Source organism: Sorex fumeus, unplaced genomic scaffold, assembly GCF_029834395.1.
Source record: "Sorex fumeus unplaced genomic scaffold, SorFum_2.1 ptg000002l, whole genome shotgun sequence".
Taxonomy (NCBI): domain Eukaryota; kingdom Metazoa; phylum Chordata; class Mammalia; order Eulipotyphla; family Soricidae; genus Sorex; species Sorex fumeus.
The window spans coordinates 2,921,334-2,991,900 of record NW_026606059.1 but is presented as its reverse complement, the minus strand read 5'-3'; the positions used below and the strand labels follow the sequence as shown (position 1 = coordinate 2,991,900).

Genomic DNA, 70,567 nt, shown 5'->3' with positions numbered 1-70,567 from the left:
TTTCCCCAAACTCGGGGGAGGACCCTTGGTCACTCCCTGCAGAGCAAGTGGGCTTCATGCGCTGGACAGCTGCCTCCTGGGCTGGCCGGTGCTCTGAGCAGCATCTCCCTGAGGGTCTCGGGGCTTGGAGCACTTCACTGGGACCTTGCACCCTACTTTACCCAAGTCACCTGCAACAACCTCTATTTGTTTTGGGGTGGGGGGCACGGCTGACAGTGCTCTGAGTTTACTCCTGGCTCCACACTCAGGGGTCCCGAAGCCATACCAGGGATGGATCTTGGTGGAGCTGTGGGCCAGGCAGGTGCCTGCTATAGTATATTGCTCCGGCCCTGAACCGTAAGCGTGTTTGTTGAGTTGTGTAAGTGACGGTCTTCCTGTCAATCAAGTTGACTTTCGAGTGGCTTGAATATCTTGCTATGACTCCCTTTCCCTAGGCTGGGTTCTAGGGAGTCCAAGAGAACCCAAGGCAAGTTTGGGTGGAGGACAGTGCAGAGAGGGAAGTTTGGGGTGAGACTCTAAAGCCTGTGACACAGCCTGGGGAAACTGAGGGCAGGTTGTATGTAGCCCAGAGCAGCAGCGTGGGGCCTCCTGAGGGCAGTGTGGGTGGGACAGGAAGGAGGGCGGGCAGCGGGATCAGGGGTCTGTCCCCACAGAAGCATTACAAGGCACGGAAGTTCACACGGGAGGCTGGGGTGGTGCCTGATAGCCCGATGACCTGGGCAGGTACCCCGGGTCCCAACTCCAGAAGACAATCGGGTTAGTACCCTTACCCCCAACCTTCCTGGCCCACATTCTTGGGACACGATAAAGAAACGCTAGCCCACCCACCTATGCTGAACAGGGATAAAGGGGGAAGGCTCCGGCCTTTCCTTGCAACCTTGCTCTAGAGACCCCTCTCATGCTTCCCTGCCTCACTTCCTCTCTTTGGCCTTTCCATTTCGACCACCCAAGAACAAAATCCAGAGCATCCGAGCCTGCTGCAACAGTTAGACACGTCGGATTGTCCTACTGTGTGTGTGTCCGTCCAGAATAACCGTCACTCCACATCACTCAATAAACCCTTTTCCGGCAGGTTTGGGGTGGATCAGACTCTAAATAACTTCTGGAAAGGACACGGATTTAAATCACACTCTGATTTAGCCAGCGTTTTTCAATAGAATATTGTGGTCTTGTCCAGTGATTTTAGTTTTAGAACTTTCCGTTGAAAACACGTCTCGGGTGCTTGCCTCGCACGTGGTTGACATGAGTTCGATTCCTGGCACCCCATCTGGTTCCCCAGAGCCCGCCAGGAGTGATCCCTGAGCGCAGAGCCAGGAGTAAGCCCTGAGTAAGCTGTGGCTCCCCAAATAAAATAAAGTCTACATCACATTCTGCTTTATATCTTCAGAAGCTGTCACTGTAATCCAGGAAATGTTCACTGAATTTTCAATAGATTCTTAAAAAGAAGATTAAAATTTCACTGTGCAACGGGCCAGAATGATAGTACGGCAGATAAGGTGCTTCCCTTGCACAAGGTCAATCTGGGTTCAATCCCTGGCACCAAATATGGTTCCCAGAGCCTGCCAGGAGTGATTCCTGAGCACAGAGTCAGGAGTAAGCCCTGAGGACAGACACCAAGTGTGACCCAAATCCTTCTTTTTTTTTTTTTTTTTTTTTTTTTTGCTTTTTTTGGGTCACACCTGGCGGTGCACAGGGGTTACTCCTGGCTCTGCACTCAGGAGTTACTCCTGGCGGTGCTCAGGGGACCATATGGGATGCTGGGAATCAAACCCGGGTCGGCCACGTGCAAGGCAAACGCCCTACCCGCTGTGCTATCTCTCCAGCCCCTCAAATCCTTCTTATAAAAAAAAAATTCTGGTTGTATATAGAAGTATTTTAATCTGTTGTTCTAACAATGCAGTTTAAAGACAGATTTTATATACGTATGCGGCACCCGGGGGGTGGGGGGTGAGAGACCTCCCCGCCCCAAGGGACCCAGCCTTGGCAGCCAATCTCCACTACCCAACCGCTGCCACAGTCCAGGCCACTTTCCGAACACATCATAAGATATTTCCTCCCCATTTTCCATAGTTACCACACCATATTTGATGGGGTTCAGACAGTAGGCAACAAATCATAGACAGATATATATATATATATATACTCGCAAGCTACCGAGAGTATCCCGCCCACACAGGCAGAACCTGGCAAGCTCCCCGTGGCACACCTCCTGGTGTATTTGATATGCCAAAAACAGTAATGACAACAGGTCTCATTCCCCTGACCCTGAAAGAGCTTCCAATTGTTGGGAAAAGAAAAGTAGGAAGAGGCTGCTAAAATCTCAGGGCCATCAAAAGGAGAGAGAGAACAGAGGGGAATGCCCTGCCACAGAGGCAGGGTGGGGCAGGGGTGGGGATGGGGGCGAGGGATGCTGGGATCCGTGGTGGTGGGAGAGGGGCGCTGGTGGAGGGATGGATACTCGATCATTGTGTAACCGAAACGCAAGCACAAAAATGTGTAAGTCTGCAACTGTACCTCATGGTGTCTCACTAATAAAAATTAAAAAACAAAACAAAACTCAGGGCTGGGAGGAACAGAGATGTTACTGGCGCCCGCTCAAGTAAACTGACGAGCAAAGGGATGACAGTGATACAATGATACAGATATATATGCATATATATGTATATGTGTGTACTTACACATCATATACATATATGTGTGATGTGGTTACGATTGTGTTAACTTTCATGATTTTTTTGTGTTTTTTTTGTTTTTTTTTAATGTGGTTTTGATGAGCAGTTACTGTGCCTTTGCCACCAAGACTCCCACACCGTCGTATGTCACCATTAGTGTAGCCCTTGCTTTATCCACCCCCTCCACGCACTGCACACACTGTCACTGTCACTGTCACTGTCCTCCCATTGTTCATCGATTTGCTCGAGCAGGCCCAGTAACGTCTCCATTGGAGACTTTGTTGTTACTGTGTTTGGCATATCGAATACGTCACGGGTAGCTAGAATTTTTAATGCAGGAAAAGAATATATGGAAATCTATATGACGGCAGTTTCAGTCTCTCCAAACAATCACTGAAAAACGTTTATTTTGCCGTCCACTGCACAGTAATCTGGCTTTAACATCATCAGGGGAGCGTCTGCTGCAGGAACAAGCAGGGCCCAACCCAAGGGTACGCTCCTAAGGTGTGTGCCTCCATGCACAACAAATGGGGAATTCTTTTCTACTTATTTTTGCGGTGCCAGGGATGAAACTGAAAGCCCCGTCCTTGAACGAAGCCACATTCCCTGGCAGAAATGGGGAATTTTTAAAGGAACAAACAGGGAAGTGGTCGGAGCTCGGATCACTTGTTTTGAAATGTTTTGATTGGTCCTTATAAGCCCCTTTTGGTTTTTCATGATTGGCTGACCAAGGCTATTCAGACAGAAGGCTGAGGTTTTGGGGTGTGTGTGTGTGTGTGTGTGTGTGTGTGTGTGTGTGTGTGTGTGTTGTGTGTGTGTGTGTGTGTGTGTTTTAAAAGATAATCAGCAGGTGGTCCCATGTCTTTCATAGCTGCCAAGAGGAGACGATAAGAAATTGCTGAGTCAGGCAGCACTTGGCGCTCATTTTATTTATTTTTTTAATTTTTTTTTAAAGTTTTTATTAGTGAAACACCATGAGGTACAGTTGTAGACCTACAAACTTTTATGCTTGGGTTTCAGTTATACAGTGATCGAGTACCCAACCCATCCTTCACCAGTGCCCATTCTCCACTACCAATGATCCCAGTATCCCTCCCATCCCCCCCAACCCCCCATCCCACCCTGCCTCTGTGGCAGGGCAATCCCCCTTGTTCTCTCTCTCTTCTTTTGGGTACTGTGTTTTGCAAGAGAGGCTTTGAGTGGCAATCATGTTCGGTCTATAGCCTACTTTCAGCATGCTTCTCTCATCCTGGGAGGATCCTCCCAACACCCTTTATTTGGTGCTCCCTTCTCTATCTGAGCTTTGGCGCTCATTTTAAACGCTCAGAGTTGTCATTAGAAATAAGATGGATTGAAGGGAGGCAGCAGGGGGATGCAGGCACTCACCTGTGTGAGGCTGACTTGGCCCTCCCCTCTGCCCCCCACCCCTCCCCCCGTATCACATACGGGCCCCCAACGTCACTGCCTGAGCACAGAGCCAAGAACAAGACCTGAGATGTGGATGCTGGATGTGGCCCCCATCAGAAAAGCAAATAAATTCAGACAGACTCTCTTTCTAATGGGTAACACGTTCTTCGGTCTCTTGTTGTTCATGTTTTACTGCGAGCCAGAGTCAGGAATAACCCCTGGACGTCGCCAGGTGTGGCCCCAACAACAAGAAGCATTTCTAGTGACCTAATGTTAGGAGATACGTGAGAGTTTTCAAGCTCGAGTCGGCATTCAATCATCTGTTAAAAATGAACTGACCAAAGAGTCAATTTTCAGTCCTGAAAGTTTTCCCATTTGTCTTATATAACTACACAGCATTTTGCAGAGACCTAATTAAAGTAGCGTCTCCTCCATACATGCGCAAGGCCCCTAGTTGGATTCCCAGCACCTGTGAACCAACCGATGTAGCCCTAGTGGTCGCTACGGCTCTGGCCAATGGGCATGTCACTGAGGTGGGCAGTGCTTGTCAGATGGAGCAGACGAGTCACGTGTTTCTGGGTGTGGTCCCCAGCACCGCTTGGGAGCCCCCCATGAAACACCGGGGCTCTAAAAGGTCACGTATTTCTGCCATACTGCCAGCTCTATGCTCCACACCCAACCTCTCCCGTTTCTTGGTGTACGGTTGCTGAGTGAGTGGGTGAAGAGCAACAGTTCAACTACAGTGTTTGGTTTCCCTCCCCCAGGGACATCCTGGGAAGCGTCTACTCAACCCTCTCTTGCGTGTGGCACACCACGGCTGGGCCATTCTTTGGCCCTGCGGTCCTAATCAGCTTCTCCCAGTTTGAAGAGGCCTGTCAATGACACAAACTAAACGGGAATGTGGGTGTAAGAAAAGTTCACAGTCAGACATAAGAAAGGTACTATAAAAGGATAGCACTGTCGTAGCACTGTTGTCTTGTTGTTCACTGTTTTACTCAAGTGGGCCCAGTAACGTCTCCGGTTCCAGCCACAGCCATGCTTAAGGCCACTCTCCACACGTTTGGATGAGCTTCACGCATGAAGGAACCGGTAGAGGAACCCAGGTGTGTGGGACCCGGGCCGTAGATCTCCAAGCCTGCTCAGATTGGGACTGGGCCTCCTCCACCGAGATGCCCCATCTTCCAGTATGTAGGCCTTACACCCACCAACTGCTTCCGGCACAGTGTAATCCCATCAACGGCCAAGATCCAGAGACTATAAAACCCTGCTCTGGACATCTTATTATCTAGTTCTTACTCTGGAGAACCTGGCAGGCTACCAAGAGCTTCCTGTCCACAGGGCAGAGTCTGGCAAACTCCCCGTGGCGTATTCAATATGCCAAAAACCAGTAACAATGATGGGTCTCATTCTCCTGACCTTGAAAGAGCCTCGAATGTGGCACTTTCGAAAATCTCAGGGCTAGGACGAAGGAGACGTTACTGGTGCCTGCTGGAGGAAATCGATGAATAACAGGATGACAGTGATACAGTGGTACAGTGATTTACTTCTCTGAAGAGACACCCCAATCTCAAAATTTCATGTTCTTGGGGCTTGGGATCTTGATCAAAGTGGTGGAGCTCATAACTGGATTTGATTCCAATTAAAAAAGACAATTGTTCCAGGGGCCAGAGTGATAGTACAGCAGGCAGGGTGATTGCCTTGTAAATGGCTGACTGGGATTTAATACCTAGTACCCCTATGGTCCCCCGAGCACCGCCAGAAGTAATTCCTGAGTGCAGAGCCAGGAGTAGCCCCTGAGCACTGCCGGGTGTGGCCCAAAAACCAAAAGAAAATGATGATTCCAGGCTAAGATTATTACTGTAACTTTACAAACATTTTGTTTTGGTATTTTCCTTTAGCACAAGGAAGTTCCAGAAAGTACAGGTTCTCTTGGAAAGGGTCACTGTCACTGTCCTCCCGTTGCTCATCGATTTGCTCGAGCGGGCGCAGTAACGTCTCCATTGGAGACTTTGTTGTTACTGTGTCTGGCATATCGAATACGTCACGGGGAGCTTGCCAGGCTCTGCCGTGCGGGCGAGATACTCTCGGTAGTTTGCCGGGCTCTCGGAGAGGGGCGGAGGAATCGAACTCAGCTCAGCCATGTTGGCTGCATGCAAGGCAAACGCCCCACCACTGTGCTATCGTTCCAGCCCCTTGGAAAGGGTGGAATCTGCTAATGGTGTTCGGGCTGGATGGATTCAGAGAGCAAGAATAAAGATGGGCCAGGAAGATTAAGGCTGCCTGAAGTCACAGAGGGGCAGGGCTCTGGGCATCCTGCCCGCTCCAGGCTGCAACTGCAAACAGCGTCTCTGCATGGAGTGAGGACAGCAGTGAAACATCCTGGCTCGAAGAATTCAGATCATTTGTTTTTGTTTGTTTGGGGGCACACCCAGCTGTGCTCTGGGCTTACCTGACTCCGTTGGATCACTCCAGCAGTGCTCAGGGGACCATGTGGGTTCTGGAACCTGAGCCTGTGCTGGCCCTAAGGCGAGCGCCATGCTGTACTATTGCTTCGACCCGGGTTCAGTAAATTTTATAAAGGATTAAATATTAGGGTAGGTCCGTGAATTATGCGTACAATTTTCTTAGGAGAGATGGTAGGTACTGTTAATACCAGGAAAAGAGTATTTTCATCAAAGAAATCCTAGTTTGTTTCCACACGATTTTATGTACTTTATGTATTCTAGGGGACAAGATAAGCCCCAAAAAGTGCATATCGGGTTTTGAACTGACGGTTTTCAAGGTTTTACTTCAGTAGAGTTTCCAGGACAAATTAATATATTCGAATAGGGCTAAAATTCTGTACTTTTCGTAAGTTCCCCTGTATTTGATATCGTCCAAGACCACATGTTAAGACCCACTCAGAATATGTTTTCTCTAGAAGACAGCTATTTTGACTGTCATAGGGTCCTTCATCCTTAATTTTAACAACAAGATTCTTTTCAGGACTTTTTTTTTTTTTGGTGGGGAGAGATGCTTTTGGAGGGACATAGCAAGAGATGAGGGGGGAAGGAGTAATCCCACTGATGCTGAGGAGTTACAGGGGACCAAGCAGTCCTGGGTAATGGGACCCAGGCCTCTGGCATGCAAAGTAAGCACTGCAACCCACAAGCTCTCTCTAGAGCCCTCAAGGAGAGACTCATTTATCCGAGAGAAGCTCTAACCATTGTAGACAAAACTTGTCAGTTAGTTAGACAAGCGGTTTCAAATGTTGGTTCAGTGGAGTAAAAAGACTGAAAAATATCCCTAGTCCCATTCATCTACTCAACATGAGGGCAGCTTTACGATTTCTCAGGTGCTTGTCTTGGCATGGCCAACCTAGGTTTAATTGTTGGAATCCTCTGCGGTCCCCAGACACTCCCTGGAGTGATTCCTGCGTGCAGAGCCAGGAGTAAGGAGTAATCCCTGAGCATAGTCGGGTGTTGCCCAAACTCTTCCTGCCCATAAGGACCTTCTATTTTCCCAATTTCTAAGTTATATAGATACCACTTCTCTAGAATTCAGGAACCTTTTTTTTTTTGACTTTATTTTCAAATCCCAGTCCTCTGCTCCAAAACATTAACATCTTTGCACATCAATGCTTTATAAATCAGTAAAGACATGCCGAGGCCCAGGAGGTAGAGCTGCAAGGAAGGTAACTTGCCTCTTAGGAGGCCAGTTGGGTTTGTTTCCCGACACCCCCCATGCATAGCCCCCCGAACTACCCAGGGGTGACCCCTGAGAGCACAGCCAGGAGTAAGCTCTGGGCACACCACCGTGGTGGCCCAGTGTCAACTATCACCTCAAGCTTGTGTTGTTTCTGCTTTCAGAGAGAAATCGTCACAGTAAACCGAGCTCTCCCTTAAAGAGGAAGTGCTTGTTTTTACTATTTGTGTGTGTGGCGGAGGGGGAGGCGAGGGACTTGTTACTGGACTGAAAATAGCACAAGGAAATAAAATTGCAGAAGGCACCAATCAGACACTCGGGAGAGCTGCATCCTGGGTTTCTCCCCTGCCTCGGGGTCAAGGGAGAGGGGCAGGCAACGAGGCCTGGAGGCCACTTGGCACAAGAAGCCACAGCCAAGCCTCTTAGGAAACAAAGGACCAGGGGAGGTGTTTGCTAGGGAAGTGGACGCCGTCGACCTTGCTTGGAAACAGCGGGAGGGCTGCCACTCGGAGACCCAAGCAAACGCATACCGATGGCAAACACACACACACACACACACACACACACACACACACACACACCTGTGGCAACTCCTAGGCTCGTGGGTGCATTTGATTTCCTTTCCTAAACATTTGTTCACAGTTAGTTATTTAGAGAACCTTTTCCAGCCGGCAAGGGTCCTGCCCCTGCAGGGGACTGATCCCATCGAAGCTGTGTGTGTGTGTGTGTGTGTGTGTGTGTGAGTGCATGTGTATGTGTGTGTGCACGTGTATGCATGTATGTATATGTGTGCGTGTGTGTATGTTTGTGCATGTGTATGTGCTTGTGTGTATATGTGTGTTTGTGCATGTGAGTGTGTGTCTGTGCGTGTATAGATGTGTATATGTGTGCATGTGTCCGTGTGTTTACACGTGCATGTGCGTGCGTGTGTATATGTGTTGTGTGCATGTGCGCGCCTGGATGTGTGTGGGTGTGTATATGTGTGTGCATGTGCATATGTGCGTATTTGTGTGTGCGTGTGTGTGTGTGCGTGTGTGTGAGCAGCGCCTTCCCCGCCGCTCTCTCCGGCTCCGTGCCAGACGCAGTCCCCGGGTCCGACTCCCGAGGACCCCCCCCCCCCCCCCGCCTCCCGCTCGGCCCCTCCAGCCCCGCCTCCCGCTCGGCCCCGCCCCCGGCGGCTGGCCCCGCCCCGCGCTCCGCAGCGGCGGGGGCGGCCGCGGCGTCCTCTCGCGGGAAGTCACCCAGGCGGCGGCGGCGGCGGCGGCGCAGCCCGCAGGCTCCGCTCCAGAACCCGCGTGGTCTGGCCCCGGGGGCGGGGCTGCGGCGCCGGGGGCGGGGCGTCGGGCTGCCCGGGGGCGGGGCGTCGGGGCGGGTGGCGGCGGAGGGGCGGGGCTGCGGCGCCGGGGGCGGGGCGTCAGGCTGCCCGGGGGCGGGGCGTCGGGGCGGGCGGCGGCGGAGGGGCAGGGCTGCGGCGCCGGGGGCGGGGCGTCGGGCCGCCCGGGGGCGGGGCGTCGCGGCGGGGCGGGGCGGCGGCCGTGTTGACGCGGCGGCGTCGCGCGTGCGCAGCGGGGCCCGCCGTGTTGTTGTGGCGGGCGCGGGCAGGCCGGGCGCGTGCCGCAGCGCCGAGCAGGTAGGGCCGCGGGGCGGGGGGGCGCGGGCCGGGGGCGCGGGGCGGGGCGCGGGCGGGGGGAGGGCCCGGGCGCGGGGCCGGCCGCGGCGTTGCAGCGCGCCCGCCCGGGCTGCACCTGGACCGGGGTTTCCCCCCCCCCCCCGCACGCCCGCCCGGGACTGGACCCGGCCCCGCACCCCGGAGTGGACCCCGGCCCCGCGCGTGGCCCCCGCTCGGGGTCAGCGGCCCGCCGTGGCCTGACCCGCGGTCCCCCAGGGCTGGGGGGGGACGCTGCCGTCCTGGTCACTCGGTTGGGTCCCCCCGGGGCCGGGCTGCAGGTCAGCATCGCTCCCGACGGGCCCGAGGCTGCAACCCCCCTCCCCCAAGGTGGACCCCGCACCGGGTCAGCCCCCAGCCCAGCCCCAGGGGAGGCGGAGGCCAGCCGGCAGGGTCCCAGCAGGGTCCCAGCAAGGTCCCAGCAGGGTCCCGGGGCCAGCTGCTGCCTGGACAGTTTGCTCGCGCCCAGCTGGCTCCAGGGGGCCGGAGACTTCCCCCCCTCCCCCCTTGGGATGGAATCTCCCCCAGCTGACAGTCACCACCAAGTCCTCCTCCAGGACCGAGCTCCAGGCCTGCGGTGCAGCCTGTCCCCTGCCCAGTGTCCACTGCCCGGCCAGCCCCGGGGCCTTCTCCGGAATTCGGTCACCGGGTGGTTTGGGCTCTGGTTCCCAGCCAGTTTCTCGCTCAGTGGGCAGTTCTGGGGCGGTTCGGAGACTTGCAGTTCCTGAGACAGCTACAGGTAGGAGGGCTGTGACCCTGGCCTTGGGGACTTGCAGTTCCTCTGACCCTACCTTGTAGACTTGCAGTTCCTGTGACCCTGCCTGGGAGACGTGCAGTTCCTGTGACCCTACCTGGTAGACTTGCAGTTCCTTTGACCCTGCCTGGGAGACTTGCAGTTCCTTTTGACCCCCCCCCATCTGGGAGACTTGCAGTTCCTTTGACCCTGCCTGGGAGACTTGCAGTTCCTGTGACAGCTACAGGTAGGAGGGCTGCAACCCTGGCCTTTGTGTTTTGGAAGTTTCCGGGCAGGAAAAAAAAAAACCCAAACAAACAGCCAGGAGCTGTTACACCCTCCCCGAGTGAACCACAGGCGGGGAAAGCCCAGCTGGAAGCACCCTCACCCTCTGCGTATGGTTAGAACCAGAGTAAGCCGCAAGCCTAGAAAACACAGAACCCGGTGAGATAAGCACCGAAACAGCCTGCTTCTCAGCGTAGTCTGCAGTCTCGGAGCAATTGTGCACACCGCGTTTTATTGGGGCTTGTGTCTAGAACGAGCCAGCTCCCCTGGCGTTGAGCTCCCATTGCGGTAAGAATATGCCCTTCCTTACGCGTTCTCTCACTCCTCAGCACCGTGGGGCTCGCCCTGGCCCGGAGCTGGGAAACACGAGCCCTGGGCGGCCCTTGCTCAGGCCGTGGGCTCAGGGGCCTGCCTTGTCTGCGGCTGTCCGCCTTGCTGGAGTGATGACATGGCCTTCACCTCACCGGGAACTGTGTCGCCCCTTTTCTTAACTTGGGGATGTTTCCTTTTAAGAAATAGAAATGTGAATAGGGTCAGAGACATCAAGGAAGAGTCTGAAGACTTCATGCTGGGAAGGGAAGTAGTGTGACCTTATGGATGAAGTTTCTGGTGGCATATTTATTTCCTTTTAAATTTTACTTTTTTAAAAAAGAAACACCGTGATTTGCAAAGTTGTTCATTGTGAGTTGTTTCAGGCATTTAGTGTGCCAGCAGTGAACCAGTTTCCTAGTTTCCCTCCCATCCCAACCTGCTCCCTTAGGCACAGGGCAAATCCACTGTATTTTACTTGTTCCAACAAAACTTAAAGAAACAGCAAATAGGATGATGAGAAAATAAATCAACAAGAGCCCATTTATGATTACTGTATGATTTATGTAAAATGAAACCCATTATTTATTTATTTATTTATTTTTGCTTTTTGGGTCACACCCGGCAATGCACAGGGGTTACTCCTGGCTCTGCACTCAGTAATTACCCCTGGCGGTGCTCAGGGGACCATATGGGATGCTAGGAATCGAACCCGGGTTGGCCACGTGCAAGGTAGATGCCCTACCCGCTGTGCTATTGCTCCAGCCCCCAAAATAAAACCCTTTAATACAATATAATAAAATGCTTATTCCCATTTATATAATAAATATGTAAATCTGTGGAATCTCTGTTGCATTAAGTTTTATTTTTTATTTGGATCCCCTTATGGTCATAATAATAATAATAATACCTTCCCTGTCATTAATGAAGCTTCTAAAGAGAAATTCTGTGCTCGTATGTTTTGGAGTTTATATAAAATAGGTTAAGGCCTCCTTCGGTAAATTCTTCCCCCCCACACTTCGTACAAACACTGGTTTGCAAACTTGTTTATGATGATTTTCCATAGGCATTCAGGATTCCAGCAACTGGTGGCATATTTAAATTCCTTGAGGTCCCGTCAGAAAGATCGGGGATTACTCTTTCTCGAACCCTTGGTCAATTCGACGATCGTGGTTTATTGTGGCTCTTGTGTTAGGCCTTGCAACTTGGGTAGAAAAATCTCATTTCACTTTCTCATCCACCGGCCGTAATCTCTGTAAACTCAAGCGATTGCAAGAATACAGTTAAGCACCGAGAAGAGATAAAAACTTGCTTTCGGACAGTTTTTAGGGTTGCTGTTTCGCAGTCATAAAAATACTTTATGACAAATGGAATGTCATAATATTATGGTATATTGAAACTGTTGGAGTTTTCCAGCAGATGTGACAACTTGCAGTTTAAAGAAACAGCCAATACCGAACTTAAAAAGTACCATTCCTCCTGATAAGTATTTGAGGGAAAAACCCACAGACGAGAAAATATCTGAGCTTTTCTTGGCCATGGTTGAAGGATGCTCGTTGGATCCACATCTCGGTGGCACCTTTGCTGTCAGTTGTCTCAGACGATTTACGGTCGATGTGAGTGGGTTTTCGAGTCGTGGGACACCGTCTTGTTGCTGAGATCTGGCGGTGGTGTTGGAGTTGGAGGATGGGACTGCAGTGCTGGAAGGGGGTGGAATGATCTCAAGTCTTACTGCTGGTGGGGGAGGAAACCAGTATTTTCCGATTTTAGACCAAAGGTCCATGGGGGGAGGGGCGGGCATACATTTATAAGTAACAAAGGTGACAGTGCTATTTGGTCCCTTGAAAATGAAAGAGGCTTTGGCGCAGTGAAAAACCTAAATCCAGGGGCCGGAGCGATAGCACAGCAGGTAGGGCGTTTGCTTTGCACGCGGCTGACCCGGGTTCGATTCCCAGCATCCCATATGGTTCCCCGAGCCGCCAGAAGTGATTCCTGAATGCATGAACCAGGAGTAACCCCTGTGCATCACTGGGTGTGACCTGAAAAAGAAAAAAAAAAAGAAAACAAACAAAAAAACCCCCCTAAATCCATCCCACTGTTGTAACCAGGTTACCTGAACTAAGATACAAATGCAATGTGGTGGTGGTGGGAGTCAGTCACACCTGGTGGTCCTTAGGACTCCTCAGGTGGTGGCCACCTGGCTCCGCTGTTCGGCTCTTAAACTTAGAAGTGGAAACATTTAATAAAGCGTCGTATTTTTAGTTATAGTTTAAAAATCTGTCTGTAGAAAGCAGTGATGAATTTGCTGAAAGGATCTGTTACTCGATCTGTTCTGGTGCTCTGGAGAGACCAGTGAGGATGACAGGAGACCCCAGTGCCCAGGCGGGGAGGTGGGGGACCTGCCTGGCCGGCGGCTGGCCTGAAAGTCCCCTCGGGCACCACCGGGAGTAACCCTGGACCATCACTGGGTGTGACCCAGAAAGAAAAGAATAAGTTGGAAAAGGAAGAAAGAACAAAAAAGGCAGAGTAGGGGCTGGAGCAATAGCACAGCAGGTAGGGCATTTGCCTTGCACGCAGCCGGCCCGGGTTCGATTCCCAGAATCCCATGTGGTCCCCTGAGCACCGCCAGGGATAATTCTTGAGTGCAGAGCCAGGAGTAACCCCTGTGCGTTGTCAGGTGTGACCCAAAAAGCAAAAAAAAAAAAAAAAACAAAAGAAAGAAAAAGGCAGAGTAGCTTGCAGGGGCGCTTGGGAGAGGGTGACCCTCTGGGGGAGCTTAAGGGTCCCTGAGAAAGTTACGCTTCTTCTCAGAGCCTTGAAATCCTGAAAACGGTCTAATTCCGGTTCCCCTGCTAGCTCGGTCCTGCTCGGGGTGAGTTAGGGTTCTTAACGCTTTTCAGTCACTTGCAGCCTCTTAGAAGCCTATAAATAGTTTCTAATCTGGAGTTCCCGTGAGCTCCTGGCGCTCGGTGGAATGTGGAATACTCAGAAACCCGTGTCCCGGGGACTCGACTCAGAGCCCGATCGTCGTCAGATCAGGGTCTGGCCCTCGCTTGGGGTGACAGCCGCCTTCTCCCTCTGCTCCACGCAGGCCTCAGGCCTCACTCTGCCGGGGGATGAAAAATCACCTCATTTTTTTTTTCTCACCGATGCCTCAAAGCCGGATTTTGGTGGTTCTTCTTAAACTCATTTTGTGCATGTGAATCACTAGGCTGGGGATTCCCGTGTTTACTTTGCAAATTTCATTCTTTCACTTTCTTGTTGCTAGGAATGGCTTTTAGCGACTTCCCAGCCGTCAGGCCAAAAAATCCGGCCCTCACTCTCCCTGTTTCATCTTATTGCGTCATCTCCTGCGTGTCCTGCCTCCTTGCTGCCGTTCCCCGCCGCCTGGTACTCTTTGCCTCGGCCGCAGACACCCGGGCGCTCCGGGGTGCAGCCCTCACCCTGCGCTGTGGGGCTCCAACCAGCCTTCCTAGGTGTGGCCCCTCCCGCGGTCTCCGCACCCCGTGACCCAAAAGCATGCAAAACCAAACTCAGAATGCCAGCACACACGTCCTGAGCGTTTCTTTGTTTTTGCGGGCCGTTTCCGGTGGGGTTTGGCGCTCAGGACTCACGCTGCCAGTGCTCGGGGTGAGATGCCGAGGCCAGGGCGTGTGAGTCTGTCACCGACCGTGTGCAGTGCTGGCGCAGGGCAGACCCCCTCCCTGCCCCGGGCCCCACACCAGAGTTTCTTCTAGTAGCCATTGAGCCGAGCCCTGTTTTCCTTTTCCTTCTGGTCCCGGCGATCTGGGTGTGTGTGTGTTGGTCAGTATTGCTGGCCCTGGCTAAGATGGAGAATTGAGGCGTCCCCACCCCCACGGAGTTGCTCACGGAAGCCCCGGGGTTTGAACCCCTGCCTGCCCTCCCGCGTTCGTGTTCCTGGCCCCTCGGCCTTTTGCCGCGTGAGGCATCAAGTCTTGGCTCCTCGAGTTGCCTTTCAGGACTGTCATCTTGGCCCCCTGTGTGAGTTTTCAGATTATTCCCCTTTTATTATTCACCTGTTAATCGTCGATTGCCTCGAGCAGGCCCCAGTAACGTCTCTTTCATCCTAGCCCTGAGATTATATTCACGGCTCTTTAGGAGAATGAGACCCATCATTGTTACTGGTATTTGGCATATTTGGTGCGCCACGGGGAGTTTGCCAGGCTCTGCCCTGTGGGCAGGCTATATTCGATAGCCTGCAAGCTGTATTCGATAGCCTGCATCACACTTAAGTGATATTCACACTTAAGTTTGACCCTTTAAGTTTCTCATGCGTTTCTGCATGTTGGAATTTTCTTCCTTTCCTGTTTCTGCCTTTTTTCTTTTTCTTTTTTAAGGCCGCCACATAAAAGACAGATTATTGCCCCAGAACCGACTTTTGCGTGTTCTTTGGGGGAGAAGGTCTTGGTAGTTTAGTGGTTCATCGCTTGAAGGCGCTTTCTACCAGGAATTTATTTCGAAGTGCCCTGACAGTCGTAATGAAGTGAAATACTTGAAAACAGAGTCAAGAGAGATGGTGCTGTAGGCCCGCGTTTGCCTCGAGTGGGACTGGCCCAGGGTTGAGCCCTGGCACCCCAGGTGGTCCCCCGAGCTCCACCAGGAGTGAGTGCTCCCACGAGCACTGCTGGCTGCGGCCCAGAAAGCAGCAAAACCCTTGAGAACAGAAACCACCTGTCAGTGGTTTATTGAATCTCACATTTTACTACTTATTTTTTATTGCTGGATGACACACACGGTCATTTATTGGTACCTTTAATTGGGTGTAAATGTCAAAAACCAGATATTCTTGTAGGCAGTCGGAAAGGGTTTGTTTTCAGATTAATAGGGAATCATGACGCGTCATTTTATTTTCGGTTTACGGGTCACACCCTGCAATGCTTAAGGGGTTACTCCTGGTTCTGCACTCAGGGGTCACTCCAGGTGGGGCACGGGACCATAGGGGATGCCGGGGCTCGAACCCAGGTCAGTGGGGCACGTGGTAAGGCACCCTACCCACCATGGAAGGTCATTTTAAAAATTAGCTCTTTTCTGTATGGGTGCCTGGTTATTTTGCTCTGTATAAAGGTTCTGAATGCTAGTAGTTTAACCTTGGAGTTCTCTTCTGTGCTGTTGAGTGGGACAGGCTTTCAGGGAACTTGTGTCCCTCTGTCCGTAGGGGAGACTAATCTGTGCCTGTCTGCCGCCTCACTCCTCACGGTCCCCAGAAGCTCTGACCCTGCGCTTATCTGAAGTGCCTTGCACGGAGGATCCAGAATCATTTGTCTTCTCTAAGAATTGGGGGGTGGGGGGTGGTGGTTGGGGGGGGGGGTGTCAGGAAATAGTACTACAGGTAAGGCCCTGGCCTTGCTCCTGGCTGACCTATCTGAAATGTCGTCTTTTTTTTCCTTTTTGCGTCACAGCTGGAGATGCTCAGGGGTTCCTCCTGGCTCTGCACTCAGAAATTACTCCCGGCGGTGCTCGGGGGACCGTACGGGATGCTGGGAATCGGACCTGGGTCAGCCGCGTGCAAGGCAAACGCCCTCCCCGCTGTGCTGTCACTCCAGCCCCAGTGTAGTAAAGTTTTGCTATAAGGATTGAGATTGTAGGATAGCTTGGTCATGGTATGGGGAGGTGAAGAATTTACTTGTTTCTTGGGGAGTGCTAAGGGTATGATCATATAGGACTGAGGCTGATTTTCTCGTTTGCCAGTCTGCCTGCTTGCATCTTTATGAGCTATTAAATCATAAATCCTGCAGGTAGCGCGCGCGCGCGCACACACACACACACACACACTTGATTTGTTTGGGAACCACACACCCGGTGGTGATAAAGCCCTCACCTAGCTCTGTACTAGGGACAGTTTGGGCCCCCCCCCCCCCCCCCCCCCCCCCCCCCCCCCCCCGGGGATCGAACCTAAGTTAGGGACTAATCCAGCAAGTGCCTAACCCATCACACGCCCTCTCTGGCCCCAGAGATTAAAAATTTAAAGCATGCTTAAAATTCATTAATCTTAATAGCAGTTACGGAACGTATATTTTAGGTGACAGAAAGGTTTTTTTAGAAACAGAAACTGCCGATGTCTCAGCTTCCTGTTTCTCCTCTGTGCGGAGACTTTCAATGCAGCGTGCAAGTCAGTACGCAAGGTATTTTTATTAGGCCTGTTTACATTGCGAGTAGACAGTGTAAATAGACCATGATGTGAAGTGCAATCTATAAGTAAATACACACCCATACTTCCTTTATGCTTCTGTAAATATGAGGGACGCCGCAGATAGGTTTTCTCTTGCCTTTTCTCTCAGTGTAACTTTAACACGAGCTCTGTATTAGCAAAGAATCTAGTTCTCTAAAAAGTATTTTGCAGCTTCTAAATGTGTACTGTCCGTGGGGCTGGAGAGAGAGCACAGGCGGGGAGGGCGTTTGCCTTGCACGCGGCCGACCCGGGTTCGATCCCCAGCATCCCGTAGGGTCCCTTGGGCACTGCCAGGAGTAACTCCTGAGTGCAGAGCCAGGAGGGACCCCTGAGTATTGCCGGATGTGACCCAAAAAGCGAAAACAAACAAAACAAAACCAACAAAAAAAAAAAATACACTATCCGTAAATAATGTCTGCATCTAACCTACTGAGTAACTGCTGGTGGTGCCCCCCCGCCCCCCCCTTTTTTTAATTCCATCACTCTGAGCTACACAGTCGCAAAGCTCTTGATGATCGGGTGTGGGTCATACCGTGTTCCATACCCGTCCCTTAGCCGGTGTACAGCAAAGAGAGAGAAATAGCCAGTCAGTGTTTCCTGGAGAGGAGGTCAGTCCAGAGCCGAGATGGGGGTCTCGCTGGGTCTGAAGGCCCGTCTGCTCCCTGGTGCCTGGGGGCCGAGTGGGTGCAGGGAGGATGCCCAGAGGCCTGACCTGACCGCACGGGGTGGCCGCTGGCTGCTGGCTCCGCGCTGACCGCTGGCCCGGTGCCCACTGCAGGCCCCTCCCCGGGGCACCTGGCCGCCTGCTCCCCCGGGCCTCGGGCCTCTCCAGGGTCCCCTGCTGGCCCTGGGGCCCGGCTGGGTCCCAGCCTCTCAGCTGTGCTCACTCTCAGGCTGCGGGCAGGTGCACTCTGGACACGGCCCCAGGGGGACGCCCCACCTGGGCTTTGTCCCACAGGCCACCCGCAGGTGCCGGACCGGGATGCCTCCCTGTCACTTCATCTGAAGGGCACGGCTCGTATTGTGCGGCAAATCTCTCTGGATGCTCCGCGGTACCTTCAGGCCAGAGTTGTCATGCTGTGTGGATTGTGACGGCGACTCTCTGTCTCTGTCTGTCCCCTGGGACCCAGACACATCGTGGGTTTTCCTGGCTGGGGCCTGGCGCTGTAGCAGCAGCATCAGAGTCACTCAGGGATGATCGTTTCCTTGGCATCTTCCGGTGGGTCTGAACGTGCAGACCCACCTCTCGGGGGTGTCTTTGGTGTGGGCCTGTGTGGTTTGTTGACCTGCGGTCTCTGTTCCCTAAACAGCCGCCCCCGTGTGCTGTCTGCACGCCCACAGCTCCTCCGTCACTCACCCACGCGTCAGGAGTCATCGTAGAAGCGACTCAAGGACAGTGGCCTCTGCTTTCGGTTTGTCCCCACCCCGAATGTAGTAATGTCAGAATTCGTTCTAGAAAGACTCGAAAGTATGGACAGAGAGAAAGGAGGGTCAGGAGTGCTGATACCCAGTGGTGCAGTATTCGCTTGTTGTTTAATCTATTTATTCATTCATTTATTTATTTATTATTGACTCACTGTGAGGTAGTTACAAAGCTTTCATGTTTGAGTTTCAGTCATACAGGGATCGAACACCCATCCCTCCTCCAGTGCACATTTCCCACCACCAAGGTACCCACTATACCCTCCCTATCCCACCCCTCCCCCTGCCTCTATGGCAGACAGTTTTCCCCGCACTCACTCTCTGGGCTGGAGCGATAGCCCAGCAGGTAGGGTGTTTGCCTTGCACTCGGCCGACCCAGCCGACCCGGGTTCGATTCTTCCGCCCCCCCTTGGAGAGCCTGGCAAGCTACCGAGAGTATCTCACCCGCACGGCAAAGCCTGGCAAACTCCCTGTGGCTTATTCCATATGCCAGACGCAGTAACAACAAGCCTCACAATGGAGCTGTTACTGGGCCCGCTCAAATCGATGAACAACGGGAGGACAGTGAGAGTGGCTCTCTCTCTCCTTTGGGGCATTATGGTTTGCAGCACAGACACCGAGAGCCGTCACGTTTGGTCCTTTACCTGCTTCCAGCGCACGTCTCTCTAGTTATTTCTGTGCGATTCCTGCCTATGGGCAGCTCAGTGAGAAGAGCCCGCGTGGCGCTAGGGCTGCCGCTGTCCAGGTACTGAGCTTAGTGCGGGCAGCTGGACAGTGTGAGTACTGGGGACGCTTGGCCCAGTGCCTGGGCTGCTGCTTGGGTGACCCACGCGGGGCACGGGGACACTGGCACCCGGACACCCGGACTCTGTGGGCTCTTGGCCACGCCCAGCGATGCTCAGGGCTGACTCCCAGCTCTGCACTCAGGAATCACTCCTGGCGGTGCTCGGGGGACCCTGTAGGATGCTGGGGATCGAACCCGGGTCAGCCGCGTGCCAGGCCAACGCCCTCCCCGCGGTGCTATCGCTCCAGCCCCTCTGTGTCACTTTATGACTGAGCTGCGGGGCTGTGCGGGGCCTTGGGTCCCTGTCACACACCTCTCAGGGAAGAGTCCCAAGTGCTGAACGGTCGCATGGGCTCCCAGAACATTTCAGTGGGCCGCCTTGGCTTCTGTGTGAGGCGGTTTGAGTTTGATGCTTGTCTCCAGGGCGGGAACCTGGGTGCCCAGGGGTCCTCCTGGTGACTCTCGGCTGGCCCTGCCCCGACTGTCCCCGCCGTGCTTGTCCTACTCCAGGCCTGCGGCTGAGTGGGCAGGGGCCGAGCGGGCAGGGGTCCCCGTGGGCTGGCCTCATGCAGGGCTGTGCCTGACCCCTGTCCTCTCTAGCCCCTGGCTTACAGACCTGGGGCAGCTGAAATCCTGCCATTATCAATACTCGAAACCACAGTGCCTAGATTACAAACCACCGTACCTAAAATTAAAAACAAAAGCAAAAGTAGCCAAGTTTCCTCCTGGGGTTTGGCAAAATCACGCACTTTTTCTTTTTGTTGTGAATATCTTGTTCTGCCATCACGAATTTGATAACCATCAGTTAGAACCGCACAAAAGGAATTCAGTCAACCCGAAGTCTGACCTCTGTGTGTGTGTGTGTGTGTGTGTGTGTGTGTGTGTGTGTGTGGGCACAGGTCTGTGTACGCATCATGTATGAGTATTTGCAGTGAGTGGCTCACGCAGCAGGCTGTGTCACTGGCCTTGCCTTGATCCTGCAGGGAAATCCTCGGTCCTGTGTGACAGGTGCTTCTGGGATTGTATCGTACCCGACGCCGGTGCCGTGATACTTTACTATTCTTACCTGACTTCAGGGCTTTGGGACTCTCTGTTAGCTGTCACGCCTGTGGACTGTTGGCTGGTTCGCACCCTGGGTCTGGGCAGTGAGTGGGCGGTTTGAAGGTCTGTGGGGTGTGGGGTTGGTGGTGTTTCCTGGGGCGCAGGGCTGGGGGCTGCTTTTCTTCTCCCACTCCTGTGGGCCCACCCCAGACAGCTGGTTTCTTCCTGTGACCTCAGGCCTTTGCCAGAAGGGAGACAGAACTAGACCCTGGGCCCAAAGGGTTTCAGTTTTTGCTGTGGAAATGTTTAAAACTCTGCAAATACAAATCCCGACACGTTCATCAAGAGTTTGTTCATACAGTGATTTTGCTTTTTTTTTTTTTCCCCCAAGTATAGAAACTAGAGCATAGCTCTTAAGGATAATTTGGTCTTAAGAATTTCTTTTAAAGACTGATGATTGGGAATGACACAATTTAAGATGGAAGCCCTTTCACTCCACTTTTTAAAGTCACACTCCATCAACAGGACTTGGGGTTTCCCAGTTCTCAGTTGTCCAAGAAACTTCCTGAAGCGTTAAGAAAAATAGAAATATAATGTTTCTCACCCAGGGCTACTCAGTGTTTGTTCCTTGTTTAAGTACTCCACACTCAGCAGCCCTGTTTAACCCTGTTCAAACCAGAGAGGCATTTTGTTCCAGGAAACGTGTCACATTTTAAGCATTCATGGTGCCCTGGAAGGAAAGAAGTCAAGATGTTGGAGCTTTAAATTCTGTCAGTATTCCCTTTGATAAATCTTTTTGACCTAATGTACACAAGGTGAGCTAGGCCATTTTTTTCCATTATGAGTATGTTGTTTGTTTGTTTTCGCTTTTTCTGTCACACCTGGCGATGCACAGGGGTTCCTCCTGTCTCTGCACTCAGGAGTTACTCCTGGCGGTGCTCAGGGGACCCTATGGGATGCTGGGAATCGAACCCGGGTCAGCCGCGTGCAAGGCAAACACCCTACCCGCTGTGCTATCACTCAGGCCCGGTGTGTTGTTTTTCTTAACTTGTTATTTGTGTGTGTGTGTGTGTGTGTGTGTGTGTGTGTGTTTTGGATCACACCAGCAATGCACAGGGGTTTCTCTTGGCTCTGCACTCAGGCACTACTCCTGGCGGTGCTCAGGGGACCATATGGGATGCTGGAAATTGAACCCGGGTCGGCCGCGTGCAAGGCAAACACACCCTTCCTGCTGTGCTATCGCTCCAGCCCCTTGACTTGTTTTTTTATGTATATCATATTCCTGTATTTTATTTGGGTTTATATTATTAAGAAAATAGTATGGAGTATTCCTTTGCTATGACTACAAACTTTTCAATTGTTTAGGTTTTGGGGTGTGCCCAGCGATGCTCAGGGCTTACTCCGGGCTCTGCACTCGGGAATTACTCGTGGCAGTGCTCAGGGAAGCACGTTGGCCGTCAAGGGAGTAAACCTAGGTTGGCCGCGTGCAAGGCAGTTGCCCTACCCACTGCACTATCGTGCGTGCCTTGAGGACAGACTTTTACGTAGAAAGTTCTAGAACGCAACTTCAGACACAGGTTTCTCACCTAACTTTGTGCGGCTGCCCTTCAAGCAAGAGCCGAGTTGGCGGAAGCTTGTCCCTGCCCTGCGGGGCCGCAGCCGGAGGTGAGGTGAGTGGCGAGCCGTGGGGCACACGCCTGCTTGCACAAGACGTCTCTCTGGGAACGCGTTCTCCAAAGCTCCGGGCCAGTTTCCCAAGTGTCCCCTTTGTGTGCCTCTAGATTGCGTTTGCGGAACATTTCGGGATTTCGTGTGTGAAATTGACTAGGTCTCAGAGTTTCACTAATGAGTTGGAAGAAAATCCTTGGCTCCTAAGCTCCCCCCAGCCTGCTCCTGTGTGTGTGTGTGTGTGTGTGTGTGTGTGTCTAGCTCCGAGGGGCCTTGTCCCCTCGTTACTGCTTCCCTGCTCACTCAGACCTTTGAGACTTGGCCAGTCAAGACTTGTCTGGTCAAGAACTTCTGAAGTTCTCTGCCCCACCTTTCAATTATATATATATAGCACCAGTTAAATTAGAAGCTTTTAACAAAACTTCACCCCTCGTCTAATGAGATAAGGCTTCAAGGCAGGCCAGTGGAGTATGCCAACTTGTTCATGAGTTTCGTGTCTGGTATTCTTCCTGTATCTTAAACTGAGAATTAAGCTAAATGATTCATTACCAGAGCTCTTGAATTACACCTTTTTTTCCTTCTTTTTTCTTTTTTTCTTTTCTTTCCTACTAGAAGCTCCTTCCGCTGAGGCAAAACTCTGAGGTTATAAAAGTTTGAGTCTGTTTAACCCAAGTACTGATCTCGTCTTTTATTTTCATCACGTCAGAGGTATTTTGTTCACTGCTTTTTATTACTTATTAATTATCATTTACGTGCTGGAATAGCATGCGGAACCTTCTCCTAGGGAGGTCACCCAGAGAGGGGGAGAGGAGATTGAGAAAGGCTCTTGCAGAGAGGTGAGATTGAGTAACAATCTCGCTGAGAGGCGACAGAAATAGAGCCCGAGGTATTTTGAGAACAAGGTGAAGCAGACTCAATGGGAGCGCTTCAGGGTCCAGCCAGTGAGGTCTGGCTGAGCGTGGACGCGGCCTCTGGGGTTCCCGTTTGGTGGGGTCCCCGTGTGAGGGACCGAAGAAGGAAACAGCCTGGGACAGGGCGAGACCAGACACCCTCAGCAGACACTGGGTTTTGGGTTTCTGGCCTTGAACTGGGAGAAAATTCATTTCTATGGTTTAAGCCTCTCCAGGATTTTGTTTTGCTCCAGGCGGTCTCCGAAGTGTTCTGGGGATGGTGTGTGTGTGTGTGTGTGGGGGGGGGGGGTACTTAAAGACCCCTGGGAGGGGACAGTTCCTTCTGGAGTCCTTCAGAGATGTCTGGAGCCCTTGGTGGGTTACTGGTCATCTGATAATTACTGAGTAAGACCCTTAGGACCCCCAGAGTGATGTGGGCCACATGAAGTTTGTTGAATTCCAGGACAGAGCCGGACTGGTAGTGCTCTTGTCAGACGGGGTGAGTCAGGGGACAGTTCAGGAAGTTAAGGCTTTTTTAAACATTTAATTTCATTGTTACTGTATCACTCTGAGCTACAGTTGCAGAGCTGTTCACTGTATCACTGTGAGCTACAGTTACAGAGCTGTTCATGCATTTCCCACCACCAGTGACCCCAGTATCCCTCCCGCCACCCTCCGCTGAAGTTAAGGCTTTTCTCTCAACTTTTTCCCCTGTGGAAGATGAAGTGTGGTGTTTGTTGAGCGCGAGTGGCCCTTCTCATCGAGAGCATTCATTTGATTGGTCATCGGTTCGCTGTGTGCAGTGGAAGCCGGAGTATGGAAAGAGAGAGAGATATCGCGGCGTTCTATTGAAAATGCAGTTAATGAACAACCTTCACACTCTCCCCTATGGATACCTTTTTGTAGCATTTTCAGCGGTTTTTCATAGCAAGCAATACAAAATACATTGTTTGGGTTCTGCTTTGGGACAGGGATTGGGGTTTGGGATGGAAGCATCCAAAATACGGTGGTGGGAAGGTGTAATGGTGTTGGAATATTAAATGTAATCGAATCCTGTGAGCTACCTTATAAAATAAAAAAAATTAAAAAAAAAAGAAAATTCAGTTAAGGTTGAGGAACACTAAGTTTATGGGGTGTCAGTGCAAGCATGGATTTTTTTTCCCCCCGCAGTAACACTACATAGGCTAAAAGTATCCGCCCGGGAAGTGAGATTATTGCTTGGCCCAAGGTTAAGAGGCGTGATGTGAACGGAGGACGGGTTGACTCGAGTGGAGAAGCGACACTCGTCTCTCTCAGCAAATTAGGGGCCCCGGGCGAGCCTGGCCCACTGCCTGATTTCGTATTGCCTCCAGGGTGAGGATCGTTAACATACTCTTAAATGGTCAGGGCGTGCAGAAGGAGTGACATTTTATGATGTGAAGGCGAATGAGACCTGCTTGAGAGATTGACTGTCTAGCAAGACAGCATTGTGAGCGCGCGGTCACACGCTTTCATTCACGTGCCCAGCTGCTCCGGGCCAGAGCCTGGTGACCTTGGCTGGAAGTGTGACCTCTGGCCTCTCACGGGCCGTGTCTGCTGGCTGGGTAGTGACGGCTTGTGAAGGGTAGGGGGAGAAGGGCGGGGATTGTCGAGGAAACAAGGGCCGGAGGACAACCTGCCAGGGCTTTGGGCGTTTCTGCGGGCCCGACGGATTTGAAGATGCTCAGGAGGAAGAAGAGGTGAGCACTGAGGACTGTGGTGGTCCTCAGGTCCCCCTGAAGATGGGACAGCCTCAGGAGCGGGGGAGGGGGGATGGCTATTAATAAGGAGTGAAAAAGCAACCTGTGGTCTGTCTCCTCTTCCAACGAGTCAGTTAAAAACCATTTTAGGCCTTCATAAGCAAAAGTCTACGTGTCTCATGGTTTTGGGTTGCAAGTGTGCGAGTGTGTGCTTGCACACACACACACACACACACACACAGACATGTCTTTGTTGGTATTTTAATCCACATCATCATTGAACACGGATTCCTTCAGTGTTATCCAGCATCACAAGATATTATGTGTGTGTGTGTGTGTGTGTGTGTGTGTGTGTGTATCCTCCTGGTTTACGCCAGTCTTTTCCTACTTTGGTTTCCCCACAGAAGTAGAGAGCTTTTAAGATCTCGTTGGAAACTGACACTTAGAATAACTTTATATGTTTTATGTACTACTGTTAGAGATGATGATATTTTTACAACGTTGTAATGTTTCTTGAAGTGGGAGGGAGCAAGGTTTTCTTACTTATTGTGAGAAGATCAGGTACATCTGTATTCATTAAATACGGATGTAAGAGACTGTGGTTTTGTTCGTTTCCTGATGCTAATGACGCCCAGTGGTCTTCCCTGGCTCTGTGCTCAGGAGTTACTTGGTGGTGCTCAGAGGACACACGGGGTGTCTGGGGTCACACCTGGCTCGGCCGTGTGCAAGGCAGGTGCCCTCCCCTCCGTTCTCTCTCCGGCCCCAAGTTGGCCCTTACTAATACTGCTCCTGCCATGTGGCTAGACCTCAGACCTACAAAGATGAATCATGTTTTCTGAGCTCACGTGGCCAGAAAATGTGACGTCAGAGTTCCGACTTGAGGACCACCCTGTCCCGCCTTCACCTACGGGCGCTCTGTATTTGTGTCGACGGGAAGGAACTCTGAATTTCTACCCTGATGTGAGGTTATTTTTGTCATACGCCATTTGTGTATTGGAGAATATCTCTCTACAAATCTTTCCGTGGGATAGGAAATGGGTCAAGTAAAATAAAGTTGTATTCTTGATACACATCACCTTGAGTTCTTTCAGTTTTTTTGGAATAGGGCATGCCTGGCAGTGCTCGGTGCTTACTCCGGGCTCTGTGCTCAGGGATCCCTCCTGGGCAGACCTGGGGACAGACCTGGGTGCCAGGGATCAAACCCAGGTCAGCCAGGCGCAGGGCGAGGGCCCTGCCTGCCATCCTATCACGTGCGCCCCCCATTGTTGAATTCCGACCACAACTATGCATGGCTTAATGCTATGACAAAGCAGCATAACATGTGTCTAGTTGGTCTAGATAAACCCGCTTGTAATTATTTTGCTTGAGGTTGGTCATTCTGAACTGACTGCAGTAGCTTAACAGGAACTTAAAAAGTAGGGGGGAAAAATAATCTAGCTGTCTTTTATTGGGATTTCTGTGCCAGTTCAACTTTGAATATGTTTTTCTCTATAATTTCTGGTAAGTCCTCATAAACTAGTTTTCAGGAATATTATTAACAAAAGTACTGAAATTGCAGGCAAGAAAATTACTTTTATTACTTTTAAGAGGAGCTCGTGTCGTTGGAAAAACTTTCAAGAAGCAGGTTGGGTCCCTTTCCGTATCCCTGTGTCCTAAGGTTTGGGTAGATCTTCTCCTGTCTGCGTTTACTGTATAATGACCTGCCAAACCTGGGTTTCTTTTTAACTTGGGTGGCTTTGGACGAGGCAGGCACTCACTGACTTCCCGCTGCAACGGAGGGGGTGGGAGGGAGGCTTCTGTTGCCTGTGCAGAGACGCTTGAGACGGTCCGGCTGGCTTTGGGCCTGGGAGAGGACCCGCTGTTTTCTCCGTGAGTCGAGTCAGCAGACAAAGCCTGTGCGAGGCACAGATCAGAACCCCCAAATATAAGCCACGGTCACTTTAACCGTTGGGAGGATATTTAGTATTTTTAAGTTGTGCACTCATTTTGAACTTGGTTTTTTGGCATGAAGAACCAAAAGGAAATGATTTCTGTTAAAGAACTTGAGTTCTGTAAACTCGTTTTTATCAACACTGAAAATACACCACTTTGGCCCCCGGTTCTGTTTGGCGAGTTCTGTTCCTGGGAAAATCCCCCAAGCGCTCATTTCCGTGAAAGGACTGACACCCTTCTCGGTCTCGTGTGCTGTGGCCATGGGGAGCCGGTGGGGACGCCCAGAGCTGCAGCTCCCTTGTTTATAAATTTGGGGGCCCCTTCAGCCCCCCCAGGCTCCCTCTCCGCTGCCCAGGACGCCCTCCTGGCTGGCTGTGAAGTAAGGGATGGAGCGTTTTTCCTGCTGAGCTCTTACTCAGAGCGCTGCCACAAGCCTTTTAGCCAGTCAGTTGTTTTTTTTTCCCCCTTTTTGGGCCACACCCAGCGATGCTCTGGGGTTCCTCCTGGCTTTTCACTCAGGAATCACTCCTGGCAGTGCCCAGGGGACCCTACGGGATGCCGGGAATCTGTCGCTCCAGCCCCTAGCCGTTCAGTTTTGACAGTTTTCTGTAACCGGTTTATTTTATTCACTCAAAGTGCCATTTAAAATTATCCATTTAATCTCAAGGTTGACCTTATGAGGACTTTAGACCTTATATGTAACATTACGATTTTTTTCCTTTTTATTTATTTATTTAATTTTTATTTATTTATTTTGAATACCCATCCCTCCACCAGTGACCATTTCCCACCACCACGGATCCTAGTATCCCTCCCCCCCGTCCCACCCTTCCTCTGTGGCAGGGCATTCCCTTTTGTTCTCTCTCTCCTTTTGGGTGCTGTAGTTTGCAAAAGAGTTAGCCTGATTTTCAGGGAGAAACGTTGGATGATTTACTTTCCATTGATCACTTGGTATATAAGTATGTAAGGAGATGTCTTGGAGTAAAAGTCCTGGTTCCCACATGCCCGAGCTATGCTTGTAGAGGCTCATGGTCACCGGGGTTCCATCTGGAGGAGGCGGGTTGTGGCACATACCCCATCTGGGACTTCCCGGTGATCTCGGCTCTGTTTGGGACCTGGTTGGTGCATTCTCCGGGAGCTGTGGAGCCACCCAGCGGCCTTTCTTCTCTGTTGCTGTGTGCTGTCACATTATGATTTTCTTAAGGTGAGAATTGATTGGGGGTGGTGGGGTCTTCCTCCTGGCTCTGCCCTTAGGAATTACTCCTGGCAGTGCTTGGGGGACCCTATGGGATGCCGGGGATCCAACCCGGATTGGCTGTGTGCAAGGCAAACGCCCTCCACGCTGGATGGACTATTACCACTTTGGCCCCAGAAATGATTTTTAAAAGAAGTTCTCAAACTTTGTCTGGGTCATGCGTTAAGAATAAGGATGGATTCATACAAATGAATGAAACACAGCCACTGTGTTGGGTGCCTTTGTGTTATGTGTGTGTGTTTCTTAAGGGTCTCTCTCTCTCTCTCTCTCTCTCTCTCTCTCTCTCTCTCTCTCACTCTCTCTCTCACTCTCTCTCTCACTCACACATACACATATGTTCCTGGTTTGTGTGCGTTCATTTCTGGTGTTATTGCCATTGGTTGTGTATTTCCAAAGATCTTGGAACAAGACCAGTATCTGCAGTACAATCTAGGACAAACAATTCACTCTTTTTAAGTGTTTCCTCCTTCTGGCTGGTGCAGGTCCTACCTCCTGGGCTGTAAATCGGCTTCACAGGTCGGGCTGAGGAGAGCTTGATCCTCTGAGCGGATGCTTCGCTGCTGGCAGTCCGGGGTCTGTCCCCAGCACCACACTGTCCTGCAACATTGCCAGGACCAGCTCCCAGCCCCCTCGTGTCCCCCCCCCCCCGCCCCGCCCTTGCCAAAACCCAGAGCAAAGAAAATGAACCTAAAGCTCGTTAGGAAATTTTTTTTTTGAGTTGGTATTGAGGCATTTTTTTTACATTCAAAATGATGCATATAGAACTTTTCAGTGTGACTTTTACTATTTGTAGATGAAATCATTGTCTTGGGTTTCAGAAAATCGCCTTTTTTAAGGCCAACAATTTTTTTTAAGCTAGTCTAGTTCTTTATCTCTTTTTAGGTGGGGGGATACCTGTCCGTGCTCAGGGCTCACTCCTTGCTCTGCGGCCAGGGGTTCAGTCGTGGTGGTGCTCAGGGGTCCATCCCGGGGGGTGGGCCCTGTTGGCAGCAAACCAACCAACTCCTCCCCCAATGCGTTTTCTTTGTAGTAAGTGGCTTAGAGTATTTGTGTTTCGTTATTTGGGGGCGGGGTTGGAGGACCACCTGTTGATGCTCGGGGGTGACCCCTGGCTCAGGAATTAATCCTTTGGCCGTAGCCATCCGGGATGCCAGGGCTCCAACTAGGCTTGGCCACGTCCAGGGCAGACTCCCTACCCCCTGCCCTGTCGCTCCGGCCCCAGTCGCTGGCGTCTTTTAAAAGGAGCCACCAAAATGGGCACTGGTGGAGGGATGGGTATTTGATCATTGTATAATTGAAACCCAAGCACAAAAAATTGTAAGTCTACAACTGTACCTCATGGGGTTTCACTAAAAAAAAAATAAATAAATAAGGAGCCACCAAGGTCATTTGATTTAGTCAGCCTCCAGGTGGGGGTGAAAATAAAGATGACCTGACCAAAATGATAACATGGCATTCCTTGGTATGAAAATAATCCGGAAATGGCATCTTTGGTGTGAGTTGGTGTCCTGTCCCGTTGCGGGCTAGTAGAAGGGGAGTAGGGACCATCTGCTCAGACCCGGAGCTTCAGACTGTAGGTGATTGCTCTGGGGCGGTTTATTTTTCACACATGACTAGTATTCTGTGTGAGTTTGGTGTTTCAAATAAAATAAATCCCACTTTGAGAGCCTCTCTCTCTCGGTCACTTCCTCGCTGGGTCCCCCATCCCCTACCTTCGCTGTCCCACTGGCCGCAGGCTCCGGGCACCCCACTCACATGATTTCCACATGTGGCCCCTTGGGGGGTAACGGGGGGAATCTGTTGATAACTGCTGACTTGATGGACCGGGAGAGAAAGAGCCAACTACCTCTTCAGTGTTGTGGTTCGGAATCTTCTGCTTGGGCTTTCAGCGGTGGTGCTCGGGGCTTGCTCCAGGGACTGTGCTCAGGGATCACTCGTGACCTAGGATAGGTTTCCAGCTCTTACATTTTCAGGGTCTTCCTAGGGTCCCACTTTAGTTTTCCTGTTGTGGGGTTGAGTTTGGCCCGTCCACCCTGTGTGCATGCCTTGAGGAATGGAGGGAGGATATGCATTAACCCTCTCCAGGAGGCGGCTACTTTCTCCCCAGGATCGGTTTTGTTGGCGCCTCGCTGACCGAAGGGACTTTGCGTGCTTGGGAGTGTTTGTAGGATGTTGTTTGGGATTGCGTTTGGGAATCCACACACGTCACGCAGCAGTATCGCTCTGGAGAGACTAGATTTTCAGATCCCAAGAGGAGATACATGCAAGCTGGCGAAGGTGTATGAAAAGGTGTAACTTTCAGAATAAAAATATTTTCGATTGATTGGCTTCGATGGATTGGCTTTGAAAAGAAACCGGCATTCCTCTTCACCTCATGTTCCGTATCTTAAACTGTGTCTATCAAACAGCTGCCGCTCTGAGTTCACACAGCTTTTTATTGCCCCAGTAAGAAAATACAGAGAACGAGAGGAAGGCAGAAGGGAGAAGGAGTGACGGGAGGAACGCTGGCATAGTGGAACTGAGGTGTGAAGAGAAGCGGCCCAGAACTTGCCCGGTCGCTGGTGAGTCGGCTTCCATCTGAGCTTTTTCTGATTTCTTTTTCCGCTTTGAACTGTTTGTGGTAGTGAATTGAAGGGGTGAGACGGGGAGGCAGTTATGCATTACTTCGAGGCGATTTATCGTCTGATCATTTGAAAACTCCAGGGTTTAAGGTACTTGGTTCATCGGAGAAGACATCTACCTGCCCGTCCATCCATCCACCTTCACTTTGCAGTGGCCCTTGGGTTTGTCTGAGTTTGAAGCGACTCCCAAGTAGAAACTCGACCTCCCGGTGTTTCACGTTAATGTGTAACTTCCCAGCCCTGAGTCACAGTCTTGAGTATCTTAAATCCGAGACCCTTTTGGGCGCTGTGGTCATGACACGGTGGGCAGGGCATTTGCGTGTAGCACCCAGACACCCCCAGGATGCTTCCTGGGTACCCCTGGGTATGGCCCAACACCCACCTCCCTCCACCCCAAACAAACCAACCCCAGAGCAGCACGTTGGCTGTAACGTGAGTTTGTAGTCTGGCCAAGCAGGCCCTAGAACTCGGTTAATTTTTTGCTGACTTGCGTAACCTGCCCGGAGGAAGGAGAAAGAGCAAGGGTGGGGGGTGGCCGCCCCGTGGCCAGTGGGCCCTGCCTGCGGTCTCTGCTCCCTGGTGACCGTAGCCTGCTGTGTGCTCCGGACGCCCCAAACCTTGCGCGTGGACGTGTCCGTCCCCCTTTGGTTCCCGGACGGTGTTGTGTTCCTCCCGGCACCTGGAGGTGGGCTTGCACGCTCTGCGTCTGGGGGTCCGTCTGAGCCTCCCGGAGGAAGATCACAGGGTCAGTGGCGTCAGACTGAGTGCAGGAGCCGGGGAGCGTGAGCGCGGGGGTCAGCGGGTCAGTTCCGAGTGGCCCTTCAGCCGCAGGAGGGGAGAGGCCATGCGGGGCCAGGAGCCCTGGTCGCTGTGTTCCCTCGTGCGCTTGGTGTCCCACAGGGAACTTCGGCTTCCGGTGCTGAACTTGTCACTCTCCCGGGCAGGGTGGGGAGTGCTTCCCGCTTCCACACAGGTTCTGTCCCACCGTTTCCTCTCAGGAGGGAAGGGGAAGGGGTGGCTGAGCTCCACCTGAACTGATGGAAGGAAGGAAGGAAGGAAGGAAGGAAGGAAGGAAGGAGGGAGGGAGGGAGGGAGGGAGGAAGGAAGGAAGGAAGGAAGGAAGGAAAGAAGGAAGGAAGGAAGGAAGGAAGGAAGGAAGGAAGGAAGGAGAGATGCCGAAGAAAAGGGAGTCAAGGACAGGGCACGTGTCGGAACCAGGGCCCAAAGAGCAAAGGCGCCTACCGGCTCATGAGGAGAAGCGCGTCCTTGCAGTTCCCGAGGTGCTTGGGAGCAGTGACCAGTCCCGGCTTTCCGTCATTCTCTGTTGACCTTGGCCATGTCCCGCCTGCCCACGGGAAAGGGGTTCCTGCTGTGCAGCTGGGTCCCGGGGCTGGCGCAGGGTGTCCGAGCACCTCGGAAGGAGCCCTGCCTGCCTCCAGCCTTACCTTGGAGGGAAGGTGCCCGAGCTCTGCCCGTCCCTGCCCGCCCGTTGCCAGGAGGGACGCGGAGTGAGTCAGCGTTCCTGCTCCCGCCCACCCTGACATCTGCCTGCCGTCTGTTGCCTTCCTGCCTCCTTGGCTTGTCTCTTGCCTCCCTCACGGTATCCCTGAGCTGCCTTGGAAAGACACCCTGAGGCTGCGGCGTCTGCGGTGGTCATAAGTCCCCTCGGGCCACACATGGTGGGGGGGGGGGGGGGTTGACTTTTTAATTGAATCGCTGTGAGATGGACCATCACAAAGCTGTCCACGATTGGGTTTCCGTCACACAGTGTCCCAGCACCCACCCCTCCACCAGTGTCAGTTCCCACCACCAGGGTCCCTCCCATCACCCCCCACCCCACACTCCCCGCCTACCTCTAGGGCAGACGCTTTTCTTCTTTCTGTCTCTCTGTCTCTGTCTCTGTCTGTCTCTATCTCTGTCTCTTTCTCTCTCTCTCCCTCTCTCTATCCCCCTCCCCCCCTTTTGGGCATTGTGATTTGCAATATTGGTACTGAAAGGTTCTCAAGAATATCCCTTGGGGCAGGAGTGATAGATAGCACAGCGGGTAGGGCATTTACCTTGCACACAGCCAACCTGGGTTCGATTCCCAGCATCCCATAGGGTCCCCTGAGCACCGCCAGGGGTGATTCCTGAGTGCAGAGCCAGGAGTGACCCAAAAAAGCAAAAAAAAAAAAAAAAAAAGGATATCCCTTACTTTTATCCCTCCGCTCTAGTCCAGTGTGGTCATTCCCAGATGTTATCATCACACTGGTCTCTTCTCTGTCTCATCTACCCTCAGCCCCACACACACCTGTGGTTAGATCCAGCCATTGACCAGTCCTACCCCGTTTCCCCTGGCTGTAGATATTAGTCTAATACCCTTTTTTTTTTATATACATATATGTATAAAAGACTTGGGTGCGTGTTTTCCGATGCCGCCCCGTGCTCCATGCGAAGGAACTGTCAAGGGTGCTGCTGTGCTCGGAGCCCGTTGCTGGCCCGTCACGAGCCCGTAGGCGCCTTCGCTCTTGGGGCCTTGGTTCTGAAACCTGCTCGGTCCTTAGCCTCCCTTCTCTGCATCTCCGTTCCTTCCCTTCTTTGCTTTTATTGTCCCCTGTAGAACTCGGCCACTCCCCGCGCCCCCTTCCCTCCTGAGTGGAAATGGTAGGAGAGGACCTCGTGATCTTCATCGTCTCAGAAACGGGGCGGTGAGGATGGTTTTTCCGCAGGGTTCAGGGTGGCTGCGTCCACACGCAGGTGTGGCTCGTCCCGCGTTGGCGTCTTGTCTCGGGACTCCGCAGGTGACGCGGCGATGTGCGGGAACCCACCTGGAGCGAGACGGCAGCTGAGGTGCTTTAAAAGCAGTGCTTCTGGAAAAAATAACATGGGGCCATTTAACTGAGAGTATGTTCGATGCTGTGACGATCGCAAGGGAAAATAGCAGATCCCGGATAGTGCCCCGCACTGCTCAGGCTGCTGTGGTTGGCACTTGGCGGTGCATCTTCCACTGGGCTCATCGTCTGCTTTTGAGGTTTCATCGTTCGAATTTTATTCTGGGCGCTTGTGGGCCACTCCCAGTGGTGCTTGGGGATCGCTGGAGGGTCTCTTCTGGGCATCGCTGCTGGCAGGGCCTGGGGGAGCTTCGGCCGTGCAGGGGACCCTGGGCCCCCGGACTGCCCGCGCAGAGCCCTCAGACTCACTCTGGGGTGTCCGGCTTTGCTTGACGGCCGTCCTTGCCGTTGTCGCGATGGCTGTCGGCTGACGCTGCTGTATAGAGATGTCCCGCCTGGTTGGTGTGATTCTGGGGAAGGCACCGTGTGCGGGTCGGTTGCCTCAGGAAGGCACTGCAGCTCTTCAGCTTTTCCCTTACAGTCTGCGCAAGGGGAAGTGTCTGAATCCGAGGAAGGTTCTGGAAACCGCAGTGTCCTGTGAAGCGTCACAGCCCTATGTCGCCGCCTCTGCTCCACACAGACGGCGTTGGCTCTGGCCATGGGCCAAAGTCCCAGCAGACCGTCATCTCCTGTCCCAGGGCCCCTCCACCGAGCCTGCCTTCCTGGGCGCCCCCGTCCTCTCTGCACACCTGCCTGTTCTTGCCAGACCAGACAGGGTCAGGGGGGTCTGCCTCAGGGTCACGGTGAGCGCCCTCTTGCTGCAGGAGGAAGGGGGTTGTTCCTGTGAGCACCTGCCCTTTGAGCACCTGTAAAAAACTACGCACGCGGAAGGTTGTGTGTTCGCGGGCTCTCTGGATGGCTCCGTCTCGCCACCCGCGTTCGGTGCCCTAGAGCCGCTGTGTGTGGCCTGCATCAGGACGGCTGTTGGCCAAGGGCAGATGAAGGAAGAGACGAGGGCCAGGCCGGTTGATCTTAGTAGCAGTGTATTACCAGGAAGTTTATCCCATAGAAGAAACGTATGTTATGGAGGGCCCAGGTTCTCTCAAGCACGTGTTCCCCTTGCTCGTCTCTCCGTGGTCCATCTTGCAGCTCTGCTGTCTCTCTCTCTCTCTCTCTCTCTCTCTCTCTCTCTCTCTCTCTCTCTCTCTCTTCTCTCTCTCTCTCTCTTTCTCTCTCTCTAGCTCCCTTGCCTCTCCAACTCCCTTGCAGTCTGGGCTGACACTCCACACAGTCAGGAAGCCAGATCAACATCAGAAAGCCCTTCCTGAGGTCCCCAGGGCAAAATACCTCCTTCAGGTGTTTTTCTCTTTTCCTCAGTCCAGTAAGCTATCAATAAACTATCAGTTATCAGCTATTCCCGAGGCTATGCAGGAAGGACCGAACAGTGTTATCCTACAAGTCCCCACCTGTGTCAGTAGGAAGGGGACGGTTCCTTCTGAGTACCTTCCCTGGAGTACCCGCCTGTTGCAGCCAACAGGTAATTGTTCTCTGGGTACCTCCCCTTTGAGTGCGCACCTGTTGCAGGAGAAAGGGGATTGTCCTCACTTGTTCAGACTTGCCTCTCCTTTTCTGTTGCCCTTGGATGTTCTTGGGGTCCAGTGGGCTATGGCTGCTTCTCTGGGAACGGAGGCCCTTTCTGAAAGTGATTTGTTGGGGGGAGGCCCGGCCCCCAAGTCTGAGTGTGCCCTTGGTGTGGGAGACCCCCTTCCTGCCTCGCGGCCCTGCGTGCCCCTGTGGGGTGGAGGTGGGTGGGCTGCTACTCAAAGAGTAGCAGTTCCCTTCAGAGAAACTTAGTTTGATCTGTTAAAAAGTTTGCTCTGTATGTGTGTGTGTGTGTGTGTGTGCGTAAGTGTGCTATATGTTCTCATGTTTAGACCATCAAAGTTGTCAATAAAAGTTGTTGCCTTGTTAGTCATTGAAGCGATCTTAGTGAGGTCAGTTGAAAGAATCTTAATCCACACTGGAAACACGTAAACGATGTGGGTCTGAATTAAAAAAGAAAACTGCATTTGAGGACTTGTGTTGACACTTCGAATTTACGGGGGGTGCGTTTTTGGAATTGTCACGTTAGCTTTCAAGTTGAGGAATTTTAAACTCATCCGTGGGTGCCGGTAAAGCTGCCCTTGACCGTTCTCCAGAGACCAGATCTTCACGTCAAGAACATGACTTTTCTTTCTTCCGTTTTTGGGGGTTTTGTTTGATGGTCTTGGGGGAATCACACCTCGAAGGGCTCAGGGTTTTCCTGGCTTTGTGCTCGGGATACCAGTTCGGGTGCGGCTTGGGGCCCGTATGGGACACGGGGTACCCCCCGGCCGGCCGTGATGGGCTGGTGCCTCCCGCGGGCTGTGCTGTCGCTCTGGCCCGGAGAGCCTGGTCTGGCCAGGCTCGAGTTGGAATTAGCTTAGGTGCTGGCATGTGACCGTCTGGCCTCATGGCTCCAGGGGCCTTGGCGTGTCCTGGCCCAGTGGCTCTCGGAGAGGAGGGACACGAAGGAGCTGTCCCCTCCCTGCAGCCAGGTGTTGGCAGCGGGTCGCTGCAGGAACGTTTCCAGAACGGAATCGGCTTCCCTCTCGGGCAGGAGTTGAAATCTGTTTCCTCTCATTCCCCCCAGGATCGATTCGGTTCTGGAAGTCGAGCGCCCGTTCGGAGGCAGACGGACCACACCCCGCGCTGCCTGCCAGACGGACGCCGCCTCCTCCGCGCCTCCTGCCTCCTCGTTCCCTTTGCAGTTGATGGTGTGACCGAGGCCACCATGGGCGGGGCGGTGAGCGCCGGGGAGGACAACGACGACCTGATCGACAACCTGAAGGAGGCTCAGTACATCCGCAGCGAGCGCGTGGAGCAGGCCTTCCGCGCCATCGACCGCGGCGACTACTACCTGGAGGGCTTCCGTGACAACGCCTACAAGGACCTGGCCTGGAAGCACGGCAACATCCACCTGTCGGCGCCCTGCATCTACTCGGAGGTGATGGAGGCCCTGAAGCTGCAGCCGGGTCTCTCCTTCCTCAACCTGGGCAGTGGCACCGGGTACCTCAGCACAATGGTGGGCTTAATTTTAGGTAATTCGTTTTCGGAAAATTCTTTTATTTTTTTTTTCAAAGAAAAAAGAAAATAAGCTGTTTGTATTAATGTCGGCCTCTTCCAGGCTTTGAGACCGTGTACGGTGTGCGTTTGAATGTCCGTGTCCCAGGTAGTTTTCTTGCTTAAGTATGGAAACACAAAGGAGTAATCATCTTTTTTTTGTTGTTGTTGTTCTTTTTGGGTTGGGCAGGAGCAATAGCACAGCGGTAGGGTGTTTGCCTTGTGCGCAGTCGGCCCGGCCGAGTCAGGTTCGATTCCTCCGCCCCTCTTGGAGAGCCCGGCAAGCTACCGAGAGTATTCGATATGCCAAACACAGTAACAACAAGTCTCAAAAAATGGAGATGTTACTGGGCCCGCTCGAGCAAATCGATGAACAACGGGAGGACAGTGATACAGTGCTTTTTGGGTCACACCTGGTGATGCTCAGGGGTTCCTCCTGGCTCTGCACTCAGGAATCACTCCTGGTGGTGCTCGGGGGACCATATGGGATGCTGGGAATCGAACCCGGGTCGGCCGTGAACAAGGTGAACGCCCTCCCCGCTGTGCTATCGCTCCAGCCCCAATCTTCTTTTCTTACTCCCAGCCCTGGCCCTGATACTGGATATCTGCGTTTAACCCTAGACGTTGGGAGCCCTAGGGACTCTTGTCCCAGTGCCATGTCATCCTTGGCCCCGCAAGCCCAACAGCTGGTAGACGGCAGCTCACCGTGTCACGCGACCCTCTCCAGGTGGAGAATCCTCCCCGCCGGCCTAGGGAGTGGCAGTTACTGTGTCTGTAGAAAAGGCAGCCCGCAGGGTTTCCTCAGGAAGACAACCTCCTTGTGGATGCGGGAACGCGCTCTGCCAGGTGTCTGTGTGGCCTTCTCGTGACTAGAGCGTGCCCGCTTCCTTGGGGGGTGGCATGAAAGTGCTCCGGGAACGCTGTTTAATCTCAGGTTCCGTGTGACCCCCGGGTCTGGGTCACGGAAGAAGATGCAGCCTGGATCTGTGGGATTCCTGTCACGTGGAGGTAAGTAAACTGAGGCACGGGCAGGTTGCAGTTGTCTGAGGTCGCAGCAGCCATGGCTGGGGCACAGGGAGTGTGGATGTGTGAGCTCCGGGGAGGCCGAGTGCTCGGGACCCGCAGGGGACACTCGGGCCTTAGCCCTGGGCCTGGAGAGGTGGCGGAACAGGGAGACCGGGCGTGGCATGGGCCGTGCTGTGCTTTGGCCTGCCCAGGTGATGGGGACGGCGTTGTTGGAACACAGTCCTGGGGGTGGGAACCGTCCAAGGATTTTATTTTTAAGGTTTATTTTGTGCCCCCCCCTGGCAGTGCTCAGGGCCTGACTGTGACTCTGTGCCTGGTGTCACTCCACGTGCAGGTCCCTGGCTTGCTGGGCCCCAGCCCCTCGCAGGACGGCCCCAGAGAGCTGTGACGCCGCATCCGGGTGCCTCTCCTGGTGTGACGGACGGTGCCGTCCTGGCATCGGTCTTGGCTGGCCTCCCCCCTGCCCCGTTGCCGATGAGTAACTGGGTCAGACTCCGGCCCCAGGACCACCCCTTCGCCTCCTCCCCTGCTTGGCCCTGCCACCTGCGACTCATTCCCGGGGGGGGGGGGGGGGACCGAGTCTGTGTCTGACGCGTCTGGGCTCACCGTCTGGCAGCCTCCACTGGCGTCCCCTGTACCCCCACGCCCAGGCGGGAGTGACAGCGGGCGGGACCCCTGCGCCTCTCACTGCTGTCACCGATGCGCCTGCCTGGGGCCCCGGGTGACCCCCGGCTGTCGTGACCTGACGGGCCCAGGTGTGTGCTGAGGATTGGGCCGCGTTTGCTGTTGTGCAAGGCCAGCGCCGTGACCTCCGCGCCGTCTGTGTCTGTGCAGAGCAGAGGAATCTCTCTGCGAGGGGTCTCAGAGTCCGATCGATCCCGGCTCCAAATCAGAGAAACCTGGTGGGGCGGGCAGCGGGGGGGTGGGGTTCAGAGTGAGCCTCGGTGTCTTGAGCCAGCCGCCCCCTGCAGCCCCAACCTCCAGGGCAGCTTGGGCACTTTCCCCGCCACCCGCCAGCGAGCCTGTGGGCAGCTCAGTGTCGCCGGGCAGGGGGGAGGCCGGGCAGGGGGGAGGCAAGGAACTGGCTGCTGGGAGCCTCCTCGGACAGACGCCCTCTGTACTTCCACTTCCCAAGACAGCTCCTCCTCCGTTCCCTCCCTCCCTCCTTTCTTCCCTTCCTTTTCTCCTTCCTTCCTTCCTTCCTTCCTTCCTTCCTTCCTTCCTTCCTCCCTCCCTCCCTCCCTCCCTCCCTCCCTCCCTCCCCCCTCCTTTCTTTCCTTCCTTTTCTCCCTCCCTCCTTCCCTCCCTCCCTGCCCCCTCCTTCCCAGTTGCAGGGCCAGTAGCTGGTGGTGCTGTGCTAATCGGGGCAGGGGTCCGCTGTGCCTGGGTTTCAGTCCCAGCGTCTGGGACGTGCTGCAGAACCTCACCACTTGACTCGCATCCCTGACCTCGTCAGTACCTTTCAAGTGGCAGCGAGGGGCGGCGTGGGGGGAACGTCTTTCTGTGAATCATCTGCAGCGCAGTGAGCGCTTCCCTGCCCTGGGTGCTCAGTCATCACGCGCATGCGGCAGCGGAGAACTGGCCCGGCTGTGACCTTGGGCTGCCAGGACCGAGATGCAGTGTCTTTGCTTCGGTGGGAAATCTCGTCTCCTGAGAAAGGGAGTGTCACAGGGGAGGAGTGACCAAATGCGGCGTCTCGGGGCAGAGAGATGGGGCAGCCGGTCGGGTGCTTGCTCGTGGCGGCTAGCCGGGGTGTGTCACTGGGTCCCCGAGCCCAGCCACAGTGACCCCTAGGCACGGGGCGGGATGAGCCCCAGGACTGCCTGTGTGGCCCCCAGTGCCCCTCCCCTGAGCCCCCCAAACCGATGGAGCGAACTGAGGCGTGTTTAGCCCCAGATGAAGCACAGTCTCCTCCTCTTCCTCTGCGTTTCACGGGCGTCTCGTGAGGGAAAGGATGGCGCAGCCTGAAGGGGCTCGGTCTGGAGTGGGAGGGGGGGCGGCCCTGGGCTCCCGCAGCCTGGGCCTGAGAGGCAGAGGGGCCCTGCTGCGACCGTCTCCGGGGGAGCATGCGCCCTCACTCGGCTGCGCTCCCTGTCGCAGTGCTCAACGCACGGTGCCTCTGTGGACGCGCGCCCAGCCCTGGAGTCTCGGGGACCCTGGGTCAGCGGGGCGGGCGGGGGGCGACGGAGACGTCCCAGACACACCCAGGGCCGGGCGGGGGGCTGCTCTCGCTGGGGCCGTTTGGGGATTGAGAAGATCCTCATGGGCCACTCGGGGCCGGCAGATGGACGGGGGCGGCGGCGAGAAGGCGTGTGTCCCATCTGCTGGGCCCGTGCCCACAAGCCGGTTGGCCTCTGTCTGGCCAGAAGCTGCCCGCCCCCGGCCGGGGTTCCGCTGGGTCTCTGTTGTTGGCTGCCAAGCTGCCCTTTGTGTCGGTGGGTCGGGCTTGGGGTCTGGGGGCCACACCTGGGGGTGGTCGGGGCTGACTCCTGGCTCAGTGCTCAGGGTCACCCCTGGCGGGGCTCACGGGCTCTCTGGGGTTCCGACAGGGCCACCCCGTGCCAGGCAAGCCCCGGGCCTGCTGCGGGAGGGCCTCTCGGCCCACAGGTCTCCTTAGGTGACTCGTTCAGTTGTCAGTTTGCAGGCTAGGGGACTTCAGGAGCAGTGCTCAGCGAGCCCGTCGGGTGGTTACTGGCCAGGTTCCTGGGCAGCTGAGAATGTTGCATGGTTGAGTGCTTGTTCCTGAGTGTGCAGTGCTTCTGGCCCCTGAGTGCAGTGCTGTTCCACCCGCGTGTGGTGCTGTTCCACCCACGTGCAGTACTGGTCCTCCCGAGCTTAGTGCTGTTCCGTCTGTGCTCAGTGCTGTTCCACCCGAGCGCAGTGCTGTTCCCGCCAAGTGCTCAGTTCCTCCAGTAGAAGGAAAGGTCAGTTCCAGCAACTCCCCCTTGATGTCTCCTCAGAGCCAAGGGGCCCCCCGGGCTCTGGCTTGGCCTCCCCCGAGTCCTGACTCCTTGGGACCTTCTGAAGACTTGGGTGCCAGGAACAGCCTCTCCCTCGCCCTGGGCTAGCGTGACGGTCGTCTGGACTGAGGCAGGAGTGGTTCTGCACTCACGTCTTCCCCTTCTGGAAGCATCCGTGACCGATGGAGCGCGGAGCACACCCGTGTGTGTGTGTGTGTTTGTGTGTGTGTGCGCACGCGCGTGCGTGGCTCATGCTGGTGCGGAAGTCACGGGGTCGTTTCCTTCCAGCGTCGGTGACACGTGGTGTCCAGGCTCCGTCTGTGCGGGTTTGCCACAGCTCAGGAGAGGTCAAGCCACGAGGTCATCGGCTCGACGGGAAACTTGCTGCCCACGTAAGAGCCTCCGCCGCTGGTCTGTGCCCAGGAGGGCGGCGGGTCAGGGGTGGCCAGGCCGGCTCGCCTCGGTCTCGTGCTGTGAAGGGACCCTGACTCGGCCACCCCGTGTCCCTCCGACCTCGGGTACCGAGTCTGCGTTTATCACGCTCCTCCGTGAGCTCCGGGTGGTTCCCATATAGTTCGCCCGTTGCGAGTGTAGACGCCGCCAGCTCAGCGTGCAGACACAGCTGCCGTCCAGCTCGTGGGCGATGTGTCCTGTCTGCCCGTGTCCACTCCCTCCCGCGCTGGTCATCGGCAGGCCTGCTTCTTACCTCGATGGACTCATCTCCTCACCTCCTGGCGTTGTGTTGGTATTTTCCTCCTGTTTATGGCTGAGTATCCATAGGCAGATACTACACTTGATCTTAGCCAAAAGGCTGGAGCGATAGCACAGCGGAAGAGCGTTTGCCTTGCACACAGCCAGCCCTGCCGACCCGGGTTCGATTCTTCCGCCCCTCTCGGAGAGCCCGGCAAGCTACCGAGAGTATCTTGCCCGCACGGCAAAGCCTGGCAAGCTCCCCGTGACGTATTCGATATGCCAGACACAGTAACAACAAGTCTCATGATGGAGACGTTACTGGGCCCGTTCGAGCAAATTGACGAACAGCGGAGGACAGTGCTTCAGTGCCACAGTCCATAGTCAGATAGCGTGCTCCTCTCTCAGTGGACGCTGGGGTCCGCTTTGTAGCTGTAATCCGATGCTGCCAGCATCCACGTGCACGTCTCCATGTGGGCCTCTGTTTTCATTTCTTTTTCCTTTGTTTTTCTGCTCTTCGGCAAAACACCCGGCGGTGCTCAGGGGTTCCTCCTGGCTCTGCACTCAGGAATCACTCCTGGCAGTGCTCGGGAGACCCGATGGGATGCCGGGGCTTGAACTCGGGTGGGCCGCGTGCAAGGCTAAACGCCCTGCCTGCTGTGGCCCCTGTTTTTATTTCCTGAGTGGATTCTAGCCAGAGGAATTCCTTAAGTAGATGGTAAGTGGAGAGGAACTTCTGCTTTCGTCCTGTCTTTGCAGTGCAGAGATGCACCCGGGCTCCCGTCTGCCAGGAACGCATTCTGCCTCGGAGCCATAGGTCTGGCCCGAGTTCTGTGGAACTTTTGAAGAAATGGCCAATCTACTTTCTTCCCTTTTTTTTTTTTCAGGAGGGTTGTTTCTGGACACACTTGGCGCTGTTTAGGGCTCACTCCCGTCGTGGCTCTTTCGAATCATTTCTGGCGGTCCTCGGGACACACAGGACGCCGGGGCATGGTTGGCTGTGCGCAGACCACTGTACTATCTCTCCAGCCCCCTCAGGCTTTGGACATTTGTCATTGACTCCCTTCAAGAATAGTCCGAGTGCTCATCTGCCTTCCCTCCGCCCCCCTTGTTAGTAAGAGGAGGGATTCTGCAGCTTTCTAGGTTTCTCTGAGGCAGATTTTATTTTCTTTTAGAAACTAAAATACTGTTCTCCATTTATGCTTTAAGTTCTGAGCAAATCTGAATCGGAAAGAACGCTTTCTGGAATCAGTAAAGCTCACCATTTAAAAAAAACAAAACTGTTTTTAGAGCTAGAAAGAAGATAGTCCAGGGGTTAAGATTTTTGCCTTGCGTGCTGCTGGACCCAGGACCGCTGACGTCCCCGAGCACTGCTGGGTGTGGCCCCAAACCTCTCCCCTCCCTGGGGCACCAGAGGAACTCTCTTCTTAGTTCTTATTAGGCTTTGGAGTGTCTGTTTCTCCCTGAATTGAGTCACCACCACGAATTTATTTTTTAGGTTGTTGTTGTTTTTCCCATTTTGGTTGTAGCTGGAAATAGTTACTCTCCCCCGTCTTCTGCAGCTGAAAAGGAGTGACCAGGTGGTTTGCTGGTTTACAGGTATTAATAATAATGGAGAATAAAAAGAGCAATAAAATTCAAATGTTAGCCAATGGAACAGCTTTGGGGCAGTTTCCAGAGCTTTCCTGGGCATTCCATCCCATCCCTTCTGTTCTCCGGGCGTGGGCAGGGTGGGGACAGTGCCGTGGCCCCCGGTGTCCCCTCGCCCTGGGGAGCACCAACCGTGATGAGCACTGGGAGGGGAGCCGTGCTTGCAGAGTTGCCCCCTGCGGGTTCTGGTCCCGCAGGCCTGCGGTGAGGCGGGGTTCCTGCCAGGGAGGCGGCCCTGAGCACCAAGCATGGAGTCCCGGCTGGGCCTGCTGCAGTGGGGGGAGAAGGCGGGAGGCGGCTCTGATGGGTGGACAGAGAATCACCGATGCTCCCTTGCTCTCAGCCCTGGAGGTCACTAGCCTCCGCGGACGGTGTGCAGGTCCCACTGGGCGTTTGCGCTGGGCCCAGGAGGGCCTGGCTGGATTCTGCGGAAGAGAAATGCATGAACATCGCCTGTTCCAGAAGACCCAGGACCTTTGCATTTTTTTTTTTTGACACTTTCTTTTTTATTTCAGGTCTTGACTCTGCGCCCGTAGGCGTGGGTCAGGCAGGCTGGGCTGTGTGCCGGCCGTGGTGTCCCATCGGGGGCTCTTGTCACTGAGCTCGTTGGTCCCCCAGGGATTCCTTTCTGGTCCCTGTGATGTCTTCGATGTCGTCTTTTCTGAACCGCCTTGGTTGGGCTTGACCCCGTGGGCAGGTGACTCCTGCCATAGCATCATGCGGGTCTTCAGCCCTGCTGGAGCTTGAGGTCAGGCCACAGCTTCTTGGGGTCCCCCCCTATGCCCCAAGTCCTGCCGTGTGCCCTCCCGCTCTCCGCTTCGGCCTTGGGCAGACGGTGGCTTCAGACGCGTTATTTCCTTCCTGCGTTGCCCTCTCAGTGACCAGGACTTAGCGGCTGCCTCTCCTCAGGGCAGAGCCTTACCAACCCGTCCTGTCTCCTGAATGTGCTGAGTAGGGAAGGGCTGTGCGCTTGGGGTCAGCGTTCGGGAAGAACTTTCCTTTTGTCTCCCGTCTCCTCCGTTTGCTCCGGTTTCTCCCACAGTCGCTCCTGGAGTCTGAGGATGGCTCCATTCTTGCATCACAGGGCAGGTCAGAAGAAAGAATTTTCTTTTCTTTTTGGGTCACACCCAGCGAAGCCCAGGGGTTCCTCCTGGTGCTGCACTCAGGAGTTACTCCTGGCGGTGCTCGGGGACCCTATGGGATGCTGGGGATCGAACCCGGGTCGGCAGTGTGCAAGGCAAATACCCTACCCACTGTGCTATTGCTCCGGCCCCAGAAAGAACTTTTTTTAGATAGGGAAAGGAAATTTAGATTTCATTGTAGAAGTCTCTCGGAGCCAGCAAGCTTCTGAGAGTATCGCGCCTGCACGGCAAAGACCGGCAAGCTCCCCGTGACGTATTCGATTTGCCAAACACAGTAACAACACGATGGAGACATTACTGGGCCCGCTCGAGCAAATCGATGAACAAGGGGAGGACAGTGACAGTGACAGTGTAGAAGTCTTGACCAAACAGTAAGAAATTTGGCAAGCAGTATATCTGTAACACTTTCGTGAAGCACCTTATTTCATTATATCACATAAAAAATTCAACCTAATGCCTAGATTTTTTGGGGGGAGGGACGTGGAGGTGGGTCTCACTGTCACTTGGCCATGCTTGGGGCTCGATCCTGATGGGGGCTTTGGGGACCACGTGTTACCGGGGCTTGAACCCGGTCGGCTGCTTGCCAGTTGAGCACCCTAACTGCTGGCCCTTTACTCAGGGTTTTTTTCTTTTTCTTTTTTTTTTTTGCGTTATATTTTGATTTTCAATCAGAATTTGAAGAATGCCTTTTTCTCCCCCATGTGCTTCTCATTTGCTTCAGTCTCAGTTGAGTTGTCTTCTCGCGTTTGGGACCACGGCTCCATTTGTGCCCTTCATCAGTCTCCCGGGAAATACCTAGGTTTAATGCTCCGTCATTGCTGAGGGGACGGTAGTCTGCGAGCCCGCCTCCCCCCCCCGCCCCCACACACACACTCGATTGTGCATGTTTGAAATTGTGCGCATCATTTCTGAGACATCACTCGATGATGCATTACATCCATTGATTATTTCTCGGTGAGTTACGTATATATTCACTTAGTATGTAGGTCAATTGATCTCTGTGTTGGCTCCACAGTGTCTTTTAATTATAAGTCAGAATGGGCTTTTGGGGGAAGTGAGTGCCATAAAAGGAGTTTGGTCGAGAGCTAAAGGTCTTTAAATTTATGTTTTTAATGTATTCTCTATTGGATTGAGTGCTTTTTCCTCAACTGAATTTGTTTTGGCATTTTAATGATCCAGAGTAGATGTGTATTATAATCTTAAATTACTTTGGACTTAGATGAGTATTATTGACATCCTGCATAGAAAAATTATTTTTATTTTTGCGTTTTGGGTCACACCCGGCGATGCACAGGGGTTACTCCTGGCTCTGCACTCAGGAATTACTCCTGGCAGTGCTTGGGGAACCATATGGGATGCTGGAATCGAACCCAGGTCGGCTGCATGCAAGGCAAACACCCTACCTGCTGTGCTATTGCTCCAGTCCCTGAATAGAAAAATTTTAATGACGTTATTATAACATCTATTTGTGACACTCGGATATATATTCGATGTGGTTTACTTGGGGGTCTTCAGCCTATATTCTGTAGATTATTTATTTATTTTTTGGTGGAAGGGTGTTTTATTTTTGTTTGGGGGTGACATCCCAGGTTCCTCCTGGCTCTGCACTCAGGAATCACTCCTGACGGTGCTGAGAACCACAGGGGATACTGGAGACCAAACCTGGGTCCATGCAAGGCAAACACCCTCCCCGCTGGGCTGTCACTCCAGCCCCCTCGAGCACTTTTGAACTGACGCTTTGTGATCTCAAGCCATTGAGAGGTAGATGTAATAAAAGAAGACAGCTCTCATATTTGTAAACTGAGAGGATGAAGTGGAACTGAAATGGAGTCTTCGCGGTACGTTCCAGGAGGTGCTTCATGGGCACTCAGGAGACCCGGAGAACAGAGAACGGCTCTCAGCTTCCTGGATTTACCTGCTTTCAGCAGGGTTAAGCCAGCGTGACAAGACTCAGTAAAATGTTAACAGTATTTGTGTCTTTCTGGAATACGCGTTCAAGAAAGAAAACGATTTATTTTTTTTGAGAGGAGCGTGGAGAAACAAAGACTTTTTTTTTTTTAAAATAAGTAGCAGTGACATTAAATTAATATTTATTGTTTAGTTAATGATCTGCCCAGTCCATTTTCTCCTTAAAAAAAAAAATCTTAGTGTGATTTAAAAAATCACTACTCCCTCTTGTGGTCAGTGGTTCGAATCCAGAATGTGTCCACTCAGAGTTGCAAACCCTTGGCACCACTTTCCCGGCTAGAAGGACCATTTGGACAGTGCGAGTTTCACGCATCACCTGGTCGGGGCCCGGCTAGTGGACACTTCCGCTGCCTGCGGGGCTCCCCGCAGCGCAGGAGGATGTCCTGGATCCCGTGGGTGGTACCCAGACGTTTACAGATGAAATCAAATTAAATTTCATCTGCTTCTAAGTCGGACCCAAACTGTCCCGTCTTCTAATCCGCAGGGTCAGGTGGAGAAGAACCTTTAGCGGTCATGGTTTTGCTTTTATAGCCCAGCACTTACGTCCGCAAGCAAAGGGGCACAGTTTATCCCCTGCTTCTACTTGACGGTGTGAGAAGCACTTTTCTATACTTTCTGTGATTTTTCTTGGGCACATTTTTCGCCATAGGAAAAACTTCTCGTGGCACGTGATGGGTCACAGGAGGACAGGACTGGGCACTGGCATCTAACCCTAAATCCACCGCCGTCTCACGGCTCACAGCCGACACCTGCATTTCCAGGGAGGAGTAATGGACCTTAGATCAGTTCATCGTTGGAGCGATTCTGGTTCTGCATGGTGAAGTGCTGTTCGCATGCGGCTTTGTTCTTTTTTGTTGTTGTTGTTTTCCCTTTTTGGATCACACCCGACGATGTTCAGGGGTTCCTCCTGGCTCTGCGCTCAGGAATTACTCCTGGCGGTGCTCAGGGGACTATGTGGGATGCGTGGAATCGAACCTGGGTCGGCCGTGTGCAAGGCCAACGCCCTACCCGCCGTGCTGTCGCCCCAGCCCAGTGCGGGTATGTTCTAGAAATTGCGTTGATACAAACGCTGGAGAAACCGAGAACTTCTTTCTGTCCCACTCTTCCCACTCGGCCTTTGGGTGTTCTGGAGTATGGGGATGCTGGAGCCTTAGGTGGTAATAGGTGGCTCGGCACTGATGTAAATGAGAGAGTTGTAGCTACGGCACAGATAATTTATGGTGATTCTAATCATCAGAATTAACTTGAGGATAATAAGCCAGATTAGAAGCAAGTGCCACAAAAGGAAAACAGTGTTTGATTGTATTAAAAGCTTTGCCTGTTATGGTCTATGTACATGGGTTTTTGCCAGCCGCCAAATCATTTCTGATATTACACGATACTAGATGTTTCTCATCAAGTTTATCTTATAAAATGAATTCTGTCTCTGCATGTTCAGTTTTGACTGTTGAAATAGTTGTCAGCTGCTGGTATCGTCAGACAGTGTACACGGAGGCAAGCAAGAGGGAGGGTTCAGTGGCCTGACCAAGCTCCTCACGTGGCTGGCCGTGTCCAGCTGGGCACTGCAGGAACCCTGCACCCAGACACACACACACACACACACACACACACACACACACACAGACACACACACACAGAGTAACCCTGCACCCAGACACAAACATACACACACAGAGTCACCCTGCACCCAGACACATACACACAGTAACCCTGCACCCAGACACACACACACACACACACACACACACACACACACAGACCGAAAATTAGGCACCTTGTTGGGAAATTCTCTTCATATAGACAAAAACAAAATGCTGAACTCTATTAAATACAAAATCAAACCAGTCCTTCATTTCTTAGATGGAATAGCAGCCTCTTGGCTACTTTTTTTTTTTTTTAACATTGACAGTTTGTGTCTTATAGAAGATTATTTAAAGTTACTCTCATACTTCTGTAGAATTATAAACTTATGCTCATCTCTTTTTTTTTTAATGCTCATCTCTTGACTAGTCCATTTCTTGTTGAAAAATCACACATGTGATTAAGACTTTTTAGACAGGAGGGTGCAATGATGAAAATGTCTCTTTCTCAGGCTTAGAAGTAGCTCTTGGGGGCTGGAGCGATAGCACAGCGGGTAGGGCATTTGCCTTGCATGCGGCCAACCCGGGTTCGAATCCCAGCATCCCATATGGTCCCCTGGGCACCACCAGGAGTAATTCCTGAGTGCAGAGTCAGGAGGAATCCCTGAGCATCGCCAGGTGTGACCTAAAAAGCAAAAAAAAAAAAAAAAAAAAAAAAAAAGAAGTAGCTTTTTACATCTTCTCTCTGGTTTATTTTCTCTTTTCCCGCCCCAGATGTGAACTATGAGTTATAATAAATAGTATTGCAGTACATTTTACTAGATGCTTCGTGTGTTCTACTTGTAGTTCACGTAAATAAGATTGATGGCATTGCTATTTAAGTTCATTAATGCGTTTTTCTCATTTTCACCATGTTAATTAGGTTCAGTTGTGATAAAGATGTGTTTCCATGGTTTTTAAAAAATTTCATCCAAGTCCCAAATCCTGTTTGTGCTAGAAATTAATGTATACGTTGTGTTACTGAGACTGTGTTGTATGAAGGTGATATGAAAAATGGTTTTTTTTGGGTAAATGTTCTGAAGCAGTTGAACTTAAAAGTCTTATTTCCAGAAGCCATGACTTTGACTTTAGAGAGTGAGCTCAGAGTAAGTAGAGGCCGGTGTTGTCTTGGCGACAAGCAGCTTCTAGGGCTGCTTTGTCCCTGAACGCAGAAGTTAGACCTCCTATGAACAGAAAACAATTCCAAATTCTTCTTATCTTTATTATGTGGGATGTGTATTCAGGTTTACAAGAAACTTCTAACTCTAGCAATAATTTTTACTGAGCAGTTAGCCATGCACTCATAAGTTTTTAGAAAAAATAAGAGTTAATTAGTACAGCTGGGTTTTTAATGAAAACGTAAAAGTCTCCTGAACCTTTTTAAAGAAAATAAAAAGATGAAAAACGGGATTCTGTTCATTTACAGAACAGTATTTTTATTTGAACAACATATTAAGCAATTAGCTTTGTAATATTTTAAGTGGTGAAGATGTCACTGTTTTTTTCTAACGCGGTTTTCTTATAAAACAGTTCTCAGCATGCATGGATTCAACTCTTAAAATCTGACATTGCTTTTTGTGCTTTTCAAATTTTTTCTACTTTCTGTAAAAGGGAGCGTCAGCTTTATTCAACTTACATGTGCAGTTGGTGAGAACTTATGTTTTAAGTGATGTTGGATGGCTCTTGTCGTTTTCCCAGAAGAAAGCTGGCAGTTGAGTGGGCTGAGCAGTAGCGGGTAGGGCCGTGTTCTGCACAAGGCCAGCCCGGGTTCAGTCCTGGCATCCCAGATGGTACCCAGAGCCGCCAGAGTGCTCCGAGCCCAGAGCTCAATGGGAGCCCCAAGCACCGACTTACGATCGGAAAATGTGGAGACGTTGGAAGAATTCCAACAGATTTTAAAACACAAAGTGGCATATATGAAGGGACGTAGTTCTTAACACGAGGAACGGAAAGTGTATCCGTAAGATGCAGAAAATCAGCACATTTTTCTAGGAGACCAAACTAAAAGCAGAAGGACGGCACAAGGGTAGAGTGAAAGCGGCCCAGTTCAGGGATCTGACAGGACGCGTGCAGCCGACTGAGAGCAGGAGCAGGTGCTTCCCGGAGGAGGGGAGCCGTGGAGGAGAGTCCTCACCTTCCACTCTCAGTGCTGCGGTTAATTTTTTCTCCATTTCTGGGCTGGAGAAAAAGGGCATTTGCCTTGCACGCGGCCGACCCGGTTTTGGTTCCTACGTCCCTCTCGGAGAGCCCGGCAAGCTACTGAGAGTATCTCACCTGCACAACAAAGCCTGGCAAGCTCCCCATGACGTATTCGATTTGCCAAACACAGTAACAAGTCTCACGATGGGGACATTACTGGGTCCGCTTGAGCAAATTGATGAAAAGCGGGAGGACAGTGCCACAGAGCTGCGTAATCAGTGCTTGCATGTTGAAGCACCAAGCGGAAAGCCTGCGGTCTAGAACACCAAGTAGAGCCAGCCTGCAGCCTGGTGGTTGGTTCTGCCAGCTACTCCTTGGCCCCATAGGAATTGAACACTCCTGGGGAGGCTGTGGGTGCTACGAGGCTCATGTTTGCAGTCCCTTGATTCAGCATTTTTCTTTTTTCGTTGTTTGCTTTTTGGGTCACACCCGGTGATGCTCAGGGGTTCCTCCAGGCTCTACGCTCAGGAATTACTCCTGGCGGTGCTCATGGGACCATATGGGGTGCCGGGGATTGAACCCGGGTCGGCCGTATGCAAGGCAGATGCCCTCCCCACGGAACTATCCTCCGGCCCCCAGTTTCAGGATTTTTCAATGACCAAAACTTACAGATGCGAAATGAAATTGCAGTGTTGAGCTTTTAAACTTCCTATAGAAACACCATGATTTCTTTGGCAGCAGCGTCAAAGCAGGTGAGCTACTCCCTTGAAAGAATTCTGTAATATGTATGTTTCCTGGTTTTTTTTTTTTTTTAATTTGGAGCAGTGAGGTTTCAGTTGGTTTGCATAGTTTAAGTTTTTTTTTTTCTTTTTGGGTCACACCCAGCAATGCACAGGGAAATTACTGGTTCTGGACTCAGGAATTACTCCTAGCGGTGCTCGGGGGACCATATAGGATGCTGGGAATCGGAACCCGGGACCACCATGTGCAAGGCAAACGCCCTATTCACTGTAATATCGCTTCAACCCCAGTTCAGGTTTCTTTAAATGTCCTGAGATAGCGAAATGAGTCTGTATGAAAAGCAGCAAAAAAAGGATTGTTAATATTTTTCATACAAATGCTGGTGCTGTGTTTGCAGGTCCTTTTGGAATAAATCATGGGATCGAGCTGCACTCAGATGTGGTTGAATATGCCAAGGAAAAATTGGAGAGCTTCATCAAAAACAGCGATAGCTTTGATAAGTAAGTATATCTATCCTTTTGATTTGAAAAGTAATTGACAGATCTTATGTGGGGTGTGTGTGTGTGTGTGTGTGTGTGTGTGTGTGTGTGTGTGTGTGTGCGTGCGTGTCCCTCTCTCCCAGCACGTGTGAATTCTCTGAATTCAGCCTTCCCGAGGGAAGTGGATCTCGTGTCTGCCTCGTGCGACACGAGTGAAAACCCAGACAGCCGAGCTAGGATCTGCCAAGAACCGCTCAAGTCATACTTCGTCTGTAATTCAATCAGCTTGAGTCGATTGCTTGAGTGTTCCGTATCAGTTTTCTAAATACCGTGTTCTTTACGCTTGTCTTTATGTATAATTAACATTGTGCAGTTAGAATCCTCTTTCAAGTGCTTTACCATGTCGGTTCATACTCGGTTTCCAGAAATAACAGTGAGAAATTGAAATGATTTTTAGCATGTTGTATTAGGAGAAGTTGGGATTCCATCGTAGCCTCCGTCCCGTGTCCTGTCACTCGGGGCTACCTTGGTAAGTGCTTACGAGGATGTAGATGATGTATTTTTATGTTGCTTATTCAAGCCGTAGAGTTTTGTTGCATGAATTGAATTTCTGTTGTTTTTAAAGTATCTTTTCTGTTGAGATATACTTGTATAAGGACCTTTTGACTACCTTTGGACTTAGAAAATAAACTAGTAACATGAATACAAGCAAATGTTTTAAGACCTTGTAAGGTCTCTTACATATTAATGCTACATTTTATGTGTTACTATACCAGTGCTCAGGTAATTGAGTTCTAGATCTTTCTTTAGTCAAGTAGAACAAACACAAGGAAGATTTTTGAATCACTGAAGTACCTTCATAGAAGTGTCAAAGAAACTAATTTATTTCCATTATTACCATTATTATTGTTGTTACTTAATATGTTGGAAAGTTTCAGTTGACTTCCCCACTGGATTGTCATTCACTGGAGAGAAGCCCATGTATTGTCGACGGTGGGTGTGGTTCCGAGAAACATTAAAATTTGTCATTATTTAAAGCGTTATAGTGTGGGCATAATTGGAATGATTCATAGCAAATAAGTTTTTACACGCTATGTTCTATATTTAAATTCCTCACCATTAAAATTTTTTTATACCATTGTTTCCTGCTAACATGAAACGATTGTATCTCCTTGGCTTGCATTTTTGGGTTCCGTTTTATTTAATGAACAGTATTCCTTTTCTCATTCCTAAAATTATTGAATCAAACTGTAGTGGCAGGAATGATCTAAATGTTTGCAATTTTTATTGGTTTTCCTATTCATGGTTAAAATAGATGATCACTGTTGTTACTGAAGTCTCACAACTTCTTTTTAAATTTAGTTCCCAGCCCACTCCTGGTGATTCTCAGTCAGTCTGGCCGGCAGTTCCATGCAAGGGATTACCCAGGTGACCCCAGTCGGGGCTGGGGCGGGGGCTGACCCCCACTCCAGGCAGTGTCTCGGAGCTTCTCAGGCTGCACCCGTGACGCAATGGGGACCCTGATACCCAGGGTCTGACCTCCATACTCTACTCCAGTCCCTTATAATGGGTCCCCCCCACCAAACAATATTTTCATATTACTAAAGTAACCTAAAAAAAAATCTGAAAAAAAATCTTTCCAGAAGTGTCTATTATGACTTTCAAATAGTGTTATAAAATATTAATTGCATATTGGTAATTATAAAGGTATCTAATATTCAAGAACTGGAAGATAGGAAAATCCCATTTTTTCTTAAAGCCTGGTGAGTGGTTGAAAGTTGATAAGTAGTATCCCTTTTTTAAAAGGCGTAATTTGGTTTTTATGATGAATTACAAAGGTACAAGAGTTTTCCAATGTTTTGTTTGTTTCTTTGTAACTTTGTTGGAATTTGTGACAAATAATTCTAGTCTTCATTTAACTTGGAAACATAGCTGTGCAAGTGACCTTTTTTTTAAGTCCCATTTTCAAGCAGTTTTATTATTTTTGATTGTGTGTGGGCCATCAAAATAATTGTATTAACTAGCCCTGGAAAATTAATTGGTCTTGTTTCACCTTAGAACCATGTTATGATGACTCTATAACACAGAAAGGATAGTTAAAACATAATCCTCTCCCAGTTTTATTATTTGGACTTTTTTTTATCAGTTATTTATGATTTAAACTTTATATACATTGTCAACTGGAGATTATAGTGAACTCCAAAATACTGTTGGTGGGGCCGGAGTAGGGTAGGGCGTTTGCCTTGCATGCGGCAGACCCGAGTTCGATTCCCAGCATCCCATAGGGTCCCCCGAGCCCCAGCAGGAGTAATTCCTGAGTGCAGAGCCAGGAGTAACCCCGGTGCATCGCCGGGTATGACTCCGAAACAAAACAAAATATAGTGGGGTGCGGGGGGGAATTCAGACCACTCAGCACTTGAATAAATAATGTAAGATGGGTTCTTAAAAAAAGTACAAATGTGTTTTTTATGTATATAAAGGAAACTTGTTTCCTGAGTATTGAAATAATGCCCCTCTTTTTTTTTAAAAAAAAAAAAAGTAAACTTGAATTAAAATAATTGTCTGTCCTTACAGACTTTTTGTGTCAGTCAAGGGAATACCTTGGACTTGTGACCCTTTATTTCTGACGTGGGGCTGGTGTGACCTTTCTGTCTGTCCTGCATTGAGTCGCGCTCACCACCGTGTGTTTGTGCTTCTGTAACACACGTGCCCATGCGAGTCCTTGGCTTCCTCTCATGCTGTGGGACATGCCATTTTCTCGCATGAATTTTGCCCAGTAGAATACATCTTCTCTCCAGCGGCACCAAGACTGATTTGAAGATATTCTGGTCTCATCAGCCAGATGAGTGTCCAAGTCTAATTTTTTGAAGGTTTTTATTAGAGAAGAAGACCACTGTGTCTGTGAGGTTTGTTTTTTGGTGTGTGGCGGGGGTTATGCCCAGCGACGTTCAGGGGTCACTCCTGGCTTTGCTCGGGGGACCCTGTGGGATGCCGGGGGTCCAGCCTGGGTTGGCTTTTGTGCAGGGCAAACACCCTGCCCACTGGACTACCACTCTGGCCCCTTTGTGAAATGTTTTGTTGGTTTCTAGGTAGTCTGGGTTGTAGATGAGACACGATACTGCAATGAGATGATAAAAATAACAGCGCCAAATGTGCGTTGTCTTTATTATGTGCCATATACCTTTCTAACGGTTTATTCGCCACCCTAGACCCAACTCTGGTTTTTCTGTTTCCCAAATGGATAAACTGAGAATTGAATATGTTACAGAACATGAGGTAAACAATTTTTTTTAAAAAAACAAACTTATTTCTGATGTAGTCCTGATATGGCAAACAGTCATTTATTCTAGTATTTCTCCTCAGCAATGAACTTCAAGTGAATTACAGCCTAACAGCTTAGTTCCAGATCCAAAAGATGAAGTACCCTTTTTATTTTTTAATCCTTCCTTTCCTTCAAATTGGACTTAAGGCATTCTCTTACCATGACCGCCCTTTTATTCCAGAGCTTGCCTACCCTTGCGGAGGGCAGGGTGAGTGGTCAGGGCAACACTGTACTTAACGTTTATTTGAGGTATGAGTTTCAAATTCAGAGTTGAAATGAAATATTTTGTATTTTAGGAGATGTGATTGATTTTATGGCACTGTTTGGTGCTCTATTTTTAACAATAAGTTTATTTTTCCACACAATTCTATTTGCAATAGAACAAATGAAATCATTTACCTTCTCACCGGAGGTTTAAGTTCCGTAATAGAGCATCTTCATCTTTGTTTCAAATAGTTTTCTTTTATATATAAATGTTAACAGTATTTCAAAAATATTTCTTGTACACATTTATTATAAACCAATGGTGTTTGGGAAATGGTTCTGTTATAGTTGTTTGAGGTGTAGACGGGTTTTTTTTTGCTTTTTGGGTCACACCTGGCAATGATGCACAGGGGTTACTCCTGGTTCTGCACCCAGGAATCACCCCTGGCGGTGCTCAGGAGACCATATGGGATGCTGGGAATCGAACCCGGGTCGGCTGTGTGCAAGGCAAACACCCTACCCGCTGTGCCATTGCTCCAGCCCCAGGTAGACAGTTTTTAATCATTGCAGTGGAGGTGACAGAGAACTCCACGCTCAGCCCTAGTCGTGATGACTGATCAGCTGTATATTTTAGCATCAGGTAGAAACAGTGTGGGTGAAAGTTTGATGGCTTCAGACCTCTTAATAGGCAAAGAAATTGTTGGTGAAATACGTGGATGTTCACTTCCGTGACATGCCTTGAGAACATCCTTAGAGGCTGTTTTTCAGCCTGGACTTGGCTAAAGCTTCCTCTGATGAGCGAGATCACTGTGTTTCACATTGCTTAGAGCAGTGCTTGAACTCTGGATGAATTGGATGCAGTCGGAAGGGCAGTCACTGGACAGGTAAAACTTGACCGGTAACTGGTGGCGATGCTGCGTTCTGGAGAGCCCGAGACGGTCCCCATCCTCCCCGTGGGACACTGTCCAGCCAGCCCCGGCTCTTCAGACTCCGCGTGCGTGTTAAACAGTGTGTTTCAAGAAACAGAAGTGTCTGTGATCCATCCGGCAGGTGGTTTTGGCTGAGGTGTGAGGACAAGGCCGGCCTCTGGCGTGCGCCCTCCACCCCTCTCCTCTCCTCTCCTCCCTTGGTGTAACTGTGTGGGGTTGCCGTGGCGGCCGCCCTTGGCCCAGGCAGAGTCGCCGTGCGCTTTGTGGGCCCCACCTCGACAGCGTATTGAAGGGGAATGTTGTCTTTTCTGCTCTCAGTCAGCTCCTAGACCTAGACTATTCGCCCAAGAGGGAAGCTGAGGGCCAGGCTAGGTCACCCCGATCTCCTAGCAGCTTTTCAAAAGAATGGTGTGGGCGTGTTGGCAAGGTCCCCGCGCGAACGAGCCTCTGTCCGTGTCAAGACGAAGATAACCCGGCATGCACAATAAAGAGAACCACAGCGCAGGTAAGGGCTCAGCGTCCTGGGGCTGCTGGGGTCGTAAATGAAGATACTTTGATGCTCTCTCCCCCCATCCCCTCCCACCCCCCAATGGTTTTTCAGTGTCCAAGGATCTCAAATATTTTTTTTCCTAAATGCATTGGAGTTTTACAGGTTTAAATCCCGGAAATGATTATACATATTTCTGAGTGGATGAATTTGCAGTCAGGCGTATTTCAGAATTACTGACGTTTTCCACACCTAGATACCATTGCTATGAGTGTCATTTGGGGTGTAAGTCATGTCTGCCTGTGACATTTTGTTTGGACGAATCTCTTAAAAGAGGAAAAATAATCGTGACTCTATTTCACCGGCAGAGATAAAAGGCTCACGTCCCGCTATCAGGTATTCCTGACACTGTGTGAGCTGCCCTTTCACAAACAAAGCCACGGCCACATGGGAAGGGATCTTGGTAGACAGACTTCCTGCTATTTTGCTTGTCTTTCTCTTTCTCAGACTTCACGATTCTGGTTGATGAACCTGGATTTCCTTTTATTTTTATTATCTTTAATGTAGATTTTATGTATAAACAGTGTAGGCCTTTATATATATATAGACATATATATATATAACATAATCTGAAAATTACTTAGCCTATTCTGGACTCTTCCAGACAATATAGAAATGGTATTTGTAGTTTTAGATGTCTCTTTTTTCTATAATGGTTTGTGGAAGTTTAGGTAAGATATACCTTTGATAAGTTACTGAAAATATCAGAAAGAAAATGTGTTACGTTTCTTCAAGTTGGAAGAGTTAATAGAAGTTGTAGCTTATTCTGAAAACACGATTAACATCACCAGTATCTTAAACTATTTAGTTCATATTCACGTGCTCTAAGATGGATATTAGCATACCTAAACGTTTGCTTAAATATTTCTCTTCTAGATTTTAGAATTGGTATGAACTTATGTGGAATGTTATTATGCAATAAAGCAGTAATTTTAGTATTAGAATACAAAATGTTTAAGTCATAGCCTCAGATATATCTTATCTGAAATACTAAAGCTTCTCTATAACTCCATTAAGAAAATAATAGACTATTTATGTGTTTTATTAAATGTTTCATTTGCAACTTAAGAGTTGTTTTGTTTCCTGGTACAAAGACTGTTTTATTGGTAAAAGATGTCAAACCATGGTTATAATAAATTGTTCCCACATGGAACAATATTTTTGGTGGACTTTTTTTTTTAATAACTAATAACTGTTAGTTACAGTTTTTCACAATATATCTGGCTTTGAATTTTCTATGTTCTGTATACTTCAGTGCCAACATGAAAAATATCACTTTTCTCAAACATTTATATCCTTGAAATTTTACTCTTTCAGGTCTAGCAATAATAGTTCAGATCTTTTATACTCTAGCTGTAATTAAAATTATAAATTTGAATATCGCAGTAAAGGCTATTGATTTAAATATGTTAAATTGGAGTTAAGTTGTATATATTTCTTAGCAAATACGTATACGTGTGTGTGTGTATGTATATATACATATATATGTCCCATTTGCATTAGTAGGAGTTGTTTACCTAATTTTTCTCTACAAGGTCCTTTGGAATACTTCCTAAGATCAAGTGATGTACATGTTTTGATCTGAATTTCAGTGTAAGACATTCATCGTTCCTTTGCATAAGAGTGACTTATTTTTAGAAAAGTTAAACATAAAATTATTCTAAGTATAAGACAATTTATTCATTAAATGCTAGTTTTCCTTTATTTATTTATTTATTTATTTTGCTTTTTTGGGTCACACCGGTGATGCTCAGGGGTTCCTCCTGGCTCTGCACTCAGGAATTACTCCTGGCGGTGCTCAGGGGACCATATGGGATGCTGGGATTCGAACCCAGGCTGGCTGCGTGCAAGGCAAACGCCCTACCCGCTGTGCTATCGCTCCAGCCCCAATGCTAGTTTTCTTTTAAAAACTACCTGGGTTTTACTTTCATTGGCATTTTTTGAAAAACCTTTTTTTTTTCCTTTTTTTTTAACAGAAAGCTACAGTTCCTCATTCGTCGCGTCGGGTTTAGTAATACGAGAACCATCATGTTAGCGACTGCCATGGTTTTGCGGCTGCATGGTTTTATTTATGATGGTTTCTAGGCGAGCCATTTTGTAGTTGAGAGTTTTGTGATCGGCCTGTTGGTTAAATTTGGTTCTGTCGTCACTGCTTGATAGGTAGAGAATTAAGGCAAAGCTTTTGTTTTTATTGGTTCATTTAGTAAATTTTTGAGGACTGCGATAGTTAATATGGATAAAATCAAAGTTAAACTTAAGAAAACCAGGAGAATGTTTCAAAGGGAAGAATGTGTAAAGGAGAGAGTATCTGAAATACCTCTTTGTACAAAGAAAAGGATATTAGTATCTTTTTTCCTCTTTTTAAAATTTTTTTTATTTTATTGAATCACTGTGAGATATAGTAACAAGCTTTCATGTTTGAGTTACAATCACTCAATGATCAAACCCCCATCCCTCCACCAGTGCACATTCCCCACCGCCAATATCCCCAGTATTATAACCCCCCATTCCCACCCTCCCCCTGCCTCCGTGGCAGACATGATTCCCCATAATCTCTCTCTACTTTGGGGCATTATGGTTTGCAATACAGATACTGAGAAGTTATCATGCCTGCTTCTTTATCTACTTTTTTTTTTTTTTTTTTTGCTTTTGGGGTATAAGGTCTTTGCTTTTTTGCAGTGTAATTCACTTGCCCAGAGTCACGCATTTGATTTTAGACGCAGACCCTACATTTTCTTTATTTTTCTGAATGAGAATAAACTTACGTGTCACTAAGATGAAAACCCTGCTTTGTTAAGCGGTCTCCCTGGTCCAAAGGTGTGTTTCCTAGATAATAGGCCTGAGGGTATATATTATTACTGCTAGGCATCTGTGGATATATGGGCCTCTTTTTCCATTTTCTTTTGGGGGAAACCCCTCCCCCGTGGGTTCCCAGCTAGCCCGGCTGGTGGTTCAGTGCCCTGACTGGGGTGCTCTGCGTGCCAGGCCTGGATGGTGCCCAGACGGTTGCATCATGCTTGGAATCTGACCAGGGCTGGGCACGTGCCAGCCCTGTGTCCTGACCGATGCACGAGACCCTGGCCTATCGAGTTGTTAAGGTGGCTTAGTAGATTTGATAAATAACGTCCAGTAACTCAAATTTAGAAATTTAAGTTTCCTGCCTGTGTTTGCCCTGAAAATTATGACTGACTTAATCTTTATAAATTTAATTATTTCAAATGATTTTAAAAAAAAGAATAAAAATTGTAGACTTTGGGGCTGGAGTAGTACAGTGGGGAGGGCGTTTGCCTTGCATATAGCCAAGCCGGGTTCGATTCCCAGCATCCCATATGGTCCCCCCGGCAGCGCCAGGAGTCATTCCTGAGTGCAGAGCCAGGAGGAACCCCTGAGCATCGCTGGGTGTGACCTAAAAAAGCAGAAGAAAAACAGAAAAAAGAAAGAAAATTGTAGACTTCATTGACAAGAGAATTCTGTCTTCAGTTTTTACTTCTTACTAGGAGTTTGATAAAATAAGTCATGATCCATACTCCTGAGCATAGAAAAAAAAATAGCCTTTTCCCCACCCTTGGTAATTTCACACTTTTGTGTAGACTATCCAGGAAGAAAGAACAAATGGACTATTTCGGTGGAGGAAGATATCATCGTGAATCTGATATTTGAAATGTCTCTGAAAGGGGTGGCAGGGATTCATCAAAGGAAGGCGAGAGGGTAGGGTGTTTCAGCCAGAGGAACGGAACGCACCGAGGCAGGGTATGAAGCGCTCTGTGGTAGTGTCTCCGAGCCGTGAGGAGTGAGTGATTTATCTGTAGGCCACAGGTGTTACTGGGCAGAGCGAGAAGCAGGAAAAGGTCTGGAGGGGCAGCTTGGCTTCAGAATCAGCATCCCGGGCGGCACCAGGGGACGGGAGTTTGTCCCCATGGAAGGCAGCACTGTGGGGGAGGGCCCTGACAGTCAGGATGAGCCAGGGGGTTGGGGTGGGCTCCTGGGTGTGGCGCAGAGCCCACCTGCCCTCCCGACCTCAGCCAGCCCCTTACACTGGTCAGCCCTGTCCTTCCAGTGAGCTGGTCGTTCTCATGAGCTTGATACGCCCGTGTTTCGGGGCATTTATGCCGTGATCTGTTACGAAAGGACAGGCTGTTTGGCAAAGTAAAGATGATTATGATTCAGTGTTGTTTCCATTGCGTGCTGAAGCTTTGGATGTCAGTTAATTTGACTCTCAGACTAGAGTTTACTGTGGAGTCACACTGACTTTAACTGGTTTACAGTGAAAAGAAAAGATCTTCTATGCAACTTTAAAAAGGTATTACAAGTCTTTTTTTTTTCTTTTTTGTCCACTGGGGTTTTAAGGACAAGCATTATATAGATTATAATATAATATTGTATGTATGTGAAGCGACTGCGTCACACTTTGTCAGAATTTAAGGAATAGAGTAGAAGTCTGAATAGCACAGTCTGTAAAAGCCTAAGTCTGTATACCAGGAACCAGTACTCGAACCAGGACTAAGTCCTCGGGAGGAGGACAGTTTGCTTTGGAGTTGCAGCACGGGCAGATGGCGGAGTTCAGCGAGCACTAACAGACACAGCTGTTGGTCTGCTCTCTCCCAAGCCTGCGTGTCACCCAACTCTGCGAGCACTCCCTAGGGAGCCCTCTGGTTCGTGTAGGGTATACGATCTCAAGGGTGTATGGTTAGGAGGCCGGATCCTCCCGACAAAGCTTTGTTGCATAAATGACAAGTTCCTGTTTAAGCCCTTAACGTTTAAGCAAGTCGCCACTTGCCCTTGATGTTTTTACTGAAAAGGGGAGTGGAAGGTGAAGATTTTTTTCCTGTCCAGCCTTGCGGGTCCCGTCCTTACCACCTAGGCGGTATCACAAGGCAGCGTTGTGACAGGCTTCTTACCATACTTGTCATTTTAGCCGTCTTGAGTGTGACGAAAAGTAGATCGATGTTTTGAAACCATTTACACTGTCATTGATAAAAACACTATTTAATCGCTGTTACACTTCATAAATATGATTGATATTAAGTCAATTTTTATGTTGTATCGTAAACTTGGTAGCCTTGCTATTTCTAAGAACTGGATTATATGAATTTTCAAGTTTGATCTTTTTTTGTAAATAAATGAAAAAATACTTGTTTTTCAATGCAGATTTGAGTTCTGTGAACCTGCATTTGTGGTTGGCAATTGCCTCCAGATAGCATCAGATAGCCATCAATATGATCGCATTTATTGTGGAGCGGGAGTTCAGAAAGATCATGAAAACTACATGAAAATACTGCTAAAAGTTGGTGGCATTCTAGTCATGCCCATAGAAGATCAGGTAATGTCTGCTCAGTGTCTTCCCGTGTGCCCTGGGATGCGTTGGTCGCGACGGGACACGTGGGACCTGCCACTCCCGAGTGTCAGGGAACGTCCCGGGGACCTACTGAGGGGACTGTGGGACACGTGGCACTCCCCACTCTGGAGTATCAGAGATATTCCCAGGGACCTACTGAGGGGAATGGGACATGTGGCTCCCGCATTTCCGAGTGTCAGGGCTATCCTCCGGAGATCTGTTTACCAAGAAAAACTTGACATGCACTTAAAAAAAAAATTGCTGTTCGTTTCAGTTGACAACGGTGAGCAGTGCAGGTTAGAACGTCCCTGTCTGCCCTGTGGTCGCGACAGCCGGTCTCCCGTGGCAGGCTGCTCTCGGCGTTGGGCCACGTGTTGCAGTGGCACCCCTGTGCTTCCAGGGCCCAGGTCCTGCCCTGCCAGAGAGCCCAAGACCTTCCCCGCCTCCACCCCCAGCTTCCTTCCCGTCCACCCCCTCCCCTGCCCGCCCCTGCCCTTGACCTGGTTCCCAGGTTGCAATCCTGACCCAGGGTGTCACTTTCACCGTTTTTCTTGGAGCATATTTTGCAGGGCCGTGGTGTGTCTGAGTGGCTGGCATGGGTGTCCTGCCCACCCTGACTCTCCCGTCCCAAGCACCTCTGCCCAGCACTGGCCATCGGCAGGTCTCGGGGCAGACTGCCCCCTCCCTGCTCTCTTCCCTGGTGACCCCAACACCTCCCCCTTATGTGCCATTTCCCCTCCCCGCCCCAGACAGAATCCCAGTACCCAAGGTTGGCGTCAGTCGGGACGGTCGGGGTCCCCCCATTGGTCTCTGTACCACACAAGTGTGTGAGGTGGCCACCGCCCGCAGCCTCAGACCCTCCCCTCCGAGCAAACTGCAGGGCAACTTTTGGGATTGATTGCAAAGTGTAGTACATTCCCTTGCGTTCTACAACGTCCTTTTCCCCCTTTAATTTAATTTTTAAAATTAATTAGAGACCAGAGGAATAGTACAGCGGGTGAGGTGTTGGCCTGGCACATGGCCAACCCGCCCACATGGTCCCCTGGGCTCTCCAGGAGGAAATTCTGGGTGCAGAGCAGGGCCAACCTCAGCACCGCTTTTTGTGGTCCCCAAGACCACAAAATTGATTTTTCTTCAGCTTATGATTTGCGAAGTTGTTCAGGCTCACAGTGCCCTGACATCAGCCCCACCCCTGGCCTCACCCACCGCCCGCCACCAGTCTCCCTCCCACCTCCGAGCCTGTTTTCTCGGCAAACACCCGACGCACTGACTTCCGGTTGCTTGCTCCAACAAAATGGCAGATGGAATTAGATGAAATAAATGAGTAAAAGTCATATGTGACCGTTCATTTCTGTATGACTTTGACTTGTGTAAATAGGAAATTCAGATCATCTCACGCAATGTAATCATTTAACACGACTACTTACGTTCATTGACATAGCTCAAGTTTTCACATGGGCATCTAAAATATACTGCGTTACATTTCATTTCATACTTGGGCCTCGTGGGTACCACAACTTGTTCATCTTGCTCATCTGCAGGGTATTTGCATTGCTTCTACAGCCCTGCTCTTGTCCTAAGAACTACAGTGAACAAAGGGATGCGTTTTACTTTGTGTAGTTTTCAGTTGTTAGAAAGACACAATATGGGCCGGAGATGTGCAGTGTGCAAGGTGATTGCCTTTCACGTGGCTGACGTTGGTTTGATTCATGCCACGACAGATGCTTCCTTGAGCGAGAAGTAGGCCCTGAGCATTGCTGGGTATGGCCCAAGGATTTTTAAAATACAAGTTAAAAGATGTAGTAGAGAGTTGATTAGCAAAGTGTTTACTTGGCACCCGCGAGGTAACTGGTAAAGTATATATTTATAAGTATATATTAAATACCATATTAAATATATTAAGATATATAAGTATATATTATAAACTATATACCTAACACCAATGAGGCCCAATTTTAATCCCTGACACCACCGGGGGGCGGGGGGAGAAAATCGACATACTAGGAAAACTTCCATTAAAAGATGTTCTTGGAGAAATATTACTTCCAGAGCCGAAGTTCCCAAATAAAAATGTTCTTCGGTTTTTCTTTGATACATTTCCCCATCAATTAAAATACGAGTTTACTAAGTGTTATATGCCATTATAGTAGTGTAAATTGTGGTAATGGCCTCATTTTTATAAAGTGAACTGAAGATACTAATTCAGCGTGAATCATGGTTTTTTGGTTGTTGTTGTGTGGGTACAACTTCTGGTTGATACCTTTATTAGGAATCCCATTAGCATTAGAACTTATGTTTTTATACCCTTCTGATATCCTATGGCAGATCATGAGTTGTAGATCTAGTATTGTAGTCAAAACACGTTTTTATGACTGTCCAGCTTTGACTGAACGATGGGGCATGAGTTGGGTGTGTATTTTGGGAGGTGTGGCAGGAATGGTTTGGAATTCCACATCGAGAAGCCGTTCAGGACATGAGTCACCTGGCCACTTTGGTCTGGTGTTTCCTTTGGATGGAAACGATTTGGGGGAGTGGCTTTTTATTTCCGTGACTTGGTTGTCAAACAGCAGGTACTTGTAGTTCCCTCTACGTTGTTTCCTAACAAACATTTCACTGAATGAATCTGGTTGTGTTAAAATACCAGTCCTTTTTTTTTTTTAAGCAGTTATTGACAGTTACCTTGTCAAAATTTGCAACTCTAACGGGACGACATAGCCATCATTAAACTGGCCCTTGTCTTTTTCCATCTCGATAGTTAACACAAATCATGCGAACTGGCCAGAACACCTGGGAGAGTAAGAACATCCTGGCGGTGTCCTTTGCGCCGCTGGTGCAGCCCAGCAAGAACGACAACGGCAAGCCGGATTCCGTGGGGCTCCGTAAGTAACCGCTGGCTTCCCCCCTTGGGAATCACGCTGCTGAGCTCTCTGCTGGGGATCGGAAGTGCCAGAGAAGGATCGTTCAGTCCTTCTGATATGCCCAATATGCCCAACGGTCATTCAGCTTGTGGGTAGGGCGTTTGCCTTGCATGCGGCTGACCCGGGTTTGATTCCTAGCACCCCATATGGTCCCCTGAGCACCGCCAGGAGTAACCCCTGTGCATCGCCAGGTGTGACCCAAAAAGCAAAAAAAATAAATAAAAATAAAGGAAAAAAAGTTAGTTCCTTCCTTAGAGTTGGGAAGAAGTCGAGTCGACACACCGTTAGTTCGTTAGAGTTGGGGATCCCGCTAACTCCACTGTCAGCCTTTTCCATGCCGAGGAACAAACCACAGAGCTAGAAAATCATCTTCTTTAAGAGCTCGAAAGAGCGGAGATGTGTGTTGGAATCTGTGCTAGCTCCCTCTGTCCTCTCGAGAGCTTCTGTTTCCTACCGAGGCCACAGGACTCCTTTGCTGTGGAACTCCTGGGTTCTCTGAGCCAGCTGGATTTGTTGGTTTCTGTTAACATCATGGCTTTCCTGTTCAGAGTCAGCTGTTCACATGTTGCCTTCAAAATGGTTTAAAAAAAAAAAAATCAAAAAGTAAAGTTTCTTTCCTGTTCCTGTCCCTAATCATTGTTCTGTGTTCAGTTCATAAGTCCTTCCTTATCATTCCAAAGATTTTTGTCTTTCCATACTCGGGATCACATACACGTGTAGCGTATGCACGACACACAGACGTTTGCACGTAGGAACCTCTGCTGTCTCCGTGGTCCTCAGTGCTTGGACAGGTGGCTGGTATCTAGTGACTACTTTAAATCCCTTATTGGATGAAGGTCAGAGTTGGTGCTAGGGCTGGAGGGATGGCAGAGGGGGGAAGGCACTTGCTTTGCACACAGCCAGTCCAGGTACAGTGCCCGGCCCAGGGTCACTGTCACTGTCACTCTCTTCCCATTGTTCATCGATTTGCTCGAGCGGGCCCAGTAACATTGTGAGACTTGTTGTTACTGTGTTTGGCATATTGAATACGTCACGGGGAGCTTGCCAGGCTTTGCCGTGCAGGCGAGATACTCTCGGTAGCTTGCCGGGCTCGCCGAGAGGGAAGGAGAAATGGAACCCAGGTCCGTCGGGTCGGCCACATGCAAGGCAAACGCCCTACCCACTGTGCTATCGCCCCGGCCCAGGGTATTGAGCACAAAATCAGGAGTAAGCCAAGCCCTGACTCAGCACCCCCAGGTGAGGCCCCAGAACGAAACGAAGCAAGTCCTAGAGTTTTTCTACCTGCGATGTCTTAAGCGTTCGCGAAGAAATGCATGCGTTGTCGCGTGAAGCGGCCGGTACGGGGCGGGGGCTTCCCTTGCCGTGCTTGACGCCTGCGCTGCCGGTGTCTCGGTGTCTTGCAGCCCCCTGCGCGGTGAGGAACCTCCAGGACCTGGCCCGCATCTACATCCGACGCACCCTGAGGAATTTCATCAACGACGAGATGCAGGCCAGAGGGATCCCCCAGCGGGCCCCGCCGAAGAGGAAGAGGAAGAGAGTGAAGCAGAGGATCAACACGTACGTGTTTGTGGGGAACCAGCTCATTCCTCAGCCCCTGGACAGCGAGGAGGAGGAGAGGATGGAAGAAGACGGCAAGGAAGAGGAGGACCGGGATCAGGGCGAGGCCATGAAGTCCGAGGAGCCGCCGCAGAATTTACTGAGGGAGAAGATCATGAAGCTGCCCCTCCCCGAGTCTTTGAAAGCTTACTTGACCTATTTTAGAGAAAAGTAACGCGTAGGACAGAGAGAGTATCTACTGATGATTCCTTTAGTCTTGAAAAATGTAGCATTCGTTAGCCGTCCAAAAAGAGAATTTTCTTTTCTTTTCTTCTTTCATCAGAGCAGATGATAGTGGAACACCTAGAACTCGTTTCTGTCTTAGTGATGCAAGATTCTGTCTTTAGCGATCGGAAGAATCCCTTTTATAAAATCTATTTTTCTTTAAATCTTGAAAAACTTTTAACTCCGTGACTTCAGGAGTGGAACGCAAGTCAAGACTCTCTGTACTGTGAGTCCTTTTCTGATTCCTTGCAGGTCTGCAGTGGTGAGGGTGAGAGTGAATTTTTCTATGAGGCTACGTGATTGGTGTGCTTCTGTAGGCAGATTTAAATCGCCATTGTTTGCATTTTCCTCTCTGACGACTTTTTATCTCCGAAGGGAATCAGATGCTTCGTCCCTGGGTCACATCCCTGTTGCCGAGTTGCGAGATGAGTGCAATAACAACACAGATAATTTAGCTTTAAAACAGGTTTTAAAGTCCCACAGCACCGCTCCTTTTGCTTTTGAATATATTGCCAAAAGACCCGGGGAGGTGCGGGGGGCGGGGGGGGGGGTAAGGGGGTGGGTTGGGGGGGATACCTGCTTCTCTCATCAGATCCCGAGAGCACATCAAGTGAATATTCAAGTGAGTCCAACAGAGCCTGGTGTTCGCGGGCCCCTTTCCACTTGCAGTATTCAGACTTGGTGAGGCTCTCTGGGCTCTCGAGGCCGGAGGAGGTGGCGCGGGGTAGAATTGCCTTCCCGCCTGTCGCCTGGGTCAGGGACTCGCTTGAGAAGAAGCCACTGCTGTCACTTGGCTGTACAGACGAGAGAGAGAGGGGGAAGCCGGGGTGGCGGTCGTCCCCCCCCACATCCCCCCCCAGCGACTAAGGGGCTGGGGTGGAGGGGGGACTGCTGGCAGGTGCACTTTACAGATGGAACTTCCCGTCCATCTGACTGTTTATCCCTTAACGAGGCAGGACGCCCGGGCCGACGCTCGCTCGCGCTGAAACCCGTCCCGGTAGCGTTCAGAAACGTCCGCAGGAGTCCTATGGAAACAAACGCCTCTCGGAAAATCCTGTTCAGGATCACAGTGTAAACTCGGGGACCCACGTTGCGACCATTTCTCCACGATCATGCTGTTTTCCATCTCTTCCAAGTGAAAGTCTTGATTTTTCCTTTTCTGCTGCGTATTCACACGCTTCAGCACGGCATCCTTTGGATGTTCGATGCAGCTTGTTCATGATGGAGCCCGTGGCCAGCGCCATGGTTCGTTCTTCCTGCAAGGGCCCGCCAACGGTCGTTCCTGGTGAAGTATGCGGCGTCCCCACACTCGTTGGTGTCACATGGATTATTTATGTTTCAGAAGGAAGAAGTTGAGAGTCTCACGTATGACCACCAGCATCACGATCATAGTAGTTGATGACGATAGGCTTAAGGAAACCCAGTGTGCACGGTGAAGAGAGATCTCTCTGCTAAGAGTCAGCTGCTGCTAATATATATACGGTTTTAAAAATCTCAGCGCTCGTAATTGCACACACCTTAAAATAAGTGTTTGAATTTATTCTAGTCATGAATTATTCCAAGTCAAGGAGGATATTTTTAGTAGAATGCAAGATTATTTTATTGAAGGTATTTATTTTAAACTAGTATCTTGGGCTAAAGGTTTGGGGGATCTCTGTTTCGTCACTAAGCAATGCCCGGTCTCACTTCTCTCGAGGACAAAGTTTGATACAATCGTGTTTTGTTTTGAATTAAATATTCATTTGAGAAAACTAGGAAAGGTCCTAGTCCCTCCACCCACCCACAGGTCTGCCACTCACTTCTTTGTTACAACTGGTGTCCAGATTTATAAACATGTATATTCTTAAAAGATCTTACCATTGATAAGAGTGTTATTTGAAGATTGACTCTCCTATCATTTTTCATTCTTTTGATCTTAGGAAAGCATCTAGTAGGTTTTCATGAGTAGTGCATATATGTTGTCATTGAAAGCATATTTGTTTTTAAGATACATTTTACAGTTACTGCTGTTATTGACTTTAACTAGAAATGAAATATGAAAATTCAAAAGAAATCCCTTTCATCTTCTAATGGGGATATATTGTAATATTTGGGGGTTTTGTTTATTTTATAATGAATTTATGTTTACTTTCAGATAATTATGCATTAGAGGTGGAGAAGTAGCAAATAAAGATGAGGTAAAATTGTGGAAAAGTGATGAGGAATATATTCATGGTATTTTAAAGTCAGATGAAACAATATAAATAATTTATTCTTGTCTTATTTTATAGAGAGAAAGTAGACCTAGAGAGGTAAGATGATTTTCTTGAGTCAGACAGTTAGTTGAAATCATCTCAAAATAGTATCTAGCGTCTGATATATCCCAAGAAACTGTCAACGGCACCACAGATATTTTAAAAAGCAATTTAAATTTATATTGCTTATTGGTTGGTATAAGAGGCTGTAGTAGTAATAGAGGAAAAAATGTCTAAAACATTTAGCATATTTAGTGGATAAAATGAAACTAAAATTGTAAGTGTTGGTTTCTAGCTGTTTGAGAGGATGAAAATGAAGCAAAACTTGTTAAATTATGGAAAGACTTGGAAAACTATTTTAAATAAACAGTTGCATATAATTAAGCACCTTTCTCCAATGGCCTGGATTTTTTTGAGTACCTCAATATACCCATGTGCATGTGCTGTCATGGTGTCCAAAGTGTGGGATAATTGTATTGCATGGAATTTGCATTTTGCAGCATTTTCTGTAAAAACTCAACCAGCTTATATGCCTGTTGGTTTTCTGCTCTCCAGGTCCTCCCCAGCCTTTATTGCTCGTCATTCCCTCCTCCCCTGGCCTCTTCTCTCTTGCTTTTGTGTTGTCCTGGGGTTGCACACACATGGTTGCACTGGGTGGGGAGGGACGGAGGGGGGTTTTCAAGCACTGTTTGTAGAGTCTACTCCGGCACCGGCTTCTCCAAAGGCGCTGAGATCACACGATGGAGTGGAAGGTGCCGGTGGTCAGTCTTGCAGCCTCCCCAGCCTCGTGCCTCAGTGGCTCTGTCGCGAAGCTTGTGCCGGAGCTCTTATTTCTTGTTTGTTCATTTAGTTTGCTTTTTGGGTCTCACCCGGTGATGCTCAGGGGTTCCTCCTGGCTCTGCACTCAGGAATGACTCCTGGTGGTGCTCAGGGGACCCTATGGGATGCTGGGGATCGAACCTGTGTTGGCCAGGGCAAGGCAAACACGCCCTCCTTGGCGGTGCTATCACTCCAGCCCCAGAAGCTCTTACTTCTTGACTTTTTGTCAGTACTCGTTCTAACAGCTGATGAGGAATATTTCAGTTTGGTTTGCATTTCCCTCTTAGTAACTGCACATCTTCCTCTATGCTTGTCGGTCATTTGTGATTGCTCCAGAGAAACGGACATTCAGGTTCTTTTGCCCATTTCTTAATTGGGTTGTTTAACTGTTACATTATGTGAGTTCTTCCTAAAGGTTGAGTATTAAGTTTCTTGATGGTGTCGTTTGCAAATATCTTCTGCCCTCTCGTTGGATGCTGTTTTGTTCTGATACAAGATTCTTTGTGTGTGTGGTGGATCATCTGTACATTACTGGAGTAAATCCTACTACATGATGGTGTTGATTTTGGTTTGCTGGTGTTTTGTTGAGAAATTTTGCATTTATGTTTAGAAATTTGGATTCGTGGTTTAGGTTTTGTTGATATTTATGTTTGATTTTCAAATCAGGGTAATGTTTTCATAAAATATTTTAAAGTTTCTCTCCTTTAAAATTTTTTGGGGGGAGAGTGAGTATTAGAGATTTTAATTCTTTGATATTTGGGGGAGAATTCAGCAGTGAAATTCTCGGGTCCTGGGTTTTTGTTTCTAGAGAGATGTTTTAATACTGTTTCAGTTTCCTTCTTGGTAATGGTTTGCGGAGATTTTCTCTCTCTTTCCGACTCGGTCTAGGATGTTTATCCTTTTTTTTTTCCCTTTTCTTCCAGTTTGGTTTCATAAAGATGTTTAAAATATTCTGGTGGAGTAAAATAGTTTGTTTTTTAAAATTTGCATAGAGAAATGTGAAGGTAGAGAAAGATGAAGAGAGGAAGAGAGCATGGGCTTCTCCAGAGGGAAAGAAGGTGAGAACACCTTGTGCTGGAGACATGCTGGAGTCTGGCTGGAAAGCGAGACTGGCCTTTACGGAGCTGGTTTCATAACTGGGCTCTTCCCGACCTGCCTTGGCCTGGAGCATCCGGGAAAGTTAATCTGGGTGTTGTCAACAGGGAAAAGGCTTGCACTGTTGATGATTCTTTTCTGTTCTCCTTAGGATTCTTCTGTAGCTTCTTTCCGAGGAGTTCCGCCCCTCTCTGGGTGTTCCCTTAGTTTGTGCATCCCCAAACGTTCTGGAAGTTGTGCTTTGTGCCTTCAGGCTGCTTCAGGGCTATTCAATTACTTCTTTGTTTTATTATCTGGCGTCATCTATCTGCCTGTAACATTCTTTCCTAGGCTTGTCAGCCTAAATGTCCAAGAGGTTCGTGGGCACAGCTGTAGCTCCTTCCTGCTGGCCGTGGGCGTGGGTCTGCCTGTGAAGGGAGCGAGATCTCTTGCTAAACTAGTAGTCATGAAGCCCAGACAATGGTTTGTTGGGTTTCAAACTTGTCTACCTGGGGGAAAAAAAATCAAAGTAGATAACACTTTTTAAAAAGTAGGCCTTGGGGAGGTGGAGAGGGGAGCTATCTCTGACCCAGGGAGGCAGAGTGTTTAAGGAGAAGAAAATACTGGCCATCGCATAAGCTTTTGTTCCTTTCTTTGCCATCTGGTGAGCTTGCTGGAAAAGCGTTAGCTCCTATTTTTATTAGCCTTCTGTGAAAAGACAC

The 70,567-nt window shown here is 50.2% G+C and overlaps 1 protein-coding gene across 1 annotated transcript; it reads left to right on the top strand.

Annotated features, from left to right (window-relative positions):
• Positions 1-35,781: 35,781 nt before the first annotated feature.
• On the top strand, positions 35,782-66,241 carry PCMTD1 (protein-L-isoaspartate (D-aspartate) O-methyltransferase domain containing 1). The gene is made up of 5 exons (XM_056110207.1): positions 35,782-36,206; positions 50,561-50,663; positions 60,793-60,964; positions 63,735-63,858; positions 65,301-66,241. The coding sequence occupies exons 1-5, from the start codon at positions 35,900-35,902 to the stop codon at positions 65,666-65,668; spliced, it is 1,074 nt and encodes a 357-aa protein (XP_055966182.1). The 5' UTR covers positions 35,782-35,899; the 3' UTR covers positions 65,669-66,241.
• The last annotated feature ends 4,326 nt before the right edge of the window (positions 66,242-70,567 follow it).

Coding starts and splice junctions, on each gene's coding strand:
- PCMTD1 (XM_056110207.1), top strand. CDS start 35,900: ATGGGCGGGGCGGTGAGCGCCGGGGAGGACAACGACGACCTGATCGAC. Junction 50,664..60,792: donor AACAGCGATAGCTTTGATAA/GTAAGTATATCT, acceptor TTTTCAATGCAG/ATTTGAGTTCTGTGAACCTG. Junction 60,965..63,734: donor TCATGCCCATAGAAGATCAG/GTAATGTCTGCT, acceptor CCATCTCGATAG/TTAACACAAATCATGCGAAC.